Source organism: Paralichthys olivaceus, chromosome 14, assembly GCF_024713975.1.
Source record: "Paralichthys olivaceus isolate ysfri-2021 chromosome 14, ASM2471397v2, whole genome shotgun sequence".
In the NCBI taxonomy this organism is placed as follows: Eukaryota; Metazoa; Chordata; class Actinopteri; order Pleuronectiformes; family Paralichthyidae; genus Paralichthys; species Paralichthys olivaceus.
In genome coordinates, this window is record NC_091106.1 from 15,955,899 (window position 1) to 16,006,405 (window position 50,507).

At 41.0% G+C, this 50,507-nt stretch overlaps 1 protein-coding gene across 4 annotated transcripts; it reads left to right on the forward strand.

The window, feature by feature from the left end:
* The first annotated feature begins 512 nt into the window (after window positions 1-512).
* Window positions 513-48,469, forward strand: sh3pxd2ab (SH3 and PX domains 2Ab). 4 transcript variants are annotated; one of them, XM_069538680.1, is made up of 16 exons: window positions 513-1,053; window positions 5,899-5,979; window positions 11,421-11,496; window positions 12,006-12,082; window positions 12,794-12,885; window positions 15,003-15,016; window positions 16,228-16,306; window positions 18,663-18,694; window positions 26,609-26,737; window positions 37,544-37,657; window positions 39,950-40,033; window positions 43,530-43,647; window positions 43,736-44,064; window positions 44,225-44,274; window positions 45,104-45,223; window positions 45,400-48,469. In XM_069538680.1, the coding sequence occupies exons 1-16, from the start codon at window positions 982-984 to the stop codon at window positions 47,320-47,322; spliced, it is 3,390 nt and encodes a 1,129-aa protein (XP_069394781.1). In that variant the 5' UTR covers window positions 513-981; the 3' UTR covers window positions 47,323-48,469. The 4 variants fall into 4 exon arrangements, with proteins under 4 accessions (XP_069394781.1, XP_019951803.2, XP_019951814.2 ...); XM_020096244.2 differs by lacking the exons at window positions 15,003-15,016; window positions 16,228-16,306 and having other exon boundaries at window positions 514-1,053; XM_020096255.2 differs by lacking the exons at window positions 15,003-15,016; window positions 16,228-16,306; window positions 39,950-40,033 and having other exon boundaries at window positions 515-1,053.
* The last annotated feature ends 2,038 nt before the right edge of the window (window positions 48,470-50,507 follow it).

Genomic DNA, 50,507 nt, shown 5'->3' on the forward strand with positions numbered 1-50,507 from the left:
GTATAACGTAGCAGGAAGTACTTATATATGGATATACTTCACAATTGTACTTTAATACGACACTGAAGTTACATTGCTCCTCTCTGCTGTAGAGCACATCACAAATCAGAAAATGCTCCATTTATCCATATTGTTAAAAGAATTGTGCTGTCAGCGCCCCCGTGTGGGAAGATCAACATGTTATTCCCTGCTCGTCCACTAGGAGGGGGCAAAGTCATTTACCGCATGTTTGAAATCAGCTCTATGCGAGTTTAAGTGCTGTGGGACATTCTAAAGTTCCCTTGAACTTTTAACTACAAAGGCAAAATATTTTCTACATTTTCTTACAATTTAATAACCAACACATTCAAACAGTTTGCATGAAAATAGCAAAGTGTTGTTACACAAATACATCCTACCTTCTAAAATCCATTTAGTTTGGTGCAACCTATGGTGGGAGGCAGGAGGAACACTTGAACGCAACATCACTCTCATTTCCATCCACTTGTTATGCAGAAACAAACCGTGCAGTCAACGTGTAGTTTGTGCAAAATGTATTCTCAACTGTCTGAGCTCTTATTCTACGAGTTTGGTTCAGTTCCCACACGAGAGAGACTAAGAACCAGATCCCGGTGTGACTCCACTTCTCCAGGGGCTCCTGGGCTGTGGAGTCCGGCCAGCTGAGGCGGGACCGCCCCGTGTACGCGCCCACATGCCCTGGCTGTGTTTCCGTACTTCACCGGGACTGAGGGTCCAGCCCAGAGGGAGGGGAGGTGGGACTCTGGGTTACTGCCTGGTCATGTTTCATCGGGAGCTCAGAAGCACCCACCCCGCCTGACACCAACACTTTGGAGGACACTCCGCTTCCAGCAGCCTCGCCTCTCTCTGCTGGATGTCCTCACGGGGAAGCTCCCTCATGGTTTCTGACTCCTCGTATCGTTTTCATGGGTGAACTTCTTCGTTTGTTGTAATATTTCTCGGCGCAAATCGTGTTTGGTCAAGATGCAGCTCCGCACGGTCCTTGACGTTAATGTTGTGGATGTGCAGAAGAGAAGGAATCCCTCCAAACACTATGTAAGTTCTCCTTTTTTATTCTGTCTCTCTCATATCGTGGCTGTGCAACTTTTCATTCTTTCTTTACTCACTTCTTTACACATTTTTTCTTAAGTACTTACTTTTTACTTTCTTTCTTTCTACCAACTTACTTATTAACTAACTTCCTTCCTTCCTTATTTACCAACTTACTTACAAATGTAGGCTCCACATTGTTTATTTAAAACCTATCCTGAAAAACTGCTGCCATGCTAACAGCTTTGAAAAGAAAGCTGTTGCATGTATTTGCTTTGAAAGTCTTGCTACCCAGAGGATGAACCCCCATTGACTCCAGGGATACAAGATTGAGCTTCATATTATAGTTAATAATTATAGTAATACATTTGTGTAGCAATTTTCATACAAGAAATTCATGCTTTACATACAAGACATTTGTTTCCTAAAACAAGATGAGTAGCGTTGTCTCAGCTAAGGACCATGATCACAGTCAATTAATCGAAACATGAATTTATACATTATTCTTCAGCAGAGCATGAAAGTGAGTTTTGCATTACTATAGCAGTACCACAAGTTCATGTGGAATGTGATTACATTGATTATATTGTACGTCACCAGACATCCAAAGGTCAAAAGTTAAATTTGTGTTAGATTTCCCGTAATAGGCTACTACAGCACATGTTAGCATGCTCTAATGCTAAGCTAAGGTGCCGAATATGGTAAACACACAGGTAGATATTACACCTGCTAAACATCAGTAAGTTAGCATGTTAAGTGGAGTCTACAGCTCTACTTGTGCTATGTTGAGCTTCTGCTTAAAGAGGCTGTTTTTTGTTTGTTGCTAAATGCTAATATGATAACAATGCTAACATGCTCATGTTTTGCAGGTTTGATGTGTTTACCATGCTCACCATCTTAGCACAGCATTGTCGTTGTTCTCGTGTTAGCACTAAGCATAGGCTCCACAGATAACTGGCACAGTTGCCCCTAAATTCATATTTATTCACTGCCCTTGCAATCACAAGTATTTTTATTTTTTAGAAACAGTATTTTTTTAATTAAGAAAAGGAAGGAAATGTCTCTGGGGAAATATCTTAAATGTCTCAGCAGCTGGAGCCTTTTCAGGGGAAAGAGAGAAGAAGTAAACAAACTCAGGCTGTAGCTTACAATTCAGTGGTATTAAAGAGTATGTGGCATACCCTCATCTAAACGGACCAAAGTGATAATTGCAGGTGTAAGTAAAAACGCTGGTGCAGGACAACCCAGGAGATGTGTATTCTGCACCAGGAAAAATATAATTTCTGTTTGACTTTAAATTTTGTTGAGACTATGTGCTTCAGTCTGTGGTCAGAAAGTTCTGCAGATCAGTATTTAGCCCCGGGCACAACACCAAGCTGAAAACAGTTATGTAAAAAGCTGAACACAACATATACCCACCCACAATCCACGTGTCAGCACTACAGAAAAAGTATCTTTCTTACACTGTGATCATCAATCCCGTTCAGACACTACCATGTCAGCAAAAAGCTTTTTATCGCCTGTAAGTTACAGTTCGGTTCTCTTTTACCACATAACAGAGATATTAGCTGGAAGGAATCTGTGTAGCAGTTCTTTTAAAATAGCATGGGTCATACTTATCTAATTTGCTGCAGGGAATGTATCCTGGTGTCTTTACACCCATATGAGAACCAGGCACGAGTTTTGCTTTGACCAGACCAGACACATGTAAACATCATCAATGGGAACAATACTAATAGGCTGGGATACGTTATATATACACAAAGCTGTGTAGACAGACAGGAGGAAGGAACGAACTCTATATAATTCTTCCTCCCAGACCATCAGTTGGGTGTTGCGTATGTGATCAGGTGGCCAGTAAAGAGGGACAGTTTATTATCCATTGGAGGGAGACTATCTATTTCAAGGTGGGGTTGAAAAATAATTCTTTGAAGATGATGACGTTCTCCTGTTGGCTAATGTCATCATCTTGTTGCTCCAGCTTGAGGAGTTTGGACTTTTGACTCTCTTTCTCTAAACCAGCAACCAAAGATGAAGATACTGGAAATCCATGCATCAGTGTCAAGCCTCATTTAAGTTTGACATTTTTTACGACATCTCTCTGTGGTCGTATTTCACAGGGGGAACTATAAATGACAAGCAGATGGAAGATGTCTGTGGATTCATCCGCCTAGCCACATTTCGTCAGGGAGGTCCAGTAGCATGGGGAAATGACAACAGTGACTGAAGTAGAAAAAGTCTTGCATGAGATGTTGGCAGCCGGCAGATGCTGTCGACGTGCATGCGAGTGGCATTGTTTGACTTTCTCACATCTTTTCGGAGGCGCATGGTTTTGTGGTCAAAAAACTCCTAACAGAGATAAACCACAAAAAAAACTCCTAACAGCAAGGCAGTTAAAGATTTCCCTCTTGAATCTCTGGAAAAAACAAAACTATTCTCTCATCAACACATCGTTGTTTTTTAATGATTTGTTTTTTAATGATCTGGGTGCTCACTCAGCAATTTCAAGCTCAAAAATGTAATTAAAAAAATTGTTAAACAAAAAATGGTAAGATTTTTAATGATTTTTAATAAATTGACCATTTTGCAGTATTATAACATATAACAATGTCTCACTTCCCTTGTCTTGCTTGCTGATGACAGACAACAATCATCATTTCCCTGGCCACATGAGGCCCTGGTCAGAAATTCTCAAACTTGCCAAGAATAAAACAGAACTAAAACAAAAAAGTACTAATTACCTCTGTCATAATGTTTATTATATTCATTATTATAACTTATATTGGTTTACTGTAGTAGTAAAATCAGCCAGTGTCCATTGTGTAACTGACAGCAAGTATGTGAGATGTTCACTGAATTCAAACAAGATTGCCAGATCCTTTTTTTCTTGGATTGTGTGTTGCTGACATTCACACTATTTCCTTCATGATCTCACCCACTCTGACTGAAAGATTGGGAACGTAGCTTCAGCAATAGTTTTTGACAAGCGATCTGCATGTGAGTGTTGCCATTGTGAGCATGTTGTCATTCTGTTGTTAGCCATTAGCACAAAGCATCACTGTGCCAGTGAGTACAGCCTCACAGAGTACAGCTGCTAGCATGGCTGAAGATCTGTGACTGCACAGTCTGGTCTTATCTTAGAGACCTGACTAATCAGAGCCACGAGACATGTCTCAGCGGAACTGCAAAAATCAATCCGTCCATCAGGTACAATTGGATTAATTAACCTGAGAGTTGGGATCAATTGCATCATCCATCTGCTGCTAGAGGGGAAGCTCCCAGAGGCCAGTAAACGCAGGGCACAGACTTTCCCTCGGGACGGAAGCCGGAGGTGACGGTTGACTGGGAAGTCCCCTCAAGGGAAGAAGAAGAAGGACAAGAAGGAAAAAAATAAAATCTCATTATCTATGAGCTAAGCAACTGAAAATGCTTATCCGGTTTCAGAGAGGAAAGAAGCAGCCCTTTGTCTTTTGTACCCAATGTCAAAGTGTGACTTCCTCCCAGGGACTCCTGGCACCAGAGTCAAAGAGTGCATGGCAACTAGTCCCTGTTTACATACATTGTCAGAGGGGATAGTTTCAGAAGTGATGGTTTGTGCACTCGGTGTCAAATACAAAGTTTAAAATTTAGAGTAAAAATGTGCCTGTCAGCTGTATATGATCACAAATGATAATTTCTTGCAGATGGGCCCCACACACTGTCATATATGTTCAATCATCTGTGGTGTTTACTTTTTTTTTTAAAGCCGTCGTAAAGAGTGTAATTATTTAGCTTTTATAGCAGTTAGTTCATGAGTTTCCAGTTGGTTCCAACCATCACAATAAATGTATGCTGTTGCCATAAGTGTTACTGAAATATTAGGTTCATTTCAAGTTGGTTCTCTCTCACATTTAAACATATAAGTGTGGCTCATGGTTCATCTGGGATGTATCTTGACCTCACACCCCCTCACCCCCTCACTTTAAGCCATGTATTAGCCTGAGTCCACAGAATTTGGTTGTGTTGCCTGCACCTAATTAGCAAGCTGCCGTAGGACTGGTTCTGGCTTGTTGCACACTCTCTCCGTAATGAACTGTGCGTTGAATGAGGACTGAATTTCAAACAAGTAACTGATGTCCTTGCAGATTGCCACCATATGTGTAAATATGGCTTTTTGTAAACACCCTTGTGCCATGCACTGAAATGGAAATGCATAAGGTGCAGCCATCTGTTTCTGAACCTCGGGGCGTGCACGATTGTTGTGGGCCCTTTATTGCTGTGGCGAATAAAGGATTTATTTTGGGAAAACATCTGGCAGCAGCATTTTGTTCTATAAATGACTGATGTCTGCCAAGGTAAAGATATTCCCATCTCAGCTCCTGTATGGATAAACACTTCTTCCCTGTCATTATTCATGGTGATAGATAGAAGTGCTGGAATGGGAGCGTCATTTGTTTCCACAGACTCCGGTAGACGTTGTAAAAGAAAAATGCAAAAGTGTGAAATGCATCATGTCAAATGACAGCACCAAAGCTTGCTGTTATTAAACCTGCAGAATTAAATTATATATTTTAACCACCCACATTTTATCAGCAGCACTCAAAACAAATGCAATCCACTATGAATAATTGGAATAAATGACAATATACTTGAAATCTATTGAACTTCCTAATGACCTCTGATTGTTTTCCAATGTGTGACGGAGACTCATGGTCCTAATGAGTTTATTTGACCCTCGGTGACCTGAAGTTAAGTCAGGAGGGAATGCACTTTGTTTCATTAGTTTCATCGAGCTAAAACGGGGCTGTGTTATCTTTTCACAAAGTGACATTTTTCCTAATGGACCTCTCTTGTTTGTGCTTCTCTCTCTAGGTGTACCTCATCAATGTCACTTACTCCGACACCACTTCCCATGTCATCTACAGGAGATACAGCAAATTCTTTGAACTACAGGTACAGTGCACAAGCAACACAAGCCCACGCTTTATCGCTTTTATTTATAAGAAGTTTCTCGACGGCAGTAGATCTTTAAATAGTGTGTTGAGATTGGGCTTAACATGTATCTTCATATTAAACTGTTAATCTGAAAGGTCAGTTTGACCTTTTGTCCGTCTGCTGGAAGGCGGCTTAGTGAAAGGTCTCATTTAAGCCTCTAGGAGCTGCTTGGAAATGGGGAAACGGGGGGAAATCCAGTCAAGGATGCAGGAAAAAACATGACCTCAGTGAGCATGCAGAATGCAGCATGGATATGCCTCAGGGTTTTAAGAGGGATTCTGTAGCCTTCAGTGACATTTTTTGCATTTATGTCAGTGACTCAAGATTAAAATTTAATCTCACAGAGCTGGATTGTCCATAACACAGGTTATTTGTTAGTAAGATAACTAATCTAGTCAACAAAACACTCTGAACATCAGTGTGGGGGGTTTAAACTCAGTGCATACCTTATCAAGCATTCCCTTCATACTGTCTGCAGCTCTTCTCTGATTCCGCTCCCAGGCAGGCTGCACTTTACAGTGCTGCGGCTGTGGTGGGCTGGCCCTGTTGAACGCAGTAGAGGAAACCCTTTGTTCTCTGGTCTCTTGCTAATAACCAGGAAAAGTCTGCCCTGGTCTATTTGATGGAAACAGAGCTCCTCTCCTGTCTCTGTAAACATTAGTCTTGTCCACAGATCCCCACTGCTGAGGTGTGTTTGTCTGGACATGCTAATCCACCAAGAACAACATCCCACAGCTGTCTATACAGAATGGGTGTGGATGGTGTCTGTTATTTCTCCTTATATGAACATATAGGTGAACGGAGCCATATAGATGAGAGATGGTTCAAAAATACACAAACGCATCGTCTCAGTACTAGATGAGACCACATGTGATCAAGTGCTTCAAAATATTTTTGTGAAAATCAATATACGTAGAATTAGGATGTTGTTTCGGTAACGTAAGCATCAATCCCAGAATGCACTCATGGAAATAAGGAGGAAGTTGTGGACAGGAAAGGGTTGGGGGGTTGGGATAATGAGCACTTTTGGGCCCTTGAATTTAAAGAATGATAATAGATAATAGATACAGATAAGACGGCTGTTTCTATACATCTCCTTATGCTTTCAATAATGTGGAGCAGTGGTATAACGGCCGACCTGTACTCTCACTTTTCTAACTTCTGTGCACAAACTGAGATTTTGCTTGTGTCTGCCAACTGACACCTACAATCTTTTTCCACATTCAGCATAACTCAGTGTCTTAGCAGCACAATTGCATGTTTTATGTTCACTCGGCACTGGCGGAGGAAAGAAAAAAAAAAGAAGCATTTTACACCCTTGGCCTGACAAATGTGACCGTGATCTCATCTGATAAAAATTAATTCAGAATGGAAAGTTAAGTAAGGTCACAAAACAAGAAACGCCTTCTAAGCAGCGGCCAATCGCTCGAGTTATGTCGAGTGTAGACGGCGCCGTACAACAGGTCACATAAAACTCCTCGTCAAAAACTGGCAGCTTTGTCTGTCTTGTCTTTTTAAGGTGAAGTAGCCATACTCTTTGCCAAATGGACGACCAGGATGGCACTCATCAGTAATGTTTTAAACCTCTCCTGTGCACTAAACATAACTCTTAACAGCTCCACTGGGAAGCCATTATCATAAATTATCTAGATTCCTTCTCCTCTTTATCTGTTTCCTTCTCTCTTAGTCTTTCCTGCTGACATGAAGTGAAGGTATTCTCTTTGTAATGCAAGTGCAGAGTTAAGTGCATTGATTCCTTGGTTCACAGACAATTGTTTTCATGCTGAAGACTGCTGAGCCTGAAATCCACCAAACGCTGTTTCTGGCATCGAAGGGAAATGTTTCTGACCCGCACATGTTTGACGTGAGCAGAATTGGTCACTGTTTCATACAGAGTTTACCGTCAGACAGAGGGAAGTCAGCCCCCCCTCCCCCCCGAACCCTTTTACCACAGCGGACAGAGCACATGGGCCAGAGCATTCCTCAGGGAGATTGTGGAGTGTGCAATCTGGCCTGGTTTTCTTCTGGACACAAACTTCTCTAAAAATCCTGTAGCTGTCATTATGTTTGGATCGGAGAATTGGAGTAAGTTCAGTTCTACCCTGTCCACATTATAATTTGTCTGACCTACATTCCTAATATAACATGGAACTTTAACTAGGTTATGTTTCTCAAAAAAGCTGTTGTTGATCAATGGCTGCTCTGCAGGCGCATTAAGGAAGACAAACAACTGGATGAGAATGCACACCCCTGCAGCAATATTTTATATTTTATCAAAACATGTATGAACACAGTAGTAAACAATTTTTTATTAATGTGATCATTATTTTCTCAATCAAACATCAGAACACGGTAAAAAATCATATATAACATGAAAAGTGGTAAATTGTCAAATAAAAAAACCTGCAATTAACCTATGTTTGGTATAAAAATGACAAATTGATTTTCTAAATAGTTTCTTTTGAAAATCTCATTGATGAATTGACTAATAGTTGTCTTATCTGAACTGATGCAGAGCCAGAAATGTCATCTGTTTAATACAAAGCATTCTTCTCCCCTGAGCTCTGGAACAGTCTCAGATTCTGCATCAGGTCTCATCAATAATTTTGAATATAGTTAAAAGTGCAGCCTTTTTAATTCTGCTTTTAAGTCACCTGGAGTTTGTCTTATGAATCTGTTGATGCCTATCGTTATTTTACTTAATCTATGTCATATTCAGTTATCTTCTGTCTTTTAACATGTTTTTCTTTTGTTATTGTAACTTCTGATCTTTTTATCCATACTGCACATTTTTTTACATGCTAAATCTGGCCTGACTTGTTAAAACATGATGCCTAGCCTACATAATATATGATGCAACTCAACCTTTGACATTTATTCAAGTGGGTTGTGCTAGCAGTGGCTAATGCAGGCCCAAGGCATGAGATGAGGAGCCGGCTACAGAAGTCTGCTAATCTTGTTTCTTTCTAAATTCACAACTCAAAGTCTCAGTTCTCATAGTTTTCATTCCTAACTGACACTGACTCAGGTGACATCACTTTGCAATTTATTAAGAGTCAAATTAGCCAGTGGGCTGCAGAGATGAAGACTAAATGTGACTCAACATGTTTTCTGAAAATGATGACAATGCACCTTTAAAAAAAAAAAAAAAAAAACTTATGATAAAATGTGATTCTCTACTTGTTAATCAAAACAAATGAGCTGTTTCACCATAATCTCTCTGTGGTAAACAACTGTCAAGTCGATGTGAAAACACAACCCAGAGATGGAGTCAGATTGTTTTCCCACTCAAACATTCCTCCAAAACTCCCCCAGCCTGAGATTCTTCTGCAAGCAGTTTCTTTGTGTGTTGCACAGTGCGGTGTCTCATTGTCTGTTCCTCCCTCCACACTCCTGCGAGTGCAATCAAGTTTAAATGTTCTAGATTATTGTCATTACAGTTTTTCAGAAGCTGTTTGGGTTTCGCCCGTCACTATAAATCATGACCACAATGTCACAATGCTAAAATAAAGATTTGTTTGGTGACTGAGGGTTGACTGTTCTCTCTTTCTCTGACATTTATTCACTACACTGATTATGAAGAGTGTGTGGAAAGAGGCATGGAAATGTAATGACATCATAGCACCTGTTGCCACGCCGACATGTTCATTTTCCCAGTGGGAACAGTTGGCTGATGCTGCAGCTCAGTACGCTCGCTGAAGTATCCTGTGCGGAATTAACGAGAGCAGCACAGAGAAAACACAGCATCTCTGGTCCCTGGTGCCTCTGAATTTTAAGGTGCATGATATATGAGAGATGTTTGGCCCCAAGTTTTGAGCTGTTGCTATAGTAACGGCCTCCACACCTGTCCCGTGGAGCCGTGAGTGTATCCAGGCAGGTCCCCGGTGGTGATGTCACCATCTTCAGCCGTGGCGGTTTCTGAAGGTGATGAGTGAACACTCCCGTCTTTCAGGGAGTAGCCTCGTCCAACTGGGAGGCTGATAATATGATAAGTGTGCAAATTAGTATGTCAGACAAACACTGAAGTTGCAAACATGATGTTTAAAACAACTGAGATGTTTGGAAATCACAGTGTGCATTGTTAAATTTTATCATTGCCGCCAGAGAGATCCGATCTTACCATGACATGTTAATGTGCAGGTGTGGTTAACCAGGGCTTTTCTTAACACTCAGCCCTTTTACTGTAACCCTAAAACACAACAAAGAAGGCTGTTGCCTTAAAAAGAAATGTTTTCTCGTTTGCTGTCTGTCCTTTTGGAGGAGGGGGAACGTCGTGCCCTGAGGCAAACTTAGAGGTTTCGCAAAGGCAGCAAAATGAGTGCAGAAAAGAAAGAACCACAAGAAGAGAAACCCAACCACCTCTTACTGGAGCGTTTCTACAAACAACTCCTAAAGGCCCAGACAGTGTGGGTCCAACTTTACCCTCCAAGCTCCGTTCTGTTTGTCCACCTGGTTCTTTTTGGCTCAGGCGAGACCAAGACTAGTTTCCCAGCCTCCTCCTCCCAGTCGAGTGCACTTTAACTTGCACTCTTCCCTGTTTAGCGGAGCACATCTGGAACGAGGCAGGACTGCATCTGGATTATGAGCGTGCTGTTACTGTAGGATGCCCTGTGTGTGTGTGTGTGTGTGTGTGTGTGTGTGTGTGTGTGTGTGTGTGTGTGTGTGTGTGTGTGTGTGTGTGTGTGTGTGTGTGTGTGTGTGTCTGTGTGTGTGTGTGTGTGTGTGTGTGTGTGTGTGTCTGAATAAAGCTTGCTCGTACATCATATACAACACAGGACGTTTCTTGTAGACAGGACACATGCACACATCCATAAGTTGACACATGCGGAAACAGTTACACACTGTTGCACACAAAAGAAATACTGCTGTCATCCTTAAAGACTTGACAGAGCATTATCTGTTCTGTATCTCTGAATGGATCAATCCTGTTAATGGACATGTATCAAGTGTTAACATCAAAGTGTTCATTATCTCCTCTGATGGACTCTTAAGATCCTTAAGTGGAACTTTTTTTTTAAAGATAAGTGCGGGTGATGTAACCTCACCCCCTCTCCTCAGCGATCAAAGCGAAACCGTTGGCAGTGTCACGACACAGAAGCTTTTCAGGCAAGATGTAATTACACCCTGTGTTGAACTCATGTACAGTAACAAGGAGGTCAACTGTTCTGGAGAGTTTGCAACCTTTTTTTTGTTTCTATTATCATCTAAGATTCCACCACTTTCAACTTTTGATTGATAAACTTGTGGCATGAGAGAAGCAGTGAGAAGACAATGATTGTCTTAATCGCCCATAATCCAGATGCAGGCCCACTTATAAAGGCATTTATAGAAAAAAAGGGATGTTTTTTACTTTTGCTGCACGATGCTTGCCTCTCTTACTTTCTTCTTTACTCATGCAGATGCGAATCCTCGACAAATTCCCGATTGAGGGAGGACAGAAGGACCCCAAAAAGAGGATTATTCCTTTCTTGCCAGGTGATGCAAATGTTTTATTTATTCATAAGAAGACAACAGATGATTGTTATACATTGTTTTACCCACTGCTTTGCCATGTATGTAGGAGGGAAGCAGAAGCCTATTCTGGTAAAGTCTCTGTGGGCCAGAGCAGAGGAGGGCAGTGAACAGAGCCTTTGTTAGATAAGCTGTGCTGCTTTAGTATCTGAACCATTTTACTGGAAGTGTGGCTTTCGTGCATTTAGACAGATATTAAAAGTCAGAAATGGAGAGTGAGGAATCATGCTCTCATTAATTGAAGGAAGTCAAAGGAAGTTTTTCCAATAAATCTTGTATCATTAAGAAATTAATAGTTAAAGCATTTATACATTTTATTCTTCTTTTATTTTAGTATTTTATTTCAAAAGAAGGGAAAGTTCTTTCTACAGATGGACTTCACATGAATTCATCATTTGTTAATATCTATATGTTACTATTCAATATTTTTTGGAGGTGTACTATGTGTGACAGTGCCCTGTTTTTTCCTTCAGGTAAAGTCTTGTTTCGCCGAAGTCACATCAGAGATGTTGCCGTCAAAAGACTGAAGCACCTGGATAATTACTGCAAAGTAAGACTCTGTCTCATCATCTTCTTTTGTGTGCATGCTCGAACACCTTATGCTCTGCTCCCTGAACATTGGCTGCTGTATTTTCAAGGCAAGCCTCAGCATTTATCTCCTCCACCAGCCTCAACAGGAAAGCAACAGCTCTATCTGTGCTGGTCATTTCCTGTCACCAATGTAAATAGGCAGCCTATAAAGGAAACGAGGGAAACGGGGGCACAGAAGAGTGAGACAGAATCCAGAAGAATGGATCAACTGAGTTAACGTGTTAGCAGTGAGGGCAGGCGGCTCGCTGACCCTCTTACGAGGCCAGGGACGGGAATGTGGGGCAGGTGTGTTGCCAAGTGTGGCAGCAGTTTTCATTTAGAGGAACTGAACAAGATTTGCTGTGAAGGCAAGAAGCTTAAAAACAACAAAAGTAGATTTCTTTTCAATATTGTTCCTATAACAGTGTATTTAAGTGGGCTGAAGTTTCTCATTTCTTAAATATCTGCAGGTTGTCCTGATTCATCACCTCTGCGTGTTTTCCTTTGTTTTAACCCCCTCTCTCAGCTCAGAGCCCTCTTCCTTCCCCTCCACGCCCTCCACATCTCCGCCTGGGCTGCTCATGTTTACTGACTGTACAACGACAGCATAGTTACAAGTGCTATAAACTGAACACTCATTGCCATTAAAACCAAACAACATATGCAAGACACCTCTTCTCCTCTCCCACAGGCTCTGATGAAGCTTCCCTCCAACATTTCTCAAAGTGAAGAGGTCCTGACGTTCCTTGAGACCAAATCAGAGGACCTCAACCCTCCCACAGAGTGAGTAGCTGTTATCTTTATTGAATCAGATGCTGAGAAAATTATCACAATAACATCTATATGAGCTGTTAGATATCAAACATTGCCCTCTGGTGGGTAGTACTTTCAGCAGCAGACTGTGTGATTTTGTGTGATTCAGCAGTCGGTACAGACCCCTCTTGACCCGGGTTGACCCATCTTGATCCGCAGGCTTTGCTGCGTCCCAGAGATGATTGATTGATCCTGGCTGAGAGAGGGACTGGGTTTTATTAATGTTTTCAAGGAGGTGACACCTGATCCCAGAACAAATGCATGAGGATCAGTGGTGTCATGATCGTGTCATGAGTGCGGCTGAGTTCAAGTCTCGGAGCAGATGCTCTCAGGCTAGTCATCTGTCATACTCAGTTCAAAGTCAGTGTGGGAGTAATTACAGAGCGGCCGCTAAATGACTCTTTGTTTAAATGCTGTTCTTTCCTTTTGCTTCACGTTCAACTGAAATATGTCTCATATTTTTCGAGCTAAGATATAAATTTGAACCCGCCACATGTTGTTTTGTGCACTTTCCAACGCGGGGAGACAAATGTGGTGGAGTAACCTCTTGAGTGGTCTCTCCACAACCACCACGACCACCACCTCTACCCCCCAAAACCCACACATGCTAATCCCACTTCAAAGTGTGATCCTCCTCCAGGCCTCGCAGACAGTCCAGCACAGCTCAAATTGAGACGTTGAGGTCTAAGAGCCGTGCCACCCAAGTGCTCAGCTCACTACTGGGTGATCTGGACCATTTCAAAAATGACTTTTATGGTGTTATTGTGTGTCACAAGCTCGCAAGAAGACAGAGAAGGTAATCCTGTTTCGCTATGAGATGACACTGTGTGAGGCATGGTAAAGAAACATGCATCATTTAAATGTTACGTGTTTAAAATGGAATCAAACGTTGGGTGCAATTAGGAAGGGTAATTCAAAAAGAGCTATAGGAATAAGACTTTGATTTTATGCTGTGATGATATTTTTGTATTTATTTTTTTAATACAGGCTGTAAAAACTATTAACTTTTATCCATTCATCCAACATATCTCTATAACAGTGATAATAGTGATGACATTTTCTCTCAGATGAGGGATAATTCTTATTTATTTTACTGGTCTTTCTTCCAGTAGTCAGTCAGTGTTAAAATCAGCAATATGTTTGCCAAGCCCTCATCTGTTACTGCCATCTAATGGTCCAGAGATGTCACTGCATGACGATAAAATGCATGTGATTTTCCTCCATCACAAGAGGGAGTCATGCGTTAGCTCTGGACTTACAGCTTCATGTTACATCAATGAAGGAGGTGTGTGTAAACACTGACCTTGTCAGGACCAGAATGCAAGTCATGTCTTTTATGCCTTGATCTTTAAATAAACATTGATAAGTAGATTAATAAAGATAGATGATGTGCTATTTTCCTGTATTTTCTTGTGATCTTTCAATTGTCAAACTCATCTATAGCAAAATTGAGTATTGTCACTACCTGATCATTTTGTCATGAACTGAAATTGTACAAATATTCAATTTCATTACCATGCTGCAATGAGTTGTTTTAAATCTTTTTAACTGTGGAACAATGAATTGAACTAAATATTTCTTCTTTTCAAGGTTTCAACAGAGAAACTATTGACTATAGAGACAAATGCATTATAGGTAATGACAGGATCTCCACACGCTTGAAAAGGGAGGGTTAGAGAAGGAGTATTCAGTGTGTTGCATCCGAAACTTCACGGTGAGATGCCACTAAATTTGCTTGTCCGCTGAAATGTGTCTTTTACTGCCCCAACTACGATGTGACTTTGGTTTGTACTCTTTAGAGCGATAATAAATACGCTCTTTATTAATCCCCGTGGGGAAATTCGTCCTCTGCATCCATCATCTGCATTCTAAACAATATTTTACTGCTGCTGAGTCCCAGGTTGAACCAAACCAGCTCATTTTTTATTTATCCTGCTGTATTTTGTTGACATGTTGATGGGCCTCTACTCATTCTTCTCATCCTTTAGATGCATTTGTACTTCAATGTCTCATTTCTCTGAAGGTTGGCTGGAGTGTTGATTCACATGCTATAATATAACAGACATAAGCTCTAAATTACACTTGAGAGTCCTAGCAGGAAGTATACTGTATACTGACTTAGCATACGTAAAAATCAATAATCACAGAGGAAAATCTACCTGAAGGCATCGTTGTAGCAACTGCACTTCCTGTGCAAACATGCATTCAATTCAAGGCCATTTAGCATCTTGCACCTAGAACATTTTTTTATTCTTATGCAAAACCTTTTGCACAAATGTATTGTGAATTGCTTGATGAATACCACCTGTTCAGGGGGGGTACATGTTAGTGTGGTTTATTTATTTGCCTAACTGACCATTTAAGGAAGCTTCATAGTTCTTATCTGTTTCTGGGCAAGTTTTATTCACAAAAAATGCTTCCAAAGAATAAAGAGAAGAATTTCCTACTAAAAAGCTGTCGTCAGAAAATAGTTAGCACATTACACAGTATTGTGATAGATGAGGACCTGAAATATGTTTACGAGAAAACAGTTATGATACAAACGTCAGCAACATCTTAGTCATGCAGTCAACATTGCACTGCTTCAAGCCACTAATCCCAACAGTTAAACTTGAAATTTGCTGATGTGACGTGGGAATCTGCATCACACCAGAATTGGTTTCCCCTCACATCACTGTGCAAACATGTGTTAACTTTAAAACGTATTTGTACCAATTTTCATGAGAAAGATCTGAATCATTACTTTTCTGAAGAGTATCCACACAAACCCTCCCACTGCATCTTCTCTGCGTGCAAACCAACCCACTGCTCTATCATAATGATTTCCTGCCCAGTGACGTCGACCCATTGACCCCTGAGCTGGAGGTTACTCCTGCTGAAGTTAATCTGAGGTCAGGCTGGAGCGTCTGTGTAATGTATACGTGGAGCAGGACAGACACTCCCATCCTATATGGCCTGACTGAAAAAGAAATGTGAGGAAAGAGCTAATACCTCACAAATTCCTCTTCTATTAGGCCCACCTACAAAGAGTAAGCTGCAGTTATGTGTTAACAGATGGTTATTCTCAACAAGAGGTTAAGATGGACTTTTTAAGATGTGTTCAGCCCATACAGTGTGCACACATGTGTAGGCATAGCTACATCATAATACCAGATCTGTATTGATTATAAATCTCATAACTTATCTGACTTTGTCCTGTTCCAATTTACCCCTGATAACAAAGATGCTAATTATTAAACGTTTAGCTGTGTTTGTACGTGTTTCCGCTCCTCATACTTTCCCCTCTTCTCTTCAATCAAAACGTGCACACAGCCAGAGTTGTGTGCTCAGTCTTCTCCTGGGAGGATTTTTATTCCAGCTCTGTGCTATGGGTCATAAGCGATCAGGGAAGGTCAAGCATCTACTTTATCCCCATCATTTCTCCCCAACTCTGCAGAGAGCTTCCCTCAGTTTCATCTCTGCCCCACTAGATTTTACATTACCTGGGGGAAAAATGCTTCCACCACTCACCTTGCTCACTTTTCAATCCTTATCCTCAACTATATCCACTTGTGCAATGATGTGTGTGTTGTTTTGAATTTAATATCCACAACATCCCCTCTATTGTGAGTTTAAAGTTGTCTGAAGTGATGTGCATCATTTGCTTCTCTTTTATTAAACTCGAAACCCTGTTTATGTTGGCTCGGCATAAATGTTTAACATTTTTGTGATTTCAGCCCATCATATATAGAAAAATTATAGAATTCATTTTGCAGCAGGCTTGTAATGATTTTCCCACAGTATGAACTCTGAAGATCCAATATAAACATTGTTTAATAGTTTTCACATTTGGATTTGTTGTTTTATTTCAAAGTTAAGGATGTATGTAATTTATGTTTTTAATGAAGCTGAACTGAGCTGTAAGCTATTATGCGTTTGATTGGAAATGTCTCATAACTGATCTGTTCATGCATCTGGAAACATAGAAGCCTTGAGCCAAAAATGACTTTATCTTAAGTAACAGAGGGATACAGTTATGGGCAAAATGTTTTTATTAAGCAAAAACTGTTGCTTAAGAGTAATCTGTTCATTGAGCTCACCAGAAACTAAAGTACCATACTCTGACTTTATTTGTTTCATTTGTTATTGTCCTCTGAAAGCAAAACCAGAGATGGCTTCTTTGTAGCATAGAGTCAAATAATTAACTCCAGAAACTGAAATTGCGAAATATACAAAATTAAACTTTTCTTGTTTAGCTGGAATCAATGAAGCACAGCGAGCCGATGAACGGGACGCCTGGCAAATGTTAGATGAGGTTTATCCAAACATCTACTCATATCCATAACTGGCCAGTGCTTCAGTCATGCAGGCCGACCTCTCCAGAGAGCCAGGTGTCTGATCCCATCTGCATCAATCCTTAGTTTATCCTTAGTATGCTGTATCACAAGTTTTAAGCAAGAGCTTCTTAAAATGTGCACCAAGTTAAAAACTTTATGTACAAATACAGAGACTTATATCCCATTAAGATTCATGCATTATTCCTTGAATCTGGGAAATCGGTGTATAACAATTCCTGGATCAGCCCCTTTATCCATATCTTCACCAACATCTAATAAGTTCTTTCTTGGTCCATGTCCCATCCTCCCACCAAGTTTTGTGGAAATCAGTTCAGTATTTTTTGCGTAATCCCCCTGGCAAATAAACAAGCTAAAATGGCATTCAGCAGAGCGTTCAACTCTGCCAAAGCCCAACAGTCCCCTTAAATTCAATCAAGCTGCACCAAATTTCACACACTCAGAACTTGTTCATCAACATCCATGAATTATTCTCAGAGAAACCAACAAAAAATGGTAAAAAAACAAAAAAAAACACTGTCCCCATTTGTGCAGATCTGCCAGAGGTAACAAATCCCTTGTCAACTGGATAAAGTAATCATGTGAGGTATCATCCTTTATGTACCTGCATCACAGCAAAATGAAGCACAAGAACTAAAATTGATCTGACAACACTTAAACGAATTATGGATTTAAATTGAATAATCCTACATTTGTCATTTGTTATGTTTCCTAATTTGTTACTAATTTCTGTCAAAGTGAAATAATTGCAGTGTATTTGCTCTGCCTGAAAAGATCCAGCAACAGTGCTTATTATCTGTTCCTTTCAAGTGCTTTCTTTAAATTGTGTGTATTTGTAATGATTAAACCTATATTTCCTCTTCTTACACATAAAAGTGTGTTTTCAGCAGCAGCACAGAGCACACAGACATGGACAGTACATGGTCACAGAGCGGGTTCATTGACACTGACGCTCGTCCATTTGGTGTTTTGTTACAGTCTGGGCATTGAAAGACGCTTTGACATCTAATCATGAATGGGGTTGTGAACGGGATTTGATACTGTTGTTAAGTACATAAATGCCATTCTGTTGACCAGAGGCAGCTGCATCACGACCCTCATGTCCACCACATCTATCATGGCTGTATATTTGCTAAAACATCTGATGATTTGCTTTTTCTGTCCTTGACACAGTTACTGTGGTCCTCCACACACCCGTGCAGTATGTATCCCACCCTGTTTCCCTCCCTCTGGTAGTGGGTCAAGTTCTGCATGCATTCTCAGCGAGGGTTTGGCTGGTACTTGTGTGCCAGCAGCATTTGGAGAACCCCAGACAGATTCAGCTGTAACCACAGATTGATCAAGTCACACAAATGCTCTGACCTCTCGTCCACTCAAACTGACCATGCTTCTCTGGTGTTGCTTCTTTTGCAGAGACTGTGGAAGTTCTGGGAAACGTAAATCAGGTAAAAATCTGAAATCTTTCTATTTTAGCCAGTAGAGTCTGTGTCCATTATTCTCCACTCCATCCATCTGTATTGTGTCTTTGTTGTACTCAATCTACTACTTGAATTATGAGTTTGAGATGTTTCTCTCTGAAAACTTTGATAATTTAAAAAGTTGTGGGGGGTGGAGTTTTGAAGAAGTGAGTTGAAAAAGTAGGAAAAAAAAGCAATTTGAATAAGTCACCTGGGACTAAGCAATTAATTGATTAAATGAGAAAACAACTGCTAGATTTATCCATAATGTAGACAGTTATTAGTTATGCTTTTCTGCTGCGTTGATCTTTACTCTTCTTTTAAAACTGTCCATTCTGAGCCTGCCAATGTTAAAGGGGCGTGATGCTAAATGGGTGGTACATTTCTGTAAGAACACATCCATCCAAAAATCGAAGAATCTCTGTCTGTTTGTCAATTTGTCTTTGATTTTGTCGACAACTGCGTCCGGTCGACTTCAGACTTGGCAGGTGTGTTGCTGCGAACTCGAGGAAATGTAGTTTCGACTGTGAAGCTCCAGCTTGATGGATGCTCTAGTTTTTTTTCAAATAAAAATGCGCTTCTGCATTCTGATGAAATGGTGAAAAATACAGTGTTGGGTGGGAGACAGCACCTGCTTTTGCCTCTATAGCTTCTCTATTTACACTTCCAAGGTTGGCTGTTGGATTTATGTTTTGTGTGTGTGTGAGGGAGAGCATTGAAGTCAAAAAAGACTGAGTGACTCAGCTGTGCTGAGGGGATACAGGCGTAGGAGGCAGCAGGAAGAGTACGAGAGGGGTTTAGTGAACAGCTGTCCAAGTGTTGTGTATTGTGTGCACTTAATGTATGCGGTCTCAGAATACCCTTTACTAAATTACACATTAGTCCTGCAATCAGAGGCAATGTCGCTGTGGCCATCCGTCTTGCAATCTGCTATAGTTGTGTATGACATAGCGGGGCAATGAAAGTCTTAGTCGGTGACCTGTGAGTTAATTTTCTGCGGCACAGTTGTCACCAAAAATGAAATAAGACCCCAACCTAATTTCATTATGTGTTCCATGGTATCGAGGCTTTACGTAACAGGGAATTCCAGCTACATAGTGAAATGGAAAAATTGTCTTATTTCAGCTGTGTGTGTGTGTGTGTGTGTGTAGCGAGTAACCTACATTCAGTCTGTGCAAGATATTAGATTGGCCTTCAGTTATATTCATATTGGCTGCCTGGAAAGTTCGTCATATAGTGTCTGCTGTTTGCATAGTTTCAATGGTTTAGTTTGATATAAAATATATTATCAGCTATGTCATATTTATACTTATAATAAATCCTTCAAGTCTACCAGTGAAAACATTAATAACACACTTAACAACTGGTGCTTGTGATAATTTACTATTTAGAGTCACATGCTGTACATTCCCTCCATACGTGATTTCAAACTCATGCTGGACGTTAGTGGTCAGCAGCAGAAAGATTGATCTCTCTCCTCTAAAGCAGGACAGCAGATAAAGTGCAATGAGTCTGTGGTGAATTTGTGCTGTAGCTGCAGCTCATGGTTTCCATAATTACATGGTGCAGGTCTCACATACGAGTTTACTGAGCCCCTGCTCTAAACAGGAGAATGTGGCCCTCCACCACAAAACTGCGAGTGATTAGAGGTTCGAGTAGGAACTGTTACCTGGCAGGCAGAAGAAATCAGAGGGACATCTTCTACGTACGCACAGATGATTGCTCTCTGTTGCTGTTTGTCTTCATGGTGATAGTTTCTCCTTTGTCTCATTCTAACTCTTGACTGTCTGTAGTGCACTTCATCTGTGATTTGTCTTTTTTTTGGGACTTATTTTAGATGATGAAAGCCAGTGAAAATATGTGTTTTAAAGGGGAAGTGTGTTATTTTCTTGGAAATTTCATCTCTCATATGTTTCTAGTAAGATTCTGCCCCATTTTTCTTTTATCCTCCCACTCCCACTTACCGAGGCCTGCAGTGTGAGATAGAAGCATTCTACATCATTGACTCTGCATCATAGCAAAGCTATTGTCAATATAAGGTTCAAAGAACAACATACTGTCTTCACTTTAATATATGAAGTCTGCTGATTCTGACCTTGTCAACATCAATCACTGTCAGGTAAGCTGAATTGATGCTGTCAAACCTAAAGGAATCATCTATTGACGAGACACTATAGTGACTAAATTCTCTGGATGTTGAGGTTCGTGGGCTTCAGATCAACTTCCAAGCATTTTTGATAATCCGAACTCAAAAAGAGAGTGAGATGAGCAGAAGACAGTTAGAAATGGAGTAGGAGAGGAAAAGAAAGGGAGCACTCGGGGGTGTAGTGCATGTGAAAAGCAGCTGGAGAGGAGAGGAGGTTTACGTGGCAAGTGGAAACCATTTCAATGTTGCACACGGACCGAGGGAGTGCAGTGTTTATATGTGCAGACTTGCTGTCTTCATTTCAGCGGCAGGTCTCTGGGGGCCTGTAGGGTGTACATGTGGACCTGAAGTTGTGCCTGTGTAAGGTTGTGCCTGTCTGTTTGCACACTGTGGGTATAAGCACTGGTCAGGAGGAATAAGGGTTAATTTGCTCACGAGTTTAGACGGTGGGCGGGTCAAAAGGTTTGTGTGTTTGTTTGTGTTTGCAGATGGATAAGATTTTGAACTGGCATTGAAAATCATTAGGGAAACTGAGCACATCCAAATCAAAAGTAAACACTGTGTCAGCAGCTTCTTTCTCAATGAACAGCTCAGATTCCTTCCTTTTTTAGACTTGTGCACAATGAGCCTCACAGGACCTGAAAGATTAATTATGTGGGTTACTCCGGGTTTATATCAAATTTTGAATGTTCCTATTTAACGGACATTGTTAAAAGTGATCAACATCTCCCTCATATCATAATACAGCTTTAACTTGTAGCATAGAACATCAGCTACAGTACCTGAGTCTTAACTCTGAAGACGGTTGTTGCCGCTAGTGATACAGACAATATGAATTTGGGATAAGAAAGAATTCACCCACTGTTCATCCATATTTACAAAGGGTGCATCTTCAGTTTGTCAGCAGTAAACGCAATTTTTGCCATATTTTCACACACATCTCTAACTTTGAATGGGCGAACTTCCACGATCTTGCATAAGTGAAGCATTGCTCCACTGTTCCATAACCAGGTCAGAATCTGATTTAGAAGTCATAGTTTATCCTGGAATTCCTGATGAAATGCAGGAGTGGTTTGATCGTTTTTTGATTTTGATTTTAGTCTGGCGTGGTGATTCAGTGGTTCTGAAGGTTCTGGGTTCAAACCTGAACAACGTTCAAGGTCTGTCTGTGTGGAGTTTATGTTCCCCCCCATGTCTCCAGTTACTCCGGCTTCCTCCCATTAGAGACTCTAAATTACCTGTAGGTGGGAATGTGAGTGTGAATGGCTGTTTGTCTCTATATGTCAATCCTGTGATACACTGGCAACCTGTCCGGGGTGTTCTCCGCCTCTTGCCAAATATCTGCTGGGATTGGCTACAGGCATCCGACCCTCAAAGGATAAGCTGTAAAGATAATGGATTTTGTTAGATTTTGTGACTTTAAACCCCCTGTAACGTTAACATCCAGTACGATGGGAGCTCCTGAGGTTCCCTGTGGAGTTTCTTACCTTCTTAAATGCAAAATACAAATCATATAAAGTCCACTGATGGGTCAGTTAACTCCATTGATCGACAGTTACATAATATAATGTATATTAATATAGTATAATAATATTTCAAGTACTGCAGCGATGAAGAAGGAAGACTGCTTGAAAGCAAACATGGATGTAAACAATGAAGATTTAAAATTCCTCCAAACTTTGGCTCTGCAAATGTTTTACTAGCAAGGAGGCATACAATTTATTTTAGTGAGTTTGCTAAGAAACCAACCTTAGTTGTACCGTGTCGCTTAATGTCTATGATATTTACACTTTTATCTGGAACTGGAATTCTGAAAGGATCAGACCAAGTGAAGTTAAGGATCAAGTGAAGATGAGGAAGTCATCCAACAGTTTTTACCAGCTTTGTGAATGCTGTCTCTTACTTGATTCAGCAAGTTGATTCGAGGGATAGTTTTTTCACAATTTGTTTGTGGTCTGCCCCCTGTCCCTCAGGGCCACATACTGATTCAATGACATGAGTACATCTGTACTACATTGAACATCAGTCCTGTGTCCCTTTCTTATCCAACTTCACATCTGCTGCTGATAGACATACAAAGGCAATGCACTTTGCCAAATTTTACTCCTCTCAACCCAGTCCTGCTCTCATAAAGTCACCCAAGGGTTCGGAATATGGCACCAAGATGCGGAGGCCTGTGCCAACTATGCTATCAACCAAAACGGCTTATCCTGAAAAGTCTCTTGTGAAGAAAAATTCCTCGGTAGAAACTGGTAGACGATGCACTCCCTAGTTTCCTCCTCTCAGGGATGAATTATTGCAAAGTTCCCAACTGTCATCATCCTTGGATGGAGCTGATGATGGCTGAGTCAGGGAGGGGGTGGAGGCTGGATGAAGTTTGGACGCCTGGGAGTGCAAGGGTGGGAGCAGGAAGCACATGTATAAATCTGAGCAAGGACAGATGTAAACACAGAGAATGGCTGATAGGGCTATTTGATCGCAGCCCAAAAAAGAAATGTAATTTTAAAGCTCAGATCTATGTGGTGGTACACACACACACGCTCTAATACATATATAAACACACATTCTTAACCAGGTTGTCAGATGCACTCCACAGCCCTAACAAATGGTGTGTGTGTGTGTGTGTGTGTGTGTGTGTGTGTGTGTGTGTGTGACTGATCGAAGCACTTCTCATGGTTGATTCATTTACACATTGATTTGTACACATTGATTTATACAGCTCATTTTATACTCAGCTGTCTTTACACATATCATATCTGAAATTAGACCTATCCTGTCCCAGGCTGCGTTACCTCATTTTTCTCACACGTTCCCCTTGTTCTGGCTCGCTCCTCCTGCTGTTGCAAAACATTTCATTTCCTGAACGAGGCTGAAATATTAGCTTTAGTTTTTCAGGCCTATTGACTTTGCTGACAAAGTCTTTACTCACTCACCTCAGGTCTCGGATTTACTGTTCGCTAGCTGTAGTGTAGTTAACCGTGTGTTTCAGAAACATCATTTGACATAGATTATGGTTTTTATGAGATCATGACCTGCCTTTAGTTTTATGTTCATCTGTGTTGAAATTTTATTGCTGGCAAGTTTGTGGTTTTCTTTAGTTGTTGTGTTTTTGGTTACACAACATCCAAGATATAGTATTTATTTGTAATTTGGCTCCTGTCAGGTCATTATTTTACTGCAGGTTCAAATTCCGCATTAAGGAAACAAAGGTACAAAATAAATCCACTGGGTTTATGTTGGTTGTGGTTTATTATGCAGGTTGATTTGTTGAATAGAAGAAAATGTATTGATCCTGAAAATCTTATGAGTATCTCATTTAAGTTGTGCTTAGGTAATGCACTAAATACTATTAATCTGTGAAGCTGGACAGGCCAAGACCATAGGTGATGACTGGGAACTTAATTTACACCCATTCAGATTCACTGACTTTGTCCTACACCTCAGTCTTCTGTGCAGTTTTTAAAATCTGTGATACCAAGTGACCTTTAAAACATAGTTTTGTGTAAAACCTACATAAAAACTGTCAAACTGTAATAAAAGTAACATTTTAGTACTATTTTATTATTGGTTAACATTCTCTGATACTACTGTAAGAGCTAATCAATGTTTGAGTCATTCATCTTGTGTTCTTTTTCATGCAAAATTATTATTAATCAAAGTTAATTGATCTGTAACTTGAAACAAACCACTCACACACATTTTAAAAGCAGTGTCAAGAAGAATTTATCTGTCTGCTGTTTGTGCAGTTAATCGCTGTCATATTACACTTCGAAGAACAAGAGGACACAGAATACCCAGAATTCAAATAACTCTTACCAGTGTCTCTGCACCCAACTTTGTGGTTTCCCACAACATATTGCACAAATAACAAGAAGAATCATAAACCATGACCCGACCACAGTAATCCAGTGTCAGTCTCTCTCACAGTCTTAGCATTTCAGATACTAATGGTTCTTAATTCATAAGTTATTATCTCAATGAAGTTTTAAGTTTTAGGTCCCGAATTGAAATGAAAAGATATTATCCTGATTTATAGACCCGTTAATCTTCAAGTCTGGAGCAATGACGCCAGGTCTGCAGATTAATCAATCTTGTCTTAATCATTCCTTATCTAAGTCCAAAACCTTCCATCTGCTGGACTGAATTGCTCTTATTTTCCAAAGTCAGTATGAAACAGATTTCCTCTTTCCAGTAAGTGATGGCAGTTACTAAGAACAGACATAGGATGTGATTGCTGTTGTTTTTGGGATAATTCTGTTTTTCAAAAGCATCATATTAAATAAAACATCATATTAAAGTACTTTGGACATCAGCAAACTTAATTTGTGTAAAAGTATCAGTGCGTATTGTACGTATTGAAGTAAACAATTAATGGTTTTAAAATAAATAGATCAACCATTAATAAGTCAGATGGATGTGGGCACAAAGCTTGACATGACTCTCTTAGTCCTGAATGTGAGATTTTGGTGTTTGAGTCTATTTGCGTTACTTTTATTTTAGCCCCTCTGTTGTAAATGCTGATAAATGGTTCCTGCTCCAGTTCAATTATTTTGCTTCTCATTCCTATGATTTCTTTCTGTGGGTTACAATGGATGTTATTTAGGGACCTGGACCAAGATTTTATGTTAAAGGTTATGACAGACTGAATGAAACAAGGTTTACAGATGTAATCTTGGTGTGTGAACGTTCCTTGGACCTCATGTTCAACACTTTGACCTCAGCGGTCATCAGAAGCTCTGGCTCATCTGTGAACTGGAATTCAGCTGGGGAGGAGTCTGGATTCCATATGACGCTTGTTAGATCTGCTTTAGTTGACACAGCCATGCTTGTTTTCTGGATTTTCCATGATTAAGGCTTCATCACATACTCATGTGGAGGGGAAACATGTTGCGGGTGTTTGAATTGAAAACACGTTTTTCTTCTTTAAGAAGTCGTTCTCTTGGTTAGTGTTTGATCCAAGCTTAATTGGATATGATACATTTTCTGATACAGGCACAAACTGTGAAAAACTAAGTCACAGCCGGTGCTTATATGGTTAACTGAGCGGAGTAGAGAAAGGAAGATTTCCATTGGCTGGGCCACACGCTGTAGTCAGGGCTCTAGTGTTTCATGGAGACAGAGGGCCATCCCTCTGAGCAGAGCTCCAGCCCCTTCATCTGGTTCTATTTAAGGCCTCTAGTCCTGACTCTTATGATTGGTGTACACAACCCCCTACTCTTCCTCCAGCTCCAGCCCCAACTGAGGAGAAGGAGGCTTTTTAGCAGATGGTTTATTTTCCAAGGGAAACCATTTCTTTCTCCTACTCTAATGTCCTGTCCTCAGCTGGCTTTAGCTCCCTTCTCTATCACTTCTACTTCTACTGCTCCTTCTACATTCTCTTCGCTACTTGTCTTTCTATTATGTGAATGTGTCTACGTGCATCTACTGACCCGGTCTCAGCTTTGTTGGACATTCAGGATGAGGCCCCTTCAGTGATACAGAATGGATTCTCTGCAGCTGACTGCTTGATTGTTCACATTTTGGAGGGGGATTCTTTTTCTACACTTTCAGTGTCTCCATTGCCCTGGATGTTGGGCTGGAGGGGGATGCAGCTCTATGGCTAGACTCTCAGGAAGATGCACTGAGCCCTGTGAATATTGTGATTGGCTGAGCTCTACAGACAAAGTGGCCTATGGCACAACGTGTGCCCAGCAGCCGTTCTCGTGGGCCTATGGCTGGCAGCTGGCTGACGGCATGTTTTTTCCCATCAACCCCAGGTCTGGATGCTTCGGACCCCATGCTCCTGGAACAGTACGTGGTGGTGGCCAATTACGAGAAACAAGAGCCGGCAGAAATCAGCCTTCAAGCGGGGGAGGTGGTCGATGTCATTGAAAAGAGTGAGAGCGGTGAGTAATAAAAACACATTCATGACAAAGACAAGTTGAGCAGGGACAAGCGGCATGCGTGTTTTGCGTGTATGTCAGACACGAGCAGAAACACTTTCTATCCAGTCAACACTTCCTCAAACATTCTGCCCTGCTCCCTATCTCAACCCTCCCACCTTCTTTGTCCGCAGCTCGCTAGCTGTTACTTATCCCCATCTGGAGGCTCACTTTGGCCTGCAGTCAGCCCTGTTTTTTCCCACTGTTGGTTTAGGCTAGAGGCCAAAATGTTGCCTCTAGCAGGAGGAATGTCTTCCAGACTCGTATTAATTATTCCACCTCATTTTAATGGAAAGCCGGCAAGACATGCCAGATTTACAAATGGCAGCTGCAGAGTCCTTAGTCAGCTGTTTAACCTCTGGAAAGAGCGAGCCGATAGGGCCAAGAGCGTGTTTTAAGGTATATGTGATTCAGTTTGACAATACTGAATATTTAATGAGTAAGTGGGAGGATGACATCAAGCATAACTTAATGACTTTCTAGGAATTTGCTGTAAAGCTTCTTAAATCTATTGTAGATGGAAACAAATGTATAGAAAATAACAAAAAAATGAAATGCATCCGTTTTAAATGCAAGAGGTTTGATACTTTTGTTGATTTTATGATACAAGGACACAAGAAAAGCTGATAGTGCTGTAGTTTGGTCATTATTATCACTAGTATTAAATCATGTGTCTGTGTTAAATATACAAAGACCATCTACTATAACACATTCCAATGGGTCTGAGCACCTGCCTGCATGACTTCTATTTCAAAGGGAATTTATCATAGCACAACAGCGACTGCAGAGGTGTAGGCCTGGTTAAAGGGCCTGACATTCACCTTTAATGGTGTGCTGAGACAGTAAAACAGTAATGGGACTCATGTGTTTCTTCAGAGGGAGGACAGGGAAACTGAGAGCAGGAAGGCAATTGGACTTGGGTTTCTCGATGGGCATGAGTGAAACACCACGCCACACTAGCCTTAAGGAAGAGGGTCCATGTGTAGACCAGGATTGCTTTGAAGTGTCTCGTGTCCTGCCTTTGGGTTCATGTATTTGTTTTCACTCCCTGCACTGGTAGGATTTCCACCCAGTCGGGGGCCGCAGCGAGGAGGATATTCCAACACCTTGAAGTCCTTTTACCGGGGGTCTTATATGAGAGCTTTCCTCCATGAACACAGAACTGCATGGTCCTGTGCTTTTTAGTAGAGCCCCCCTTCACTTTTGCATCCCAGCTCACGACTGTGCAAAGCTCTAATGGTTGGTCCATGTGTTGATGACCCGTGCAGAATGAGATTTATGATTTCCAGGCTTCTGTGTTATAGCTGCAGCTTGATTCCCAAGTTATTATTTTGTTTCATCTTTCTCTCTCTACCTGTTTTGTTCAGTTCAATTCATTCAGTTAGACATTTTGTATGAATTTCTAGAAAGCAAAACAGTCGATTCTAGGCTTCTTAAAACACACCCTAAGACGATTTGACAGTTTTATTATACACCGACGAACAATTTCCCAGAGATCTGAAGTAAATATCACCGCCCCTACATCTTGCTGGGGAAACTGTTTCCAGCAGCACAGCTCGCAGTTAACTGAAATCTTAACACCTCCTGCAATGGAAGTCAGCGAAAGCTGCTCCATTTGGCCGGTTGACATCACTCCACATTCCTTTGCCAACACTAACAGGACCAGGTGTGTGCTGGGAAGATTTTCAGAGTTCATTTCATTCAGCATCCATTCCCTCGCAGGATAAGTGCAAACTCTTTAACGGTCTCTGACAGATTGATGTGTGCATTATGGAGCTAAGTGGTGAACACACAGAGCTAGCAGTGCTAAAAACCGTCTGTTACCTTTTTTATGATTTAAAAACAAAAAGTGTTTTATGGATTTTTTTTTTTTGCCTCAAGCTTTAGTTAGATGTTTTCCTTCAAAGCCATGGACAATTAAACCAGCGTGTGTCCCCCTGCAGAGTCTTTGGATGCTTTCAGTGGAAAATCATATTGACTTCTATTTTTGTATGAGCAATGTGTATATTTAGGATGTTTTTTTTTGCATAAGGTGCGAGTATGAGTTAACAGCAACCTAGATTTAGAAATGGAAAACTATAGCTCTGGATCATTATTATTTTTACCTTTCACCTTTGACCTTCAGTAGAATTCCTGCTAGAATTCCTGCTACTGTGCCATAGACTGCGTGGTGCCCGGTACAGTTATCTGCGTTTCCTTTTCTTGTATTAGATAATTGATAGATAGATTCACTGCTTTTGACAGAGCAGTGAATCTAGGTCAGACCCTATAAGTGAGCTCAGCTTTCTCCACTTTTCCAGCCTGCTGCCCTGAGCCAAGGCAGTATTTTCCGTGATCCCGGCTTGACGATACAGTTTGTGTTATGTCCTTTGTTTCCGTTGGTGCAGTAGTTTAAATTGATTGCTGGTTTGGTGGGTGTAATATGTTTGAAATCACCAGGGCAGACCAGTGACTGCTTGATGTTCTGCTGCAGCAGTTTCCCTTGTTACTATTTGCCAAGAGCCATGAAAGCAAATTAAAGGCATTCATGTGAAGGCGCAATATGAAAATAGTCGTTACAATTTAGTATTGTCCCAAATGATGCCGCAATCAGAATTTGTTTTCTAATCAATAATTCTGTCCTTACTCCCTCCGTAGCTATTTTATTTGTCTATTTTATTAGAGTTTGCCAGGGGGGACGCTGGCTCAGGAGGAGAGAGTAGAGCAGAAAGAAACGCAGGCAGAAAATGGAAAAAGCCATTTCCTGCCAAAGTTAGTGGTTCAGAGAGGTTGGTTCATTATAATAGCTTAATGGATCCTCCAGGATGCCTCCTCAGTTTACACTATATCGCTGAGATGTTAGCCAAAGCTAGGCTAGCAGCAGTGATGGTCAATTCAAATGCTTTGTATTCAGTGGTTTAAACTTTGCCCTTTCATGGAGTCGTGTATAAGAAAAAAACAATTCCAGTCTTCCTGCAGCCGCTTTGTCTGCACCTCAAGAGCAGCGTTAGACATGTGCCCAGTCCTGGGTAGAAAATCTCTCTATGGACCAGTCAGGGTTTAACTTGTCTCAATTGCCTCTAGTCTAGATCAGGCTCTGTGACGTACAATGTGCCAATTGAACACCAGGAGTGACTGTCTTGTTTTGGAGAGGCCAGCCCCCATCCATCAGTCCCTCCGGATCCCCCAAGACCCCCTGGCACCACCGGTGTCCAGTATCTCTACTACTCCAAACGGCTTATTTAAGCAGGAAGAGACTTAATGGTCACCTTCCAATCTGTATAGAGCTACCCTTTTGTCCTCATGAACGTAAATGATTTAAGTTTGACAAATCTGAGCTGAAGAGAAGCTGGAAGCTAACAGGGGCACCCAGCAGGTGATGCCTCGACTTCTTGGCTGGAAGCCTGTGCACACTGCTTGAGTAAAATCCTGGCAGAATAAGCAGGTCTGGCCCTCAGCATGGCATGATGGATGTGCAGGATGTCTGCTTTACCTTTAACGTGGAAAAAAACTGCACCAATACAATAATGTCTCTGCTCTCCATCTTCAAGCTGGAATCAAGATGATCTCAGGGCTCAGCAGGAGCTCACTGTTCAGGGAGAGGAGCTTAGCTCAAGAGCTCAGACTTACTGATACTCTATCAAGTATTAGACCTGTAAAATTTAAAGTTGCCTACAAAATTACACAAGAACATATTTCTGAAATGGAAAATATCTGGATAACTACTAGAGTTTAGTCAGTTTATGTCTAGTTTTAAAGTATCTTAGCAGCATGGCTCTCAAGATGGCAATATTGGTCTCTTTTTTGTTTTAGCAATGGATTGCCTTGAAATTTGGTTTTTCGTCAGGATGAATCCTTTTCTCAAAGACCATCTGGAGGCAGCTGGGACCCATCAAAGCAAGTGAAGTTGTTGTGATGCAACAGCAATGATAACTAATTCTCCAGTTCGGGGTTCTGCATACTGTGTCGTGCTTCACCAAACTTTGAATGAACAGGTGAACAGCTCTTTGTGCAGCAGCAGTGGTGAGGGATTCTGCAGACTGAGTCCAGCTGTTGGTCTTAACTCTCTGCTGCTCAATCACCGCAAAGTCACTTTAACAGTTTCAGAAAAAAAGCTGCAAACAGTATTACCACAGACCAAGCAAACAGCCCATTCCAAACAGGCACTAGTGTATTATAATGAGAGCTGACTTTCATCTGTACCTAAACAAAAGCACCCTAACTGAAACGTGTGTTGCAATAATCCTCAGATAGTTAATGAGAAAACTGCATTTACATTCCTCTGATATGCAATAAATAGGTTTGAAGACAAGGTCAGGGTTGAGCTTCTACTTCTCAAACCTTCAGTTTCCTATTTGTGCAGTTTCAGCAAGAACATGTTTCCTTATGTAAAAGAGGAAAAACCCTAAAATTCTTGTCAATGAACCACTAACACCATGATACAGAAAAGTTGCCAAGTGTTAAATGTCTCAGAGCAGATGGAGGACACATTATCCATTCAGAGCCCCGTCCTCCACAGTTTTTCAGCTTATGATAGGAAGTACTAATGACCATCTCAAGAAATCAACCTTATCCTGTATTTTTAGAGATGGAAACTCGGATGGCGCTACTTCTCCGACCTCGCAAACTGCTTTATTTTCCTCCGTCTTGCTGATACAGGCAGAGAAAATGAAGAACATAATCAGTAACAGTTTTAAACAGCGCAAACACTTGTAATAATAGTGAACAGAGATCAGTCTGTGGAGCCAAAAAGGTGCCCCCCTCTCTCGCTCAAGAATTGACCATTGAGTCAAAGCAGCATTTTAAGGTGTGGGCTTTCAGACACTCAAGGACTGCTGTGTCTCCAAATCAGTGGAGCCTAGAGCACACAAGCTGTGGGCTGTAGCTGCATTCAGACCATGAGGGGATCCTTTCAGAGGCTGGGAGGGAGTCAAGGTCGATCCTTAGGTCAACATTCGCTCTTGAAAGTCGTTTTGTGTCGCCTCCTCCCCCTCGTACCAGAGCCACCCAGGTAAATTGAAACCCCTTTTTTTTTTTTGGGAGGGGGTGGATGGAAGTGTGTGTATTGGGCTGGATACCTTCCCCCTTTGTGCTTTGATTCCCAATCTACTGTTAATAAATTCAGGATCTAGAAATGAATGGGGTTCTCTCCAGCTACAGTGGTGTCAGATGTCTGCAGGATTGCTGAGCCACCGCATTCCTCGTCAATTCAGGCCATGAAAAAAAAGCCTCCTCGTGCTGCTGAATCTGTGGTTCTCATATTTACGCTGGATGTGTAGAAATCTTGTGTGAGTATTACACAGTGACTCCACAGCACCAAAACAAAGGTGCTTTTGAATTTCATCACTGTCTAACGGTTTATCTTAATGATAAATGTATAAAAAATGAACGTTACACTGGGTTATGTATGCCTTTGTCTGGGCATCAGACCTGGTTGACTGTATGTTTAGATTGCAGTTTTATTTTATAGGTTAAACAGTCACAATATGAGCGACCCAAAAAGACATAAATCTAGTTTCTTGTTGCAGCTGAGAATCTGCTATTGATTATAGTAAAGTGAAGAGCGGCTCTTAAAGCTGATAGAGTTTCCAGATGGTAGAAACTGTATGAGAGTCAAATAGCTTAAAAATGCTGCTCGCTCTCATCATATGTGCATCGACAGTATCTGCAATTGTACATTATGAGGAGAGCTCCATACAAGTCTGGAGTGAGAATCTGTTTACATATCTCATCTTCTCTGTGCAGAAATATCTATCTCTAGCTTTGTTTCCATCTCGTATTTCCACGCGGCTGCAAAACGCTCAGGTTGCATTACCCACATTGATTTTTCTTCGTTAACCAAGCAAGATCTTGGTTTTTTAAATGCATTGCTCAAGTGGTCTTGAGGTTTTTTTGGCACATTTTATGAGTGTTTGACAGAGCAGACTCGCTGTTTCCTCCTGTTTCCAGTCTTCGTTGTAAGCTTAGTTAACTGGCTGTTGGCCGTAGCCTTAAATGTAATGGACAGAGAGTGAATAAGTGCATTTTCCATGTCAAACTTTAGCTTAAATCTGGATCTGTATGTTTTCTGTCGTCAAAATTAGGCTAACGTCATTGTCTTCTTATTTCAAGCTGTGGATTTGAAAGAAAACAGATATTTGACCTGATTTGACCAGAGTCGGGCCACAGAGACATACATTTACTTGCCCTCTGCTCAGTTTAAAATATCCAGTTTTTCATGATTATTGTCGCGCAATACAACAGTGTTTTCAAGACAGAGTGTTTCTTGTTTTCCAAGGCATTTGAGGTTGAGATCCACTATAGAGGGCCGGGGGTTTAGTCATTGTCTTATGCAACCACTGCTAAGGAGACACAAAGCTTGACTTTGCTCAAATCCTGATGTAACTGGCTATAATTATTTCTCAATGTTTGACAAACTGTATTGTCTTCCCCCTCTTCGTGGTTGAAAGTCAACAGCAGCTTTCCAAGATTTTTTATTTTTTATTTTTTTACTTTTCAGAATAAAACCCCATGACAAATGACAGATGACACACAGGTGCTGGTAAATGTACAGGTGTAGATTTGTAACGTATGTCTTTGATCTCCGCTGTGGGAACCAAGACATACTGGTGGAACAAAATGAATCAAATGCGCAGACACATGTGTACTGGTAAAAATATTTCCAGACATAAGGTATGTTCCCTTCACCTTTGTTCCTCCCACATCTGCACAGATAATCCCTGCCTTCCGGAAACGAAGGAGGAGAGAACATGTTCCTCTGCTAATCTTATTTCCATTATATGGCTGAATCCACAACTTGATTCACTCACCTCGCAGGAGCGTCGCTGTTGGATTTCATTATGTCTGCCTGGAGATTTTAAAACCCAACCCCACGGGGTGAAGCCCTCGAGGTCACACAGTGGTAAAATGAAGTTTTACTCAATTTCAGAACACCGTGCAGACTTACCAACAGGATTTCATCGAAACGTTAGGCATTATGTAATTCTGCAAACTTGACGTCTTGGCAGCAGGAGACGCAGAAAACAGCTGTTACTTTTGTGATGACTTTAGCTGAAGTTCTGTGTCATGATGAATGTACAATTGATAATCCTGTGAAACTTAAGAATAACATTCTCCTCCCAGTTCTCTTGGAGAAATATTATACAGAATAAAGTATGATATCTGACAGTAAAAGGTGGTTAATAGGTATATTTTAAATCTCAAGTCTAAAGGCCTTTGCACTTCATCACCTGACTTCACATTAAGCGTGATTCAATATAGCAAATAGATTACAAGGAAGAGATATTTACCACTTGGGAAAGGAAGGTTTAAATCAACACAAAGCGAGATCATCTTGCTTTTACTTGGTGATTTTCACTGGTTCAGGAGCTTAAACTCTATCACAGCCATTTCAGGACGTATTTCAGGATGTCTGCCGGTTTGAAAAAACCCTGAAACATCTGGCACCAAGATCATAGTTTTTCCTTGAGTTTTTCATTTGACGAAGGTCAAGGTGTTTCTAAACAGTCCCAGCTCGATTCATACATTTTCTTCGTCAGGAGTTGGGTCACCTGAGTCATCTACATTGCATTGTTTGCAAGACAAACATAACTTCTGAGCTATGGCTTTAAAAAAATAGAAGAAAAAATCAACACATATACATTTTATACCAGACTGTATTGAGGAGGAAGTTGTTCTTCTTCTACTAATACTGCTTCAAGATGTGACGCTCTCAACAACTGATTAGATTGTGATTGGGTAGATGGGTAGGAAGCGAAACCTTGGCAAAAATTTATCTGGCTATGGAAAGTAAAAGCTGCAATATCGCTTTTAGGGAAATTCTGGACTACGAGCTGGTTTTGTGCAATATTTAATCACTCAGACGTGTTATTTTTCCCGTATACTTCGCACTAGGTAATTACAACCTGTTCTGTTAGAAACCTACGGTGACCAGGAAATCAACTCTTAAAAATGTGTGCGTTATATTTTTATTGCTTCTTCTGAGGTTCAGTGAACTCAGCCTAAGCACCTGCCATATGGGACGATGGTTGAAAAATACAGGCGAGTCAGGCCCAGCCATTAATAACAGCATATATTTACTCAGGCCTTTTGGAGGGACAGCACGTCTTTTTGCTGCATATGTATACAGTATGTAGACTCACGGCCAAGTGCTCTCAATTAAATCACATTCCTACACCTTATTCTTGTATTTGCTTACACTTCGAAGTGTCAGTTTCCCGAGGTGAAAATGACATTTCTCCCCACTCAGCTAGCATGTGTGAAAATGGCAGTTTGCAGACGTAAGGTTTTTTTTTTTCTTCAGTGAATTGACACCAGCCTTTGAACTCCTTCCCAGCTGACCTCTCTCTGTAATGTTCAATTTAATTTCATGTACCATTGATGTAGATTGATGGTCATGTGACATAACTGATCAGATTCAAATGACAAAATGAAGTATTGCAAGTTTTAGTGTAATTAAGTTGTTTAGAATCAGGATGTTGGTGTAATTAACAAGCAAAAGTCTGAATATTTAAGCCTTCGGTTTTCTATTGTGTTTTGGTGCTCTGTCTGATTTACACAGGCTTTTGTTCAAGCCGCAGTGTCGGTGCAAAGACTGAGCACATTACATGCTTTGTTTCATCCCTGAGTCTGAGCCAACAAGATGCTCAGAGCCAGACACGAACAGCCTGCACCCATTCTGTGAAAAATAACCCGCTGTACAGCTGATGACTTTATTTTGGCTTGGCAACTTTATCAATTAAATAAAGCATCCCCTACACGAATCACAGATATTGCATTTGTAGGTAAAAAGTCCTGGAAATGTTTTCTTTTTCTCTGAGTCGTGCATTTAGTCTCTCAGCTCATCTCTGGTTCTTCGAGATTCCAGTAAAACTTCATGAAAAGACTGGGGAGCAATTTCATCAGTAACGTTAGTCATCACAATTTGGGGCTGCCAACATTACAACATGTTTTTTGTAACTTTAATTCCTGCGTGAAACAGCCTGAGAAAAGCGTTTTGATACCAAATCCTACGGACATTCTCACACATGACAATAATTTATAGTGAAATCAAGACGTCTTGAATATAACAGCAGGTTAAGGCATTGTTCAGCTTTGTGGATCTGTGTGGATCTCTGCTCTGGTCTGTTTAGCAGGAGATAACATGTCACTATCAATTAAGGAAAACTATATTAAAATCAGTGGAAGTTCTTTCAGGAAATGTGAACATATATAGTCCAGTACATATTTATTTTCATTCCTAAATACAGTACTTTATAAATTAATACACATATGTCAAGTTTATGCATGCATATAACTTTTACGATCATCTTATCCATACATTTCACTGCGCTGTTATTCATTTACCCCTATATATATCAAGGCCTTTCCAATATAAACATATCTATATGTATTATTCATATACTACATTTCACTACATGCATATTAATCACACTTTCTAAATCTTTGTATCTACTTTTTGGGGTAATTTCCATATTATAATCCTATACTTTTCCTTGGCTTTATCACATCATTACTTAAGAGAGTTTTTTTCTGTCGCTGTCTAACATTTTATATTCTGCTTCTTTTTATTAATTGTGTTCAAATTAACTACCTCATAACTTAGTATTTCTGTAGGAAAATATACGCTTGAGGTTTGGACCAGCTGTGATGGAACACTCTTCTCTTTATGGGCTACTCAGCCAGCTGTCAGCCATATTTTATCCCCGTTACCACAACAAATAGCCTACGTGTGGCCACACGTGCACCATATTTAGGACGGTGTCTGTGCCAGCTTTGTCATTTAGGTCTCCTGCAGAGAGCTGCCACTGTCTCTCAAACGTGGGGGGACTTTTTTTTCCTGCACATTTAGAATTTCATGGTCACTACATTTGCCAAGAGGCCGTAGGATCAGATTTTACAGTAAAACATTGCTGTGTATGTGCTCCTCTCCAGCTGAGCGTTTATCATAAAGCAGTTGTGAAAGAAATGTTGTCATTCCCACAGGAACGCACTCAAATCAGCTGCAAAATCACAAAACTGTGTTTTTAGCAGTGTCCTGCCCACTGAACTCATCACTGACCCTGATAAAAGGCAGGTTGATCAAGAAGTTCTCATGATTCGAGCTGCAGCCAGGCAGCGTTCCCTCCCAAGTTCTTAGATCTTACTGTGGTTATAGATTCTTTTGACAACACAGTCAAGTTCCTGATGTTTATCTCATCCCCTGTGGTTTTCGAAATATTTTATCAAATCAAGGCTCAATGATTACAACAAAGATGCAGATGAGATGTGGTTTTGAGTTTTATTTTGTGCATTTTTTGTTGCAGGAAACAGATTAAAGTTCTTCAGCAAATCTTCTAGACTTCAGATGACATTTTAAATATGTTTGTTGTAATGCTGTGTGATGCTTTAAATTGTTTCCTATTGTTTGCCTTTAATTCTTCATTTTGAACTTGTAAAGCACCTTTTAACTGTGTTTTAAAATGTGTTATAAGCTTTACCTGCAGTATCTTGGTAAAGCATCTGTGCAAATATCATTTTCTATCCATGCAATTTCAATATCATGTATTTGCAATACTGTTTTAATATTTCGTTTACATTGTACACAATTCTATCTTTTATATTTTCTGTTTGTATTGTGTTTTTTTTCTTATTTATTACTTTTACCTTAACTGAGTGTGTATTTCACTAGTCCCTCTGCTGCTGTAACACTTATCTTATTGTATGATGTGTTTGTATATGAAGCACCTGAATATATTTGATTTTATCTACATTATTATTATTATAGTTTTCATCCTCTCCATGTTCCCACAGGTTGGTGGTTTGTTAGCACTGCCGAGGAGCAGGGTTGGGTCCCTGCCACCTATCTCAACTCCCACAGTGGCACACGGGATGACTTGGAGCTAGGCGCCTCTAAAGCTGGAGAAGGTAAGTCACTGCTAAGTCCCTGTGACCACAAGCCCCGCCCACACACTCAATCATAACCACACAGAATCACAACCACACAAACTGTCAAATATCCAAACACAGACGTCACCTTTGCCCTCAATCCTCTCGTCTCTGATCTGTGTCAAAATGGAGCAAACTCGCTCCACCGCGGCCGGCCTACGCTAACGTCTGACGCCAGGCCGGCGTGAACACCTCTCTCTGTCTGCCTGCCATCATAAGCATGGCTGAACAGAGTGGAGATTCAGGACTGGTCAAACAGCAAGGAGGAGCGACCAGACCACAGCCACAGTGATGAGCTGTACAGTAATGCACTGTGCAGTACGGATCCAGAGCAATATGAAGTGATATGACCTCCGTGGAGTGAGCTCATGAAAGAGACGTGTGTTCCCATCGGCATTAAGGAATAAAACGTGGGGGTAATTCAGGAGTTGTGCTCTTTTTATAAAAGTTAGCGTGAACGAATTATGTTGTATGTCTTACTTCATAGCATTAACGGCTAACATATTACAGTTTTACAGTTTTTGCAGGTTTCAACAAGTTAAACTTCAAACTTTTTAAGACCTTTTTAACTGCATTGTTAATTCAAGTTTTATTTCACATCTGCATTTTTTAGCATAGAACCAAGTACTGTGTTTATTAAAAGTAAAGTTTCAGGAGCTGACTGTGATGCTTCAAATTTGTGATTTGTTTTTATAAATAGGCTGACGAAGGGACACATGTTAGACCAAGCACCACATTGCAACACATTAGCTTGGTGTGTTCTGATACGTTTCTGACTGGGCTGCAGTTGCAGTTTGTTGTTGGTTCCAGGTTGGTTTTGCAATTTCAATGCAGCAAATGTTTCCTAAGTCATGTTGAACAGAAAAATTTAATGTAATGTCAATGTGATTTAATCATAATTTCTTCAGATTGTTGGATTATGTAAGAACCTTCAAAAACCCTGAGAACAGACCTATTTAGAGTTTGATTTGCCAGATTAAAATACCGACAATCTGAGCCCAATCTCACAATCGCCTCGACAGTGCTGTCAGATATGGTTATCGAACCATTTACGAGCGGCTCTAGCCATCTGATTCCATAATATCACTGGAGAAAGCATTTTAATCTCCAGACAATAAAGCTCAGTTGGTGTCAGATTTTGACGGGTAGAGCAGCCACTGCAGCTTCTTTGTTTTATTTATATGCAGCATTTTGTTAGAGAAAATCCAACAAAACTGGAGGCACGGGAATAATTAAGTTGTGTATCACACTTCCAAACAAACATCCAGATTTTCCAGCACCCGGGCCAAAACATCTTTCTGCTGCACAATTGTTGTACTCTATAACAATGGTAACATGGATCCCCTTGGTGTTGTATGTGTTATATGGAGGGAGAGAGACCAAACGGTTTTTTGCAGTATGTTAAAATTACTTCTACTCTGAGTTTGGTCCAACAAAATACATTAACAAAACTATTCAATGGTTACCCACGAACAGAGAAACGCACACATATCTATAGTAAATGCAAACGTCTACACCCAGCACTCCTCTCTACTCAGTCAGGGGTAGCTGCAGTTTGCTGCCAGGGGGTTTTCAGAGGACAATCTGTCAGTGTAATTAGTGTTTATATGACTGGCCAGTCATGGGAATGGCATGAATCTCATAAAAGATTTCTTTGTCAGTGCTGTGGTCTTCTGCAGCCTGTGCCACCACATTGTCACAGAAACAAACATGATTCTGGAAAGCTAGGGTCGAAATTCATGTTAGTTTTCTTTCACAACACCAACAACGAGATTCGGTGAAAGCTCAGATGCCTTCAGAGGCGACTGTTTAAATACACAGATCCCTAATATCCCATATGTATCTAAATATGTGAGCAGCCACATGCAGATCTGCTTAAGGTGCACAACTCCAACCAACCAGCGGCACCCTCAGCTGCTCTATTAATTGGCTGGCATTCCTGCAGCAATGTGTGTCCCAGATGCTCTAACACGACAGGATGAGAAAACCATGCTAACAACATCCTAATTACAAGCCACAGAGAAGATGTCTTGGTTTTAACACTTCCTCTGTAACAACCCCTCCCCATCCATTCATCCATGCACTCTAACTGTCCAACCATGTTTTGCTTTGTGGTCTTGTTTTTATGTCTCTCCATGTAGCTCATAATGGTCAAACCCATGTCATTTGTGTGCTGTGTGTTTTTTGTGTAACATTTGTGCTCGCTGCTCATGTCTTCCGTGTTTGTTTGTTTGTCTGTCGGTGTCTGGTCGCCATGTGTGTGTCTGTCAGTTACTAAGCGACATAAGGCTCATCTGAAGAGGCTGGACCGGAGATGGACGCTGGGGGGTGTCATCAGCAGGCAGCAGAGCCGAGGTGAACTGAGACAGACGCTGCATCACCTCCCTCCCTCTTCCCCTTTTTGTCATAGCTCTCCTCGTCCCGCTCCTCGCGCACATATTTGCTCAGCCTTGCGTCCTGTGTCTTCCATTAAATGAATTCATCATGAGCCACAATCTGCCACAACTAACCCATTGATGTTAATATGAAATGAGCTTGGAAAGCAAAGGTGAAACCAACTTTATATGCAACAATTATCGATGCTAAACTCAAATTATCCTACAGAATAACAGAATAAGTGTTTCTATTATAATTAAACACCATGTGCCAAAAGCAATCTTCTCAGAAATATACTACCCGCTCATCTGAAAGTAGTTGCGTAATAGAATGTGGAATGCCTTATGCTGCACTTTAGAGCCATGTTTTCCTTTTTTATGAGCAAATGAAGTGTGTATGTACTTTGCTAATGAGTGTATGCTTTAACAAAGTGTGGCAAAAACACACTTCGTAGATCGCAAACATTATAGAGACATGAACAAAGTGTTATTAATCCTGTAGTTAGCAAGGGAATCACATTCTCTATCACAGGCTTGCACATGTTCTTCTCACTAAGGCCAATGTTATTTTCACTGGAGATGCATTTGGACTGCTGACAGAGGAGTGAGGATAGGCTATTGAGTTCAGCCCAAACTTTGCGCTTGGCAGTGGATGCTGCTCTCTGGAGTGGAGCGGGAGTTGTTTCCACCCCAGGACTGAAATCCTGCTTTGCGTTTAAAAAAAAAAAAAGAAAAGAAAAAAAAGAGAGAGCCTTCTGCTGACTCCACAAAAATAATTTATAACAACGATGCAGGAGATGCATGTTGTGGTTAAAATTACATCTGATTCAGAGTTTCCCTTTTGTCGCACCGCTGGATGTTGTTTAAAGGGGGTCGGTGAGAGGAAAACATTACCAGTCTCAACACAAAGAGGCCGGAAGAAGCCGGCAAAAGGAAAATAAAGAGCCCAGAAATATTCATTACCCGCGAAACCTACTGTAGTTCCTGCAAGTAAAGTGAATCACTGTCCCACACCCATTCCTACACAAGCTTGGCAGTGGGTGGAGAAAAGGAAAATGGAATAATGTGTCACCAGTATGTTGATTCCGGTGCAGCAGCTCAGAGGGCCGTGTACAGTGCAGCGCCTTTTTAATGAGTCCTCTCCTTTTGGAACACACCTCGTTTACTTGTGCCGTCTGTTTAGACAGGAATTGCCATAATGACAGGAAATGGGGTCTTTGCTCTGCCTCTTGGCCTCATGGGATTGAATAAATCAGCACGGAGCCTGTGCTCTCTATTATGTGCTGAGTTAGCTGCTGGCTGTCACAAGGACAAGGACGCTTTTAGGACACTAGCTCGCACCGTGTGCTGGAGTTCGCCTTGGTGAAGACCCTTTGTGAATTCAACTAATTGAATGATGAGAGAGTGTTTGATATAACGGCACTAATCAGTAGTGTATCGTAGAAATGTGTTAAATGTAACAGACCATAATGAATGAAATTAAAGACCCGGGTCAAGTATGACAGATATGATACGAGGCAGATACGAGTCCCAGAATTACTGGCACACAAAAAGATAAGGTAGAGTAGACACGAAGATAAGGTAAAGTAGCCGAGAAGAGAATGACCCTTGGAACATGACGCTATCTTTCAAACTACAGGCAGAGACACAGCTTCCCCACAGCAGAGAATACTGAATTCTGAAAGTTGTTTTTAGTTTCACATTGGTCTTGTTTGTGTTTTTTATTACAGCGTGTTAATACTTATCGTTGAAATAACTACATCACATTGAGACATGACAAACTCTGCATGCCGAGTTTGTAATGAGCAAAACATCTGTCTTAAAAAAACTCATTTCAAACTGTGATGGACGTGTTAAGACCGATCTAAATGTCTCAATATATTTGAGACTATTTAAGGCGTAAAATTTAGATACTATTTTTTTAAAACCATGCAGCTAACCCGAAGAAGGGTGAGCAATGCAAAGCAGGACGATCAGAGCTGATTATAAATATGACGTTTGAGTGATGACGGATTAGACTGTGGTGAACCTGGTTGGTTATATTCAGACTAATAAACACGTTAGACATTTGCAAATGACACTGATGAGTGACAGTCAAAAGCATCATGTGTGTTCCCCAAGTTCCCTCCCCTCATGTTGCTCACTCTGCTCCATCCAGCTCTCAACATAACTCTGAGCGTTTTTCCTCCTTTTTTGGCCTTTTAAGCTCGACACAAATTACAACGCGCACACATATTGCAAGCTGCTGGTTGCAGTTCATGTTTATTTTGGGACAAGAACATGTGAAAATTGATGTGCTTGCAGGATTCGTGGAGTTGTCCAGTGTATTTACTCTCCTCCCTGACTGTCAAAAACAAAAACAAATCTGTTCAAGTTGATGGAAACCATCTTTGTGTGGTTTGTGCAGTCTTTCTACTCACTCTAAAGACTGTAAAGAAAAACATCATCTCTGTCAAAACAACGCTCCCATGCCAATATGCATTAAAGCATTATAGGTTTTTACTTGTTCCTCTTGGTTGTAGTGGCCACAGATGGGATCCTGTTTTCAGGGACAGTGTTGGGGGACAAAATCCACAGACTGAGATTCATTCTCCAGTTTAAAGGAGTCTGAGGCAGACAAGTCAAGCGGGTGTCATCCAAAGTTACAGTCTCTCTCACTCTCTCTCTCTCTCTCCCTCCCCTCCCCTCCTCCCTCCCTTGGTCCGAATTTCCTCTTTGTGTTTCCACAGACAGTGTTTCCTGGGCTGTGGTGGAGATTTCATACTAAAAATACTATAATGTTAGAAGACGCCTGTTTGATTTGTTCAGCTCACATCACTGAAACCTTGTACAAGCTTTGGCTGAAATTTGGAATATATTTTTGCTCAGAAGTCAGACATGGGGAGTTAGTTTTGTCCTCTGATGCTTTAAGATGGGATCTCTTTGTGGCCAGTATGGGCAGGACACATATGGTCATGCGAGTATTATTTTAAGACAGACAGAAATGTGAACCTATCCTGTATGCAGCGTTTGCAGTATATGTGTTCATCACTCTCTATTCAATACGTAAGTCTGCCTGAGCATGGATACTGGTACAATGGCAAAATATTTATTTTGTAAATATAGGAATTGACAATGTCCTGTTATTATTCGCTGCGTTATAAGGTTCTCTCACTTTCATAAAATAAAGTTATAGACAAATCTCCTGAGCCAAAGAGGAGTTTAACACGCTGAGCACATCTACTCGCACATCTGGCAGCTGAGCAAACTGCCAGACAGCAGAACAGTTCCCGTTTGTGTAGAGAAAAGATACACCCCTGCTCTGTTAACCTTTATCTCTTTTTACTGCAGTGTGATCATATAAACGTAGAAAAGATTTATAGAATATACATTTCCTTCTCCTTTTCTTTACCTTCCAGCCATTGTCTTGTTTGAAGGAGATTTTACAGCCTTCATATTCTAAGATGTGTTGTCATTCTCTGCTCTGGCTTTGGCAGAAGAGAAGTACTTAACAGTGCAGCCCTATTCCAGCCAAGGCAAGGATGAAATAGCTTTTGAGAAAGGAGTGATTGTGGAGGTGATTCAGAAGAACCTGGAAGGCTGGTGGTTTATCAGGTGAGACTGATCACTTTGCTTCAGATAATGTTTTTTACTCATTTTATTACAAAAACTGTATTTTTGATCAGTTTATCTTAATCATCAGGTACCAGGACAAAGAGGGCTGGGCTCCGGCTTCCTACCTGAAGAAGGCGAAGGATGACTTCTCTCCCCGCAAGAAGACCGTCACAGGCCCGGTGGAGATAATTGGAAACATCATGGAGATCAGTAACCTGCTTAACAAGAAACCTTCCGGGGAGAAGGACTCACAGATTGAAGGTGTCCCAGAGAGCCCCCAGGTGGCCAAGAAGGAGATCAGCTTGCCAATGCCCTGTGCCGACTCCAGCCCTGTCAGTTCCCCACAGGAAGGAAAAAGTAAAGCAGAGCCTGCTTCACCAGCGGTCGCTCGCATCGCCCCTCATCGGGTGGAAATTGGTCAGTTGTGTCACCGTGAATATTTCAGTTTCTGTGATAACTTTGTCAATCTGTAACAATAGATCACAAATAACAGTTTTAAATCTCATTCCTAAACTGAGGAAATGAAATAAGCTCATAAATGTCTATTCTTACTCCTTTCTGTGTTCGTTTTTCACAGGTTCCCCAGTTCTCCATCAAAAACCTCCTCCTCGGAGAGATGCAACCCTGGTGAGAGAGTTTTTATTACCTGGCCCAAGGAGGTTATGTTTTCTTCTGCGTTTGTTCGTTCTCAACTGATTTCTATGATATCTTTTGTGGAGGAGTGGGGTATGAGATTAACCCATAAATGTTGGTGGTCAGGGGTCAGATCCAGGGATTTATTTTTCACTTTTTTGTTGATTTCTCAGAGAATAATTCATGACTCTTGATGAGGAAAAAATGTATACTAATAGAAGTTGTATTTATGAGTGTGTGTAAATTGGTCCACATCCAAATAATAAAAAAAATCCATAATTTAGTGAATTTAAATGTGGTTTGGGGTTTGTAGGGCCTTGGTGATGGTATTCTCTTTACTTGGTGCCATTCTGGTATATTTATGAATTCCTTCATTTGTAAAAGCTCTATATTAAGATGCCAATAGGTTTTAAGAAGTGCTCAACGTATTAAAGGTAGAGGCGCTTATATTTTTTGCAACTGATATAGTTATATATGATATTTATGTATTGATTATACTGATCCAACAATATGTCCTCATTATTATATTGTTGTAGCTGTTAGAAGTGAAGGTAGTTAAAACTGTGAGAAGAATACTAAAAATTGTGTTTTTGTATAAATCATTAATAATAACCTTGTAGAGTCTTGAATAATTATTTCAAAGAGAACATCTCAGGAGTTTGGAGGGAACATTTCTTTTAAAAAAATATATTTGAGAGTGAGCTCTAATTTATAAGAATTTAAATTTGCAAAGTAAAGCACTTGAACACTGAACTCAAGTGAAATTCTTGAGAAAATTCACATATTTAACAATAATTCTAACGTCCATTTAATTTCTGCCCAGGGATTCCAGTTGCCCTCCCCACCAGAGCCTCCTACAGTAGAAGCAGAGTATTACACCATTGCAGATTTTCAGTCCTGTATATCTGATGGTATCACTTTCAATGGCGGACAGAAAGCAGAGGTAAGAGCTCTTCTTTAAATGTAAACTTAAGTAACAAGACAATATCAAACTGAGGCACCAGCCATATACATGTATCTGTTGATGTAATATTGAAAGAGAAAATCTAAATAAATCCTTACAATGTTTGAAAACCTCTTTAAAAAAAGACTGAACTCCTTCTGGAACTTGTATTTTAGGTAATTGAGAAGAACTCTGGTGGCTGGTGGTACGTCCAGATAGGAGAGAAGGAGGGCTGGGCTCCCTGTTCCTACATTGATAAACGCAAAAAGCCCAATCTGAATCGCAGAACGAGCACCCTGTGCCGTCCTAAAGTTCCACCCCCAGCTCCGCCTGTCAAAAAACAAGACTCAGCAGAGACCGCACCTCCCAGCAGCCCCGGGTCTGAAGCTCCAGAGTCCCCCGTGTCTCCTGGGAGGCCCGTGTATGAAGAGCCAGAGTATGATGTTCCTGCCATTGGTGATCTGGACCTGGAGTCTGAGTTTGAGTTTTTGAGAGGAGAGGGTTCCTTGGTGGATGCAAAGAATGAGGACACTTCCTCTGAGAAGGGATCCCATCTCTCCTCCAAGCCCTCTCCTGCTTCATCGCTGCACAGCGCCTCCTTCAAGATGGGGGAGTCCTTTGAAGACGGCCATGAGGCGGAAGCAGACGGAGATGAGGAGTGCATCTACGAGAACGAAGGCTTCCGACCTTTCAGAGACATCCCAGAGCGTCAGTGCAGCAAGGACTCAAATTCCTCCAAGACAAATGTCTTTTCAGAAACTGGCAAGACGGCAAATCCAACTTCAGGTGGATGGAGACCTGCAGGGAACAGGCTCAAGATCGATTTGAATGGAAGTCCATTTTCGATCAAAGCTGAGGAGGCATCCAGTCCAAAATCTGCCTCCACTGAGTCCACCCCAGATCTGTCCAGACCTAAGAAAGACCAAGAGGAAAGCAAGCCCTCCTCTCCCACCAAGTCTTCCACTAAACTGAAGCCAGTGGTGAGGCCTAAACCACAACTAAACAAGGCCTCCAGTGCTGAAAAGATGGACATCAGCACCTTGAGAAGACAGCTGCGGCCAACAGGGCAGCTGAAGAATGGAACCAAAACTAGGGGAGAGGACTCTGAGACAGCTTCAGTCATCTCCTCTGAGGACTCCTTCTCTTCTCAGAGCACATCTGATCTCTCCTCCATCTACTCTAAAGGCAGCCGCGGAGACTCTGACCTGGAAGGTTGTAGCCTGTATCGCACCACAGATCCCTACGAGAAAGCCCAGGAGACGGAGGTCAGTTTCCCCGCTGGAGTCGAGGTGGAAGTGGTGGAGAAGCAGGAGAGTGGCTGGTGGTATATCCGCTGGGGAGATGCAGAGGGCTGGGCTCCAACTTACTACCTGGAGCCTGTCAGGCAACAAGATGACACTGCAGGGTCTGAATCTGATGGGACCCCAACTAAACCTGGAAGCCTCAGCAAGTCCAACAGCCTGGAGAAGAATGAACAGAGGGTGCAGGTGTTGAACAACATCAACCAAAACCTAAAGAAGGTCACCCCTCCCATCCCCTCCAAGCCGCCAGGTGGCCTCTCTAAACCCATAGGCTTGTTTGGTTCACGAAAGCAGAATAACACCAAACAGCAGCAGGTTGTCAGACCTCAGTCTGTCTTCATATCAGCCCCGATCAGGGATGGACCCAGCCCCGCTGGCTCCCTCAGGAGAAACGAGTCCCTCAACTCCACCGACCACCCTCGCGCCAGCCCCACGGTGCGACGCAATGCCTCCTTTGGCACTGTCCCGCGCAGCCTGGTGTCAAACAACATAGCATTACCCATCAGGAACAGATCTGGTACCGGTAGCTCTGAATCCCTCGGCCTTAGCTCTCCGAAGAATGCCCTCCCTGTATCCACAGTGAGGCCCAAGCCCCACATCATCCACAATAACCTCAGAGAGGTCTATGTCTCCATAGCAGATTACCATGGCGACGAGGAGACCATGGGTTTTCCCGAGGGGACGAGTCTGGAGGTCCTGGAAAGAAACCCAAATGGATGGTGGTACTGCAAGATTCTGGACAATGGTCAGCCAAGGAAAGGATGGGTTCCTTCAAATTACCTCGAGAAAAAGCGCTAGCGTTCATTGTGGAGCTGGCTGAACTCTTAACATGCGTGTAAAGACTACTCAGAGAGATGCATTTATTTTGTGAAAAAGGCGTTAAGTAAAGATGGAAATCTTACCCGGTACTTTTGCCAAAATGAGCAGCCAGATCAAACTGTGACTTAAAATGAGTCAACGTGATACAGATGCCTGAGACGTTGCATCAGCGGCAGTATAATTGGATTTGGCGACACAGATGAAGACAACAACAGAAAACAGAAGAATGATTAAGTGCTTCAGTAGTTACCTTTAACTTGAAATCCGATGCCATTTTGTGTCCACTCCTTGAAGCTCTTTTTCTGTAAGTTTATAATGTATTTTTAAAAAACTTTTTAAGCATTTAAAGCTTATTGCATGTTTGAAATGATTCATTATACTGACGATGCCTTGAGCTGTTGAGATAAAACCTTTTTCTCCTCCTTACAGAAAATCTCAGTTGTTGCCAAAGCTGCTTAGTCTCATTTTGGTGCTGTCTGTTTGCATGTTTTTTTATATCGCTTTATACTGTATGTCACCTTTATGTGAAATATTGTATCCATTTAATTGTTTAATATTGTCCTAATGAAACATTTCGTGAGCATCTCCGATTTTCACAGCATTTTTCTTAAATTGGAAAAACCAACCTTAAAATCTCCCTTGACACCTTGTATCCTTAAAATGTCTTTTTTATACACATTTCTATCCAAAATTGAACTTCCCCTCACGTCCTTGAAAATCATATTTATTCATTACCTAAATATTGTATTATTACTTATTCTATTTTATTGTATTTTTACTGATTTAAAAAAAATCACAACAGTTTAAACATTTCTCAGAACTGCTCTATTAATCATGAATAACATTTTGAATTTCTGCTGGGCAGTAAATTTGACATAACTGGCGGTGCTCACTTTTGTTTTATGTTAACTGTGTGACCAGTGATAACTGAAGTGCCAAAGGAAAGAATTAAATAAATGCACTTTTGAACAATTATTAGTACTTTTTTCTTTAAAGTTAGTTTCTTGTTGTTACTGTTTACACACAGATCGGCTTTGCTCCTCATCTCAGTGGTTCACAACCTTGTCTGATGTACCTTCAAAATGTATTTATTTTATGTTTTCAAATTAAATTACACTATCTATGGTTTTGGTCTGATTTAGTTTAGCTCGACAACCCCCCCATATTTTATTTTTCCCTTAGAATAAGTAAGAACTCAATCTGGTATAAACCCACAGCTGTGCATTTACAACACAACTGGAGTGTTAGAGCAGCTGGATGCTGTTATGTCAATAAATTAGATAACACTTTGTTCCCCAACATCCCTTTCATTCTTCTTTTCTTAACCACAAGTGAAATCTGGCAGCTTCTGCTTCAGGAGAACCTGAACATTTGGACATTTTCGATGGTTTTCAATCTGCAGTTGCTGATCTGCTTAATTTAGCATCAGGCAGCAAAGAAAAACTTTGAGTTACCAGCGTGGCGTTGTAATATAATATCGCCACCATCCACTATAACCAGATAAACACAAAGTCAAAACACTGAAACAATTTTCAGACAGTGAAGATGGATAAGATATTGGATTTGGTGCTGGAAATATAATGACAATGTAAATTTAATCTGAAACACTTTATGACTAAAATACGTCCGTCTCACTGTCTGATGTTGTTTCCTCTGTCAGGATCTCTACACTCTTCCCTGAAGATCATCTGGCTTGTTTGGCTGCTGGCTTTGTGTAATTGTGTCTTCACCTGCTTGCTTGTTGTTCTAAGCTGCGTTTTTGTCATGTTTATTTTTGTTCATTGGAGCTTGCAGTTAATAATTCATAGATTTAGACAGTAAGAAAGAAGATAAAAGAGATGCAAGGGGTGCAGGTAACATAAAGACACTCAAGAGTCTTAGAAGTTCCGATAATGGAGGTTTTTGTATCAAAAGTCAAAAATGCAACATTCAGCCTGACTATAGAAATTGTTGTTTGAGATTTAAAGCCTCGGAAAAACAACAGTGGTAAGCAGACCTTTATTATTTTGTCAAACAAGTATTGTTAGATAACGGTTGAAAAGTTTGAAAATACCCATATAAAGTGCAAACAAGTAGGATCTAATATGTTCTTAAGTTTGAATGTTTTTGTGCATTGTTTAAAGATATAGTATAGTGTAGTAAAATATAGTAAAGGACAAAGTGGATGTGGTTTATCTGTTTTTTCTGTGCTATGTGAGGTGTTGTTGTTGCAGCTGTTGGCCACTGGAGGGCAGCAGCACTAAGCATCTCAATGCAGATGGCATCCTTCACCTCTGTCTTCATCAACACTGCAATTAAATAGTTTGGAGATGAAGTCGTTCAATTGATATTTCAGATCAAAAGCTGTACCTTTTATTATAGGTCTCCAATCAGTCTTTCCCTTGACTCAGAGGGAAAAGATTTGACTTCACGCTGAACAACAAGAGCTTAAAGCCTTAACAACAACAGAAGGAAGGAATCCAAACACAGACGGTCTGATGTCTGGTTGAAATTCAGAATCAATAGCATCACGCTTTTGTGGAATACAAATCTGATGCGTTAATAGATGATGCGTGTGTTTGACCAAACGGTTTTTGAGAAGAGACACCTCAACTCGGCTCAAACAAAGTCTGTCGAGCCTCCGAGCCCCTCAGAAGGCCGGCAGCCAGGTTCACTGAGAGGTCTGAGTGGAAAGTCTGCGCGTACACAGACACCAGCGAGATGTACTGTATTCATGTCACTTTCACCGACCCTGGACGTGTGTTTCTCCAACACCTCTGAGAACACTTGGCCATGAACGGCATCCACTGCTGTCTGTTTCATGTCCGGATGTCATGGGCTGTATTTGTGCCTATTGGAGAGCAGCATAAAACAGAGCTGCATTAGAGCCAGGCCTGCGGGGTAGTAAATAACAGATGATGTTCACTCTGGCCAGGTCTACATACCACTACTGTAAACAGTTTCTCTCTGAGTTATAGCTGTTTACTAAAAGCCCTTGCCTTTGTTATTCATATAGTATGTGGCAGGATGTTAGTCAAGTATACTATGGAGAGGAGTGATGGTGTTGGGTTCTAAAGCATGAGAGGGATGGCTACCTCTCTCTTCTTTAACTGTTGTCCAATTTAAATTGTCTTGCATAAGAGGTTCATCTATCATCTGGCTTTTGCATAATGTACGTTTTGGGA

Coding starts and splice junctions, on each gene's coding strand:
- sh3pxd2ab (XM_069538680.1), top strand. CDS start 982: ATGCAGCTCCGCACGGTCCTTGACGTTAATGTTGTGGATGTGCAGAAG. Junction 16,307..18,662: donor GTCATAAGCGATCAGGGAAG/GTCAAGCATCTA, acceptor CTTCTTTTGCAG/AGACTGTGGAAGTTCTGGGA. Junction 40,034..43,529: donor CAGCAGGCAGCAGAGCCGAG/GTGAACTGAGAC, acceptor TGGCTTTGGCAG/AAGAGAAGTACTTAACAGTG.